This window comes from Rhodamnia argentea, chromosome 5 (assembly GCF_020921035.1).
Source record: "Rhodamnia argentea isolate NSW1041297 chromosome 5, ASM2092103v1, whole genome shotgun sequence".
In the NCBI taxonomy this organism is placed as follows: domain Eukaryota; kingdom Viridiplantae; phylum Streptophyta; class Magnoliopsida; order Myrtales; family Myrtaceae; genus Rhodamnia; species Rhodamnia argentea.
In genome coordinates, this window is record NC_063154.1 from 9106437 (window position 1) to 9177981 (window position 71545).

The following is a 71545-nucleotide window of genomic DNA, read 5'->3' on the forward strand; positions in this document are numbered from 1 at the left end:
ACCCGTCAAAGACCACCAAGAAACATCCCATTTGCAGCTCGAACCGTCCTGAGTCACCGCTACCAGCAAAAGCAACTATGACAGTGCGTTCGGTAGTTACCAAATTAATCCTGAAACCATCCTGCAACTAAGTACGCTAGAGAGAGAGAGAGAGAGAGAGAGAGAGAGAGAGAGAGAGGGCGACCTTCGTTTATGTTGAAACTGAGCCGAGTGCAGGCGGATGGCGACGAGGCAAACAAGGAGCGCGACGATCTGAATTCTGGATAGTGAAGTGATTCATGGGGCCGTCCTGTGTATGACTTGACGAAGATGACGACGAAGTCCGACACAGCGCAATTCATGGGGTGTTGACTGCTGTGGAACGCGAACAAAAGTCAACGGGATTCGCTGACTCGGATCCCCGAAGGGGGCTTGACTGGCGTTTCTTGCCTAATAAACAACGAGCTTCTCGGCCAGTTGGCCCAAAAGTAAGACTTCTCGAATTCGTCATTAATGGATTGATTTTCAATCTCAACTAATAGCCACGAAATTTAATCTCAATTCATAGATTGATTTTTTTTATCATCTTTTGTGTATTCCTGATTAGTCGGATTGAGTTAATCCGATTTAATTGTGATTACATATCCCTTTTTGTTTCAATTAGTGTGTAGAAATTGGTGCTCTTTTCTCATCCCGTTGCATGTCGGAGGTAGATAGTCTAAATATTTACTAAATTAGGAACACTTTGAAATCGGACAAAACTGATAGCAAAAGGAAGTTATTGGTTTATTTTGGGTTGTAATTATATTGGTTTGGATTTGGGTCGAAATTTCCGCAAACTGATGAGTTTGGTTTAGGTTGAAAATATCTTCGGACCAAATCATGAAGGTTTCTACGCAGGATAATTGCAATAATCACACAAATTGACATAGGTTGTCACTAATTGCAACATTATTGTTTTGCCAAAAATGGGTGTTTGACCCAATTAGTGAAAAATCTTTCACCGGAAAAATTATTTTTTTTTTAATCAAATGTGTTTTGTGACGATTCCGATAGGAAGTGAATTGGTGTAACGATGAAGAGAAATAATAAATTTAAAGATATAATAAGCTATAAATAATGAAAATTGTGAAGACATTAACATTGATAAACTAGAAAAGTACATCGAAATATGGATCCATGATGTCATAAACGTATTACACTTATACAAATTCAGTCATAAATCTTTCAGGTTTACTAATTGAGTTCTAAACCTTTTGACGATTTGTCAATATAATTTATTTGACAAATTTTGATCAAAAATTACTAACATAGGCGTTAACCGTATTTTTTTTTTCTTTTAAACTGCGGGCGGACGAGGTCACCAGTTGACCATGGGCGGCAATAGGCAAAGCCCAGCGACCCTCCGCTAGTTTTGGCGAGGGCAGCACGGCCCTCGCAAGCCACAAGCAAGCCCAACAACCCTTGCTTGGAGGGTGTTGTGGGCCTTGCCAGCCACAGGTGAAAAAATCGGGCCCTCACCCAAATCGAGCGAGGGCCGAGACCCCCTCGCTAGCCACAAGTGGGCCCAATGATCCTCACCTATTTTGGGTGAGGGTGTCAAGGGCCTCGCTGGCTACGGGAGAAAAAGTCAGGGCGTGGTCCAAATCTAGGGGAGGGCCGCCCACCAGGCGAGGGTCGCAGCCTTCTCGTGGATCTAGCCAAGGGATGGAGCCGAGGCTTTCACCCGGACCTTCCCGACCTACAGACATAATTGGACCGGTTCTTTAAAGACATCATTGGACCGAAATGACCGAATTCAGGTAACAACTCAAAATTGATACTATAAAAAGACAGTTCAAGTCAAAATTGATGCTTTTTAGGGGAAATGGGCATATGTTCGCTTGTACAGGGCAATACAAGCCCATGCGATCGATGAGGTGAATGCCATCCACTGATACTTGGTAGTGTTGTGCACTTGGACTAACATTAAACGTCAGGTAGCGAAGGATGTCTACATAGGCCACGGAGAATCAAGCAATCTTCCACTTACATGTGAAGACATGATTTGTCGAATATTTTACTTAATTTACTATTATATAAAAAATAAAAAAAAGGAAATTCCATCCTCCCTCTTCTGACAGACGGTCCTTGTTACCAACTGGTGGTAGTACATATGACACCTTCCATGCCCTAAGATGGACTCTAGTGGATCTATTCATAAACTTAAAACAGCTTTAACCTGGAAAACAACCAAGGAGAACTTGTTTCAGTACTATGAATACATCATCAGATGATGAAACAGCCCTGAAGACGACCAAGCCTACCAAAGTGAAGGGAAAGCATTGCGAGTATGCACTGTCACTACGTGCCTGCGTGTATGTGTCGATGTGAACAGATGCATTACAATGCACATGGCTGATCAGCACCATTAGTTCTGTCATCGACAAAGCCTGGCATCATCTATACAGATCAGAAAGGGCAAAACAGAAGACCAAGCCGGCATAGAGTGGCCATACATAAGATCAACAGTTAACGCCCGTGTCCTGATCCGACATCATAGGTGGGGCCTCATGACATTTCCATCCATAGGAAGGAACGTGACAGGACTTTGAGGTGTTGTTGGAGCATAAACACCCTCAGTCACTCTTGATAGAGCTGTATATGTGCCGGACATACAGCAGAGCTGCGTAGAACCCCACGGACCCACACATGAGGAAGATGCAGTAGCTGATCCAAGCCATATATCCGAAGAAGAAAGAGAGTTGTAAGAAGCCGGAAAAGTCCGATCTCCAATTGCAGTAATAGAAGCAGAAACCATAGACATACAGACCAACCGATCCACCACAAAAGAAGGACCTGGAGTGAGCAAAATGGTAAATTCAGTCACCATAGAAAGGAATATAGACCGTTCAATTAAAGGAAAAGGCTAATCCTGGGATGTTGACAATGTCAAGAAACAGGATCTCATTCAGAAAATATGCACATCATAACTATAAGCTGCATTCGCAGACAACAAACAATAAATAGCAGGGCTAAGACAATTGGAGCAATCGTTACACTCTTCTGTGTTGTGTCGACTGTTCTGCGGCCAGCATTCACGCACCAAGACAATATAACATTTTTAAGGATTCCTATGCTAATCTCCATACAACTTTAGTGTGTCATGCATGATTAACTTCCATTGGAGTCGAGACTCAATTAGGGCCTTGGCATTCTATGATCCTACAAGCACTGGAAATTCATGATGGGGAGACTAGGATAACCTGGTGAAAGAATTGCGATCGGCGATTCAAATTCAATCATTTGCTAAGCCAGCACCACATTCCAGTCTTCATATGATAGGGTCGTAATTAAACAAAAAGTGCAAATTCTACAGCTCAAATTGGTCTTAGGCGTGTGCTAAGAGTTGGCAATGTCAGATGTTGTTATAAGCCCACGATGCTTGGTGTTATTGTCAGTTCGATGTCAACTAACAACTTAGTCAGAATTACATTTCAATGGTTGCTTCAAAATCTTAAGAGTTTTCATGGAAACTAGGGGTGTCCAACTCAAAGAAAACGATACATGACATGAGTCCTATGCTTGACCCCTTAAAAGTAATATTGCTCAAGAAAATAAAAGAAAGAAAAATAAACGTTTCACGCCAAAAAAAAGCCATAAGTAAATTACTCATATATCCTCCACTTGAATGCTTCTTTCACACGCTTGGTTCACTTGAATAGGGCCAACTTGGTACTTATGGAATCAGAGAAATACAACAGGTTGTGGGACGGATGATACATCCTACCTGCTTAGTTTGGGTCTCAACTCTATGGTCCGATACTAATGTGTGATAAGTGGGGGAATTTGTAACTTCCAGGACTCACATCGATCAGTAGAAGATTGTTAAGTGATACATAAGCAGTAGCCTACTCCCCAAAGATCACTGCCAAAGTAATCCTTTGAGCGGCATGGTCCACATAAATCATAAAATGATAAAACACAATCAAGCCAAATTAGGAATTCTTCCAAACTGGTAAATCAGAAAAATGCAGTTCCAATGAGCACACGCTTAATTTCAGTTGAACATCTGTAATGGCTGCGGCCTATTGATTTATGTGAAGTGCACAGGCACATCCTTTTGATCACTCCTCAATCCCCTATAGTCACATGTCCTACAATTTCCTGGATAAAGTTATAGGCATTTGATCCTATATTCAATTAAAGCCAAGTAGCTCTACTGCATGAGAAACTTTCTCACTCAGCGAAAGGATCGCTGCGGTTCGGAATGATTCCAACTTTTGTCTTGTTTCTGTCATTTTAAAACTAGAAGATTGGTGTTGGCCCTTGTGATGGGGTAGTGGGGTTTGATCCAACTCATAAATAGTCCGCTGCTATTTTTTCTTTTGGGAGGACCATCAATTCACCTTTGACATTCACATGATGAAATAAACAACGATGAAAATTAATGGAAGAAAAGAAGTTACACTTCCATCATTAGCAAAAAGTTCGAAAAACTGGTATTTGAGAGAGAGAGATGTACCTCCACCACCATCGATGATCTTCAGCAGCTAGCTGAAAATGTGTCAGAGCCACGGTGATTACCGAAGTAGTGATGAGCAGAATAATGAAGACGACAAACATTGTGCTGTAAAGGGTATAAGCATTGCCACCCCACAAGCTGGCAAATATGGAACACAGCTGAATGTAGATCGCAGAAAAAGGCAAGAAACCTGCCAGGACCATTTGTGGAAGAGTGCCCCTGTACCATTGCAGCGATGGGACCTCTCTGGGCCACTTTGAGGTCTCACAAGAAGCTTGAAACTCACCATGGCTCTTTTCCCCAGCTATTCCGCCAAGAACAAGCAATGGTAATGCAAGTGATATCCAAATGAGCAATAATATCAAGATTGTTCCTAGAGAAAGCGCTGCATTTGCTTTGTAAAACACCGCGACAGCATTAAGGAAGCAGAATATAAGAAACAACGGAACAGAAGATAAGAACCCTGTCAGCAGCAAATTTTTGCCCTGTTGTAAAAATCAAAAGATTAGGCTTCAAATTTCATGGTGAAAATGATTGAGTTCAAATTGAGATGATAAAGACAAAGCCTTTTAGAACATACCCAATTCTTTCCCTCAATCTGACAGTAGAACAAGACGGACAAATATCCAGCAAATCCAGAAGTCATGGTGTACAGGGCTATCAATGCCACGTACAAATTTCCTCGGTTGTATGGATAAAATACTCCCAGAAGCCCAAGTAGTAAAGTAAATGTGACTCTGAGAAAAAAGACTCTCAAAATGATCATAACTTTAGAACACAAGAAGTTAGCAATCTGCAGAACGGTCTGGAGTAAGATGATCTCGGATGCATTGATTGGTTAAGAAACTCACAGAATGCACAGCTGAGCACCAGAACCGAGGGCTGCAGCAAACAAAAGCCTGTATTTTGGGAACCGGAAGACATCAGAGTGGATGCACTTCCATCCTGTCTGCTCTCGGTCTACTGCTGCATCTTCAAGTATGAAACTGCCAAGCAGTCAAATATGTAAAACACAAAGAGAGATATAGAATAACCAGAAGGAAAAAAAGGTGACAAATGCTTGCAGTCTTACTGATAGAAATCTTTCCGCACGATTCTCATATAGTAAGTTAATAGGCATACAAACAGAATCAAAAGCGTCCAGCAGGAATTGATAATTGAAAAAAAGTGTATTGCAGACAGGCTTGGCGTGGAATACTTCTTCGTCCTTTCATGGAAATGTGCACTTGTTTCTATCCAATACACACTGTACAGTAGCTTTATATCCATTTCCCTGCCTTCAGTCAACTCCACTATGTCGTCGTAGTGCATCCACAAACGAGTCTCTATAACTTGATCCTTATTGAAAAAGATTTGGAGTTGGAAATGCTGGTAAAGGAAATATTTGTGCTCAGAATTATTTGTTGATGATCTGTCAACCTTTCCTATAAATCCCCAGATTGGCAAGTCGTCACAGTACATCTGAAAGTAATAACCCTGCTTAATTGCAGCTTGAAACTGAGAGACTTCTTCACTTGTCAACTTCTTTGCACATGCGACCTCTTGATCTTTCCACTGTAGAAATTTGACAGTGAATGGAGCAGTTACTAGGCGATCTCCATTCAATATCTCGCCGAAAGTCTCCTGCTTCTCCTCGATACGATCTGTCACAACGAATATCTTAAAAATTGAGGAGCGATAGGATGTGTGCACACGATCAGGGAAAAGGAAAAACGTGAGGCACTTGAACCCCAAACAAAACTTAGGTACACGTTGCAAAGCTAACCTGGTCGATAAAATGGAAGACTGTAATAACCATATGCTTCACTGTAACCATCACACGAACAGGAAGTAAGAAAGCATACATATTAACATCATAAATAGGAAAGAATTACGTAGATTGGTTTAATGTAAAGGTTATGTATCTATGTCCAGCAGTAGAATATAGTATTGAACGTCAAACTGCCGCATTTAAACAACCATGATTTTAGCTGACTGCAAGCATTCAACTCAAACTCCATTGGCTCCTCTAGAGACATCATACTTAGCATGCACTCAACACTATTCTAGAAAATGAAGAGCTAGCTTCCTACACAACATAAATCCACCATTCAATATCTCACCGAAAGTCTCCTGCTTCTCCTCGATACGATCTGTCACAACGAATATCTTAAAAATTGAGGAGAGATAGGACGTGTACACACGATCAGGGAAAAGGAAAAACGTGAGGCACTTGAACCCCAAACAAAACTTAGGTACACGTTGCAAAGCTAACCTGGTCGACAAAATGGAAGACTGTAATAACCATATGCTTCACTGTAACCATCACACGAACAGGAAGTAAGAAAGCATACATATTGACATCATAAAGAGGAAAGAATTACGTAGATTGGTTTAATGTAAAGGTTATGTCTCTATGTCCAGCAGTAGAATATAGTATTGAACGTCAAACTGCCGCATTTAAACAACCATGATTTTAGCTGACTGCAAGCATTCAACTCAAACTCCATTGGCTCCTCTAGAGACATCATTCTTAGCATGCACTCAACACTATTCTAGAAAATGAAGAGCTAGCTTCCTACACAACATAAATCCACCATGGTTCTTGAGACTGAAAAGTTCATTGACAGGTTACCTTGGGCTTCCAAATGGACCAACTTTGTTGACGTAAAGAGGAACTACATCGTCAACCTTGTACCTATGCTCCAGCAAATCTGATCTCACATGACTCAAGCTACAAATGACAAGAAGAGGAACAGCTACAAGTGCCAAAGATTTCTCCATTCCCATGTTATATCCAATGTCGAGATGAAAGTAACTGTGATTTTAGGATCCCTGAAGCCTTAGGGGAGGACCTACAAGTTCAAAACAGAAGACTTGAGGGATGTTCCTTTTGGTGTTGATTTTAGTACATCGCAGTGATTTATAACTTCGAAAGATCAAGGGTAAAAATCAAGGTTTGGACACCATTTCTCCCTGTATAATGTTTCATACTTCTGGACAAGCGATACTCTGATAAATCCTAAAAGAAGACCATTATCATATGGTCAGTTTTCATTACGGCGGAACATAAGTGTACAATGGCAGAAATTGCTGAAAGCAACGCTGATATAGTTAAAGTTACAGGCACAAGTATATTCCATGTTTAAGTTTGCTACACAATGTTGTCATCTTTATCTTTTTCGAACTAATTTTACTGAGGAAATATAAAGCTATATATCGACATTATGGAGGATAAGGGAAGGGAAAGGAAAACTACTTAGCCAATAGTATAGCCATCAGGGCTTATCCTGATTAATAAGTTTTCATTCAAGGAAGCAACCACGAACATGACCTCTAACTGGGGGAAATGTTTACAAATTCTTACGGAGCAAAGTCATCACTTCAGTCCTGCAATTCCAATTTTGAAAAATTAGAATCATAACCTTGTTAGGACCACCAAGGTCTGACAAGCACTGCCAACTCACACAAACTCGTGAGCTTCTGAATTCACATATTGTCTTCCCATGAGGAAGCTTTGCACACTGAGAAGCTTTAGAGCTGAAATAAATGCATCCTCATTCTTAACAAACAGAATAAGTGCCAAGTGGTCTTGGATCACCTCTATCCAGGTCCAGTACCAATCCCTGCATGCGAAGTCGACGGATTAAGAACACTATCAATACCAAATCAGTAAACAAGAAGGTGATGTTCTCAAAAAGTTCATTACTTGATAGGTTTCGGCATGCATCAAGAAATATCTACTGCCAAAACTACCCAATGCTTACATCACTTTCGGCTCAACTAAGTCATTATCGTTTCCAACTGAACTGCTACCACCATGAGAAATAAGAAATATATGTTGAAAATTTTCTAACTAGCCATCGTGTCAACAGCTGCGTTAACTAGAAAGGGGCAATAAACGATCATCAAAGATGTCCATGCATCAAGAACTAAAGCAAAATATCTTCCTTATTTTCTTGTCATGACACAAGATGTATCCCCAATTCTTCCATTAGCTAACACACGTTTCACCTACTTTATGCAACCAATCGGGTAAAACTAGAAGAGGACTATCTGTAGTATTTTTCCCCAACACTTCGTCAAGAGTGAAGATGGTCTTATCGACCTCAACTTGTATGTGTGAATATCCTAAGAGCATGCAAGCACTCACCTATGTAAGAAAAAGGCAGACATTAACTTCTTCTACGAGTAAGTTCCATCTATGTTCATTGTACATTAATTAAGCTTGCAATCCGATCACTGAACCTTGGTTTTCAATCACCGAATTCAATTGAATTTCAATCATTTTCATTAGATGCCTTCAGCCCTCCAACATTTTCTGAGTACCCTTTGATCCGCGTCACACGAAAAAAGCTGGGCGGCTGGCATTCGCCTAACACGAAAATCGACTAGCTCAGGGAACAAGAACATAGCCCTTCAAAGCTTCCAGGCTAGAGTACGAGATTGGGTAGCATCATTCGAGCATCTCCATCTGTATGACCACAGAATCTCCCCAAAGCTATGCCGCCGCCGCCTAATTCAACTAAATCCAAACATAAAAAAACTCGACGGACTAACAAGTTCTTGAATCACACACAATTACTAAGCCCAACCCATCAAAGACCAACAAAAGAACATTCCATTTGCAGGTCGAACCATCCGGAGTCATCACTACCAGCAAAAAACAAATAACAGTGCACTGGAATCGTTTGCCAAATGAATCCTGAAAGCATTCCTGCAACTAGGTACGCTAGAGAGAGAGAGGGAGAGAGAGGGAGAGAGACCTTCGTTTACGAAGTTGAATAGGGGTTCGTAGCCCGGCATTGTGTATGTCCTGACGAAGACGACGGCGAAGTCCGACTCGGCGCGATTCATGGTGCGTTGACTGTCGATGCGAGCAAAGTCAATGGAATTCGCTGGCTCGGATCCCGGAGGGCGCGACTCTTCCCAATAAACGACCTTTTCGGACAGTTCGCGCACTGTGGTCCGTACGGCCGGTTCCGGAAGAAGGGATGTATTGCGAAGGAAATGAAAGATTTCTACTTCGCAAGTTAGCCTTTATTATTGGACCAAAGAAAAATAAAAAGTTCGCCTTTATTAAATAATTTTCAATCTAAAATGATACTTAAAAAAGAGTTTTCTATGATTTTTTTTTTGTCATTTTCGCGTCTAGTTAAATAATATTCTTTCCTGTTTTTTATAGCTTAATTGCGATTATATTCATTTTCTATTCGGATAAGTATGCAGAAATATGTGTTTTTTCGTTATTCCATTGAATATTGAAGCTAGATAATCTAAATACGTATTAAACTTATTGTTTGCAAATAAGCTTGATGGTAGCAATTTGAAGATGGATAAGTTCAGTTGAAAATATCTCCAAACCGAACCACAAACATATACGCAAAGGATAATTACATCGGTTGCACGAATGGGTAACTTTTGAGAGCGACATTGAATAGAAAACTCGAATAATTTCAGAAGTTTTCCCTGACTTTGTCCATGTCAACAACCAAGTTGGGCCATTTATCCCGCTTCCCTCCTCCATTTCTTTCATCAAGTTGTCATGTGATGGGAGAGCATCGAGCTCTATCCAATGTATCTATCCTGCATTTGCATTGTTTCCTATTGATTCCATCCCTAGGCACTCCGATCTGTCCCTGTTTCCTTCATCCATCACTCAAAACGAAATTCGCCCACCCCGCGCACGCATCAACAAGACTCGATCTTGAGATGTCTCACCTCACGAAGGAAAAGACCCAAGTGCTTAATCGTGGCCGGTCATTACGATTTGCAGACTTTCATGTTCGGCCACCGTTGCCATCACACCCTACCATATAGGGATGTGCATGATCCTGGCCGGTCCGGCCTAAATATAGAATTGAGGACCGGACCGGTAGTCCCGATCCCCAAATTTTCATGATTGGGGACCAAACCGGCTTGGGACCAACGGTCCGGTTCCACCGGAACCGCTAACACCAACTGCTCCTAAGAATCTAACACTTAGATCTAAACTAATAACTTCTAATCTCAACAATCCAACTTAATAAAGCATGCATACACTAGATCATCGTATAACAATCAATTTAGTACTTATAATCCTAAAATAATGAGAAAAACACTTAAAACAATTGAAATAGGGTCATGCTCTTACATCATTCTCCTCGAGTTGAAAAGAATCAATCTCAAAATGGGATTACACTTGTACTCCACCAAATTCAAGTGCGAACAAAACAATAGGTTTGCATAATATAGTTAAGACAAAACACAAACCGAGTCAAGACAAAATACGATTGGAGGCTGTATATCGACAAACATGATCGGAGGTTGCTTTGAAAAGGCGAAACCCGAGCATCAAGCGAGAAGAGACAAGTGAGTGTCGAGCAGAAGAAGGAAAAATTAGGTTAACTAGTTCTTCAAAAAATTTTAATTTTTTTATAATTGTGTATGTATATATATTATATAATTTGGGCGGTCCGTTACGATTCTATCCACCATGGAACGGAGGACCGAACCGCGCGATCACCGGTCCCATTTATTGGGACTTGGGACTAGACCCCCCTCTCAACGACAGGACCAACCCGGGCGGTCCGGTCCTGTCCGATTTGCTCACCCCTACTACCATAACCCTCCTCCTCCCCTCCCCATCCGATCTCAATTATTTAATCCTTACAATGCAATTTATTGATAACCTGGGATCGAATATTGCTACTTTAAATCCGAGGTCTTATGAAGGGAATATAACACATGCCCTAACATATTTTTTTTATTTTCTTTTTTTGTTTTATGCTCCATATTGTTCATTCAGACTTGATCAAAATAGCAGAGCAAATCATAATAAAAGTGCATGCCTTGTTATTAATATGTTGGTGATTTACACGTGAATTACATATGGATGAGCCAAGCCTTATAGGGTGGGTTCTTTTGTATTACCGTGTCAACAAGTGTAATCAACCCCCCTTTTTTTATTGCAAAAAGATCATCATTTCATATCAAAAAGATATACACCACTTCAAAATAAAAATAAAAATCTCACAAAGCAAGTACATCTGAAAAGAGAATAAACTTAATCCATTTTGCTCATTTTTCAAGGACGGATATGATATTACATCTAAGCACAACCGACGGCTGATTACCGAATCTTGCATCATCATCAATGATGAGCACATACAGATAAATCTCTTTCTAGTAGATATGACTTTGCCAAAAGGCGGTGAGCGCCTAAGTTCGGCGTCCCCAGCACCATCACTACCCATAAATAACAACAACCTCAACAGATTGAAAGAGCAGAAAAAACGCCTTGCAAACCCCATATCTATTCTTGGATCGGAATCAAAGAGTACCAAAATCTAAATCTAACTCTAGATCGGAAAAGAGTAATTGCAAAATGATACCCGTTGATCACAAAATCACTTCCGGATAAGCCAATTCGGAGAAAAGCTTAGAGAATTTGGAGAGCGATTGGCAATCTAGAGCAAACATTCAAAGCCGAAACGAGCAAATTCTTTCGAGGCACTCGTGCCTCGATCTTCAAATGGCTTAGGTGTCGATCGCTCGTCCACGAAATTAACGAAGAATATTATAAACAGAAACAAGTATGGGAAAAATTAAAGCAATATATAGAAGAGGGAGATGGGGAGGGAGGGGCCTCCTCGGGAAGGCTTCTGCAGAAAAAAAGGAGGGAGGCGGCGTCGACAAGCCTTTTGTTTTTGGTCGAACATCAAGCCATTGACTAAGCGTAGAACATAAAAAGCTCTCCATCTCCTGAGGCATTAAAAACTGTTAATTTTCTCTGTTTGACCTTTACAAATATTTCATGGCAGACATCTTTGCAAAATCTTCAGTAACTTAGATCATCTTTATTTGTCGAAAAATGAATAATATAAAAATAATTTTTTAAAATAAATACTTACGTCTCTTGAAATAATTAGTAAATGAAATAATTACGTCTCTTGAAACCTAGCAATAATCATGATTCATGTTCGCTAGGTTTCGTTTGGTCCCTTTACGTCTATTTTGTAATGCTTTGCAGGTTCATGACTCCTCGATGACACCTCCTTCTCGGCTAATATTCTCGTCTTTCCGATCTATAGTTTTTTTTTTCTCCTAGAACGTGATTCTACGAATTGACATGCTCCCATTGTCCAATTAGCTAGAGTAAGAAATTTAGGATGATAGGTTCCGTTTGTTTCGCATAAAATGAATGATTTAAAAAATACTTTTTAAAAAATAGTCGATTCAAATAATCAATCAATAAAAAAACATTTACATATGATTGAGAAATGAATGTTTGAATATTTTCACAATTGATGAAAATATTTTTGTTTATTATTTTTTTAAGCTATTGAGAATTTGTTCAAGAAAATGGGGGGAAAAACATGACCTCACATGCTACATCTACTAGCATACAAGCCTAGAGGTTTCGGTCGTTGACATTCGTGATTTTTTTTCCCGCTCATTTTTCGTGGGGGTAGTGTCATTGCATCAAGTTGTAATGTTTTACTATATATTTTTATAGGTTAATATCACAAAAAATCCTAAATTGATACATGTATGATAAATTTATCCCAAATTAATTTTTTAACCACAAAAAACCTCTATACTGATACACTTGTAATAAATTTATCTCAAACTAATTTTTTGACAATAAAAAACCTAAAGCTGGTACATCCGTAATGACTTCACCTTACATTAGTTTTCATTAAATTGGGTAAATACAACAAAAATTCTCAAATTGGTATATATGTGACAAATAAAGGGTAAGAAATCTCAAAATGGTACATCTGTCAACCGCTACGTGTCATTCAACTCAGCAATTTGATGATAAAACTTAATGAAAACAACGGAGGAAAATTCACCACGAATCTATCCGTTTGTGATTTTTTTTTTATGGTCAAATATTAATTCGAGGTAAATTTATCATAAATGTATCGATTTAGGATTTTTCATGATATTAACCCTATTTTTATAAGTGTTTTCCCTTTATTTCTGTTTCTGTAGTATTGCTGTGTTGGAGTAGAGCTTTTGGAGTGGGGATTACCCCCTTAACTTCAAGTTGATTCTAGAGCCAACGATCGTACAACTGGGCCATATATTAGGCCCAACTAATTATATAAATAAAGTCCATAAAAAAAAAAGTGGGTAGAGCTATGTGATAGAGGGTAGACGATCCTTAAGACGGTGCGAGAGGGACTCTCTTTTTGTTATGAGCTTTTTTCCCATTCATTCTTTTCCATTGTTTTTAATAAAATTTTTAAAAATCGAGTTGTTACGACATTGCAATATGGTCGCTAAGGTGATAGATTTTTGATTCCTTGCCTGTAACTCGGAAACCGAATCGATCGATTCCGGAATGACGGGTTCCTAAATAAGGATCCCGATTATACTCGGAACCAAGTAACCGATCCAACTTTTGTTTTGAACAGAGAATCGGATCTTTCTATTAAAATATAAAATCTCAAATTTCATCATAAAAACGCACGATGATTAATTAGTTATCTAGTTGTTTTATCATGTTATGTTGCTGTTTCTTCATGTTGGGACGGGGAACCGAGCTAGTTCAAAGTTCTCGAAAATCGGGTACCGATCTGGGTCTTCCTATAAACCGGCCTTAAACCGATTGATTACGGCCACTTTGGTTCGATTCTCGAGTTGAATTTGGAATTAGTGCTCACCCCTAACGGTCGCCGTGTCATTTATTTCAATCGGATCACATTATTGACCAAAAGAATAAAAAAATTCAGCATATTTAGTAACCGAAGTTTGAAACTTCAAAAAGCCCGACTAAGAGTACTTTTTTTTTGTTTCGCGAAATATTTTCACGATATTAGAAAACATTTTCCACGAGAATCAATTTTAAGAAAAGTTGTTAGTTTTTCATTTGTACGGTAATTCAGGGAAAGTGATTTTCTCCTTAGCGAAAAGAAGGTCATTTTCCCCCAATTTGGACTTGTTATTTCCGTTCCCTTAAAAAAACCGTTTTCGTTCGTCCAAATACGGAAGAGTTGGAAAACGATCACCATTGTAATTTATTCTCTGGATGACGTCCGGCAACGAGATTTTTTGTTCCTCGGACTTGGCACCACGGTCGTGGCTCGCCCACCCGACACGACTAACACAAGGACGGCCCTTACTTTTGTTTATTACGTGACGTAAAAGGTCATTAATATAAATAGCTGCGAAGAGTCCTAATTTGACTTGAAGTATCCCCGAGCGACAGCGACAGCACCACTCACGGCCCGCCACGTGTGAAGTTTTGGGGTCAATCACAGATCCGAATCTCCTCGCCGCACGAATTTGATTGATCGGATCTCGCCGTCCATTGCCGTCGTGATATACGGAAAGGGACTACTTTAATTTTTTGTTGTTTTTTTTGTGTGCCATGCATGCGGGATGTGCCAAATCTTTACTTGTTTCAGTGATGTAAGCCTCACACCTGATAATCTATTCTTGGCCCCCCACCGGCAAGTGGACGTTTTATTATTCTTTTTGGTTATTAAAAAAAGTTTTCTCAACCCCATTCCTAACAAAAAAAAAAAAAAAGAAATGTACATATCTAGAAGAATTAATGATTGATTTATTTCACGAAAAATAAGTGATTATTTATGAAAATGATTGGAATGTTAGTTGATAAACGATATTGCTGTTCAACCCACCCACTCATGGATGGCTCGGTTGGTTAAGACGCACTTGGGATTGTGTGGTTAGACGTATTGGTCCCAGATTTGATTCCTTAGCCGAGCACTTATAATTTAAGTGGGGGGTCATGGCGGTAGGTTGCTGTGCTAGTCTCGTCCGATGAATAGTTGAGGTGCGCGCAATCTGGTTCGGACACCTCGGTTATAAAAAAAAAAACGATATTGTTGTTCATGTCTAAACATGCTCGTGCATAATAAAGATATATTTTTCGTTCGTTCATCTTCATGAGCAATACAAGCTATCATTTTAAGGAAAACATGTTTCAAGTTGCTTATTTTTCGCGGAATAAACGGGTCATTATCTGTAATTATGTATTTATTGTTTTGAATAGGAAAATTACCTAAAAAATCATAAACCTATTGCAATTGTGCCAATTTAGTTCTAAACTTCTTCTTTTTTTGTTGATTGAATCCTAAATCTTTTGCAATTGCGTCAATTCAGTCCATTTGGCCTATTGAGACGGACGTGGTAGTTTTTAATAATTTTCAAAATTTTAATTATTTTTTTAATAATATTTTGTCCTTTTCTTTTCTTTTTTTAGGGTTTGGCTAGCAACCATGCGGGCCATCGGCCACCTGGCGAGGGCCACGAACCCTTGCCACGGTTGGGCGAGGGTCGCGGGCCTTGGCACGGCGGCCGGCGAGGTGCCAACCATAGGCCGAGGGGCGATGACCTTCGCTGGCCCAAACCCTAAAAAGGAAAAAGAAAAAAAGATAGAAAAAACTTATTAAAAATATTTAAGAAAATTCAATTTTTTTTTAAGATTATTAAAAAATTATTACGTCGGCTTCGATTGCCCAAATGGGATGAACCGACACAACTGGAAAAGGTTCAGAGCTCAATCGGACAAAAAAAAAATTAGGATTGAATTGGCACAATTACAATAAGTTTTGAATTTTTTTGGTAATTTTCTCTATTTTGAACGGCCCTTCACATGAAATATAATGAAATTATGAAAATTACAAAATTTGGGACACAAAAAGCAAAAGAGTTAGAAGCGAAAGGGCTATGGAAACACCTTGTTTAACAATACAATAAAATTGGTGAGAGACCGGACATTCACTTATGGAGAGGCAGAGTATGTATGGAAAGTAGTAAGTGCCTACTATCACTTGTGTTCATGGCCCCATCCATTTGATGTTGAGGCGAGTTTTAATATCTCTTTTCGTTCTTTTTTTTTAATACAAAAAAAAAATCCTTTAAAAAGATTTAGAAATCTACAAAAGAAATACAATATAAAGGAAAACTAAAGAAGCATATATCTTTAAGGTCCTAAAAGAAAGCTAAAGAGCAACCACCATCACGATAACATTTGAAAAAGAACGGGGTTAAGCTCGGTGGGTTTCTCCTTTCCCGCTTTTGTGGCTCATAAAAACTAGACGGCAACTCGCGGAACTAGATTTAAGACAAATCTCCGAAGTATTTGAGAAGATCATATACGGATATGATATTCGAAAGCCGGGATGTTTAAGACGTGTTTTCTCCAACGTGATTGTGCCCATGACGCCTGAAAACGAAGTCGGTGCATGAATGCGCGCTGTGGTATTGAATGGACGAAAATATGGAGCCTTGATTTTAACAGCAGATTAAGAAGAAATTGAAAGAGAGTGAAGAATCAAAATCGTACTCAATACGCAACTAAATTTGTCCCTTTTTTTTTTCAACCACCCATTCAATAACTTTTAAAAAGTTCGCAAACATTATTGTAACGATCCGGTCCGACGAAAGTGGAGAGTAATCATCAGGGCCAAAGGATCTGGACAAAGAACGGCTCATGACAGACTTTTAGGATGCCGAAAGAGGTATGAATGAATCAAACTATGCATTGACGGGAGGAAAGCGATTATGAGATATATACATGTGAAAATCAAAATTAACTCATGAAAATGCCTTTTCATGTAATAACAACATTTAGTTTTGAAACTCAAAAGTCAAGCATGTTTAAGTAAGATTACTGTCGAAATGGATGGCCTCACGAGGAGATGCTTATCCGTGCGTCAAAGTATAAAATTGCGAGGCTTAGAACGAAAAGGTGCTCAAAAGATTTGACTAAACCCGAGACCCGACGTGAAAGAAGAGGCGTTGATTACAAAGAAGTGTACGCCATTGACGAAGCATTTTTTTTTTTTTCAAATTCACGAAGCATTTCACCTGGTTCTAAAAGTCAAAAGTGTAAAAGTTTAAAAAACAAATTAATTAGATTCTAACAAAGTCTAAAAGTCAAAAGTGTAAGAAGTGCACGCCATTCACGGACCTTTCTCTTTCTCTCTCTCTCTCTCTCTCTGCCTTTTTTTTTTGCAAGAACTTTTTTAGGGTTTTCGTGGGGAAATGACAGGTTTGTTATCATAACTAAAAAAACCCTTACATCTTCAGGGTTTACGGCGACGGATGAGACCGACTCGAGCTCTCTCCACTCGTGTCAATAAGATTCTCCACAAAAACCTTAGGTTATTAGATAAAGCCATAGTTTAGCGTTTAATTATTTTAATACTCCTCACCCCGTAGGCTGAACTCTGGCCTAAGTCGAGCATGAAAATAAATAATAAGAGAGGCAAATAATGCTTAGAAGATTCGAACTCGGTACCTCATTATTTTAATACTATATGAGATTTTGTAAATAATGCTTAGTTCGTTTCGAAACAATTGATTCCTAAATAGGGATCACCGTTCTTCTCATAATCAAATGACCGATCAAACTTTTGTTTTGTACATAGAATTAGATCTTTCTATTAAAGTATAAAATCGCCAAATTTCATCATAAAAACACGTGTTGATTAATTAGTTATGTGGTTGTTTTATCATGTTATGTCGCCGTTTCTTCATGCCGGGACCGAGAACTAAGCTAGTTCAAGGTTCTCGAAATCGGGTATCGAACCAGTTCTTCCTACAAAGTAGATCTTAAACTGGTTGATTACGACCACTTTGGTTTGATTCTCGAGTTGAATTGGACTTATTGCTCAACCCTTACGGTCACCATGTCATTAATTTCAATCAGATCACATTATTTACCAAAAGAATAAAAATTCAACATATTTAGTAACTGAAGTTTGAAATTTAGAAGGGTTATTACTATGAAAAACACTAAACCGGTATATCTGTGATAAATTTATTCAAAACTATTTTTTTGACCACAAAAAATCCAAAGCTGGTACACCTATAGTAAATTTACCTCAAACTATTTTTTGACCACGAAAAATCATAAAGTGGTGTATTTGTGACAAATTTATCCTAAATTATTTCTTTTGACCATGAAATATCCCAAACTAGTACACTTGTAATAAATTTATTCTGCATTAAATTGGGTTAATATCACGAAAAACCTCAAATTGATAAATTTGTGACAAACAGAGGGCAAAAACCCCAAAATGGTATATACTTGTCAACCGCCACATATTATCCAACTTAGCAATTTGATAATTAAATTTATCGAAAACTAACAAAGAGTAAATTTTTCACATGTATACCAATTTGAGGTAAATTTATCACAAGTGTACCAGTTTAAGATTTTTTGTAGTTAAAAAAAATAATTTTGGAGAAATTTATCATAGATGTACCGGTTTAGAGTTTTATGTGGTATTAATCCAATTTAAAAAGGCCCAAGTAAGAGTGCATTTTTGTTTCACCAAAATATTTTGACGATATTGGAAAATATTTTCCATGAGAATTAATTTTAAGGAAAGTTGTTAGTTTTTCATTTGTTCGGTAATTTAGGAAAAGTGATTCTCTTCTTAGCGAAAAGAAGGTCATTCTTCCTCAATTTGAGCTTGTTATTTTCGGTCCATATGCCGAAGAGTTAGAAAACGATCCCCATTGTAATTTATTCTCTTGATGACGTCTGGCAACGAGATTTTTTGTTCCTCGGACTTGGCACCTCGTCGCTCGCGATAACGGCCCTTACTTTTGTTAATTACATGACGTAAAAGGTAATTAATATAAATAACTGCGAAGAGTTCTAATTTGACTAAAAGTTTCCCGAGCGACAGCGACCGCACCACTCACGTCCCGCCACGTGTGAAGTTTCGGGTAAGTCACATATCCGAATCTCCCCGGCACTGCACGAATTTGATTGGTCGGATCTCGCCGTCCAATGCCGTCGTGATCTACGGAAAGGGACTACTTTAATTTTTTTTAATTTTTTTGTGTGCCATGGTTAGGGCATGTGCCGAATCTTTACTTGTTTTAGACTTTAGTGATGTAAGCTTCACTCCTGATAATCTATTCTTGACCCCCACAGGCAAATGGACGTTTTATTATTCTTTTGGTTATTAAAAAAAAGTTTTTTTAACCCCATTCCTAACAAAAAAAGAAAAAAGAAATTTACATATCCAGATGAATTAATGATTGACTTATTTCCCGAAAAATAAGCATTTGAAAAATAATTTTATGAAAATGATTGGAATATTAGTTGATAAACGATTTTACAGTTCATGACTAAACATGCTTGTGCATAACAAAGATATATTTTTCGTTCATTCATCTTCACGAGCAATATGAGCTATCATTTCAAGGAAAACATATTTCAAGTTGCTCATTTTTCGCAGAATAAACGAGCCATTATCTGTAATTCTGTATTTATTGTTTTGAGCGGGACAATTACTTGGAAAATCATAAACCTATTGCAATTGTGCCAATTTAGTCCTAATTTTTTTTCCTATTGAGTCTTAAATCTTTTGCAATTATGTCAATTCAGTCCATTTGGCCCATTGAAACCAACGTGGTAATTTTTAATAATTTTCAAAAATTTTAATTATTTTTTTAATAATCTTTTGTCCTTTTCTTTTCTTATTTTAGGGTTTGGCTAGCACCATGCAGGCCACCGGCCACCTGGTAAGGGCTGTGAACCCTTGCTGCGGCCGGACGAGGGTCGCGGGCCTTGGCACAGCGGCCGGCGCGGTGCCAACCATAGGCCGAGGGACAAAGACCTTGCACGGCCCAAACCCTAAAAAAGAAAAAGAAAAAAAGATAGAAAAAACTTATTAAAAATATTTAAGAAAATTCAATTTTTTTAAGATTATTAAAAAATTATCACGTCGCCTTCGACTGCCCAAATGGGATGAATTGACACAACCGAAAAAGGTTCAGAGCTCAATCTAGCCAAAAAAAAAATAAATTAGGATTGAATTGACACAATTACAATAAGTTTAGGATTTTTTTGGTAATTCTCTCTATTTTGAACGGCCCTTCACATAAAATATAATGAAATTATAAAAATTACAAAATTTGGGACCATTTAAAAATTACCTTGTTTAACAATACATTAAAATTGGTCAGAGACCGGACATTCACTTATGGAGAGGCAGAGCAAGTGTGGAAAGTAGTAAGTACCTACTCTCACCTGTGTTCATGGCCCCACCCATTTGATGTTGAGGCGAGTTTTAATATCTCTTTTCGTTCTTTTTTTTTTTTAATACAAAAAAAATTCCTTTAAAAAGATTTAGAAATCTACAAAAGAAATACAATATAAAGGAAAACTAAAGAAGCATATATCTTTAAGGTCCTAAAAGAAAGCTAAAGAGCATCCACTAGGACGATAACATTTGAAAAAGGACGGGGTTAAGCTCGGTGGGTCTCTCCTTTCCCGCTTTTGTGGCTCCTAAAAACTAGACGCCGACTCGCGGAACTAGATTTAAGACAAATCTCCGAAGTATTTTGAGAAGATCATATACGGATATGATATTCGAAAGCGGGATGTTCAAGACGTGTTTTCTCGAATGTGATTGTGCCCGCGACGCCTGAAAACGAAGTCGGTGCATGAATGCGCGCCGTGGTATTGAATGGACGAAAATGTGGAGCCTTGGTTTTAACAGCAAATCAAGAAGAAATTGAAAAAGAGCGAAGAATCAAAATCATACTCAATACACAACTAAATTTGTCCCTTTTTTTTTTTCAACCACCCATTCAATTACTTTTAAAAAGTTCGTAAACATTATTGTAACGATCTGGTTCGACGGAGGTGGAGAGTGATCGTTAGGGCCAAAGGATCTAGATAAAGAGCTGCTCATGGCGGGACTCTAGGACGGCGAAAGAGGCATGAATGAACCAAACTGTGCATTTACAGAGGGAGAGGGATTATGAGATATATACATGTGAAAATCAAAATTAACTCGTGGAAATGCCTTTTCATGCAATAACAACATTTAGTTTTGAAAATTCAAAGCTAAGCGTCGGAGCATATCACGTGGTTCTAAAAGTAAAAGTGTAAAAGTCTCGAAAACAAATTAATTAGATTCTTAATAAAGTGGTCGTACCTTTTTCTCTCTCTCTCTCTTTTTGCAAGAACTTTTTTAGGATTTTCGTGGGAAAATGATAGATTTGTTGTCATCACTAAAAAGACCCTTATATCTTCGGGGTTTGCGACGACAGATGAGACCGACTCGAGCTCTCTCCACTCGTGTCAATAAGATTCTCCTTAAAAACCTTAGGTTATTAGATAAAGTCGTAGTTTAGCATTTTATTATCTTAATACTTCTCACCCACAGGTTGAACTCTAGCCCGAGACGAGCGTGAAAACAAGTAATAAGAGCAACAAATAAGGTTTAGAAGATTCGAACTCGGTACCTCCTTATTTTGATATCACGTGAGATTTTGTAAAATTATCACCGGTTGTTCTAAAATATTAAATTATTAAATAAAGATGCGATTTAATATTTAATTATTTTTTTCGCATAAATGGCGTGAATTCGCACAGAAAATTGATCGACCCCGATCACCGACGGCCATGATGAGGCGAGGAATTGACTTGAAGAGAGCCCTTGTGGCTCGGCGCACCAAACTTGATCGGTTGGGTTTTGTTCGCAAAGCGTCTCGAAACACCCCGATGGGCTAATATTTCGTAAGGAAAACACATTTGGATTCTACGGGGAAATTTGCATATACTACCACTCGAAAAATGGTTTAGAATTACTTACTTACTAACGGAAAAAAAAAAAAAACAGGAAGGAAAAAATTCCCGATCGAGTAACAAAATTCAGGAGAAATCACCGGACGCCACGTACCCGCGGGATGATTTTTTTTTTTTGACGGGGAGTTGTGGTCAGGCAGGCCAACGCAGCCAAAGAGCCGGAGGAGCGACGGTCGAGGACCGTCGCCTCCCGAGTCGGAAACCGCCAGCACCACGTGTCGCTGTCCCCGTCGCTGTCGTTCCCCCTTCCGCCTCTCGCTTTTCGCCTTGTTTGAAAAGTCTTCTCTAGTGGTACTGGTTGCGCCACCGTGCATGTGTACTCCACGAGATTCTCACTCCCCCCGCAAGTTGACCACCGCGCGCTCCTCATTAGCCATCGCCAGCGAGAAGAAGGAAGGAAGGAAGGAACGAAGGAGGAGAAGATAGGAGGGAGACGAATCTCCGAGCTCCGTCCGACCTCGTCCCACTGATCGGCTCTCTCTCTCTCTCTCTCTCTCTCTCTCTCTCTCTCTCTCTCTTCCTCCGAATGGCTGCTCTCGCGGAGGAGGAGGGGGAGCTGCTGCTTCCCTTCCGGATTCTGGCCGAGGCCGAGAGCAGCAGCTCCTCCAAACCGACGGACGCCGTCATCTTCGTCGGGCTCTGCCTGGTGCTCGGGATCGCTTGCCGGCATCTCGTCCGCGGCACGCGGGTGCCTTACACCGTCGCTCTCCTAGTCCTCGGCATTGCTCTCGGATCCATAGGTTCGATTTCGCCATTCCGTTTCTCCTTTTACCTTCCCCTCCCGTTGCGTTCTGGGGGCGTGGAGTTGTCGGAGTTTGTTTTTGGGTTCGGGGATTCTGTTTTTGACTGGTTTAGTGGATAGCGACGCTAGGCAGCTTTGGAAGGGGGAAAAAAAAGTCAACGCCGAGACTAGTGTTGCCACGCTTCCCGAGCTTTTGTGAATTTAAACTACTGGATTGACTATTTTTGTCTGTTGTTCCTTGAAATTGGTAAGGTTGAGCGTTCTCTTTTAAGTGATTTTTGCTGGAGATTTGGCGTCTTCAGCTAAATTGGAGAATAAGAAGCTGCAAAACATAGTTCGGGATCTGTATTCTTATTCAATGTAAAAACTTGTTAAGATTCTCAACTGTTTTCCAGTAAACTCTCTTCTGCTAATGCCAGCTGAATTTTCAGTTCATCGAATCATGCATATGTGAAATCTGAATCCAGAAAGCAAAACATCAAAGATAAAAGTTCGGTTCTATTGGAATAACTTAACGTCCTCTCTAACTATTTTTACATCTGTACATGTGATCACTGTCATGGATGTTATGGATGATGCTTTTAGATGTTTGTCCTCTCCTCTCTTTGGTTTGACTATTTTCTATGTGAGAAGAAAGCGATCGATGATATAACGGCAGGAGCGAGTTGGCATACTTAGTGCATGAACATGGGAAGGGATTAGTCTTGCGCCAGCACGTGGCTTCTATGTCGACTCTAATTAGCTCACAGATGCCAAGTGTGCTTCTCTCCGGTTATTTTCTGCTCTAAGATTGCACGCCTGGGAGGCTCTATGCATTAAAAGAAAAACCTCTGCGTGGAATGATAATATTTACTTAATATTAAGAAATAGTGTCCTCAGGCTTCTTGCGGGCGCTTCGTGATTTGATTGCTAGATTCAGATAGCTTCTAGTATTAGTTTGTCCTGTACTCTGATGACGGTGCTTAGATTTGTAGTTCTTGGACAGCCGATTTCCTATTTATGTTAGGATGGATCATCACTCTCAACTTTTGAGCAACATATTTTGCTCTGAAAATCTTCTTTAGAATTTCATGCACACTTTGTCTGGTTAATTGAATTCTTCTAATACTGCTGAAAGTGCTGATTGATCCATATAGCTACTATTATATTTCCATCTTCTACTGTTATGCAGAGTATGGTACGCATCATCACTTGGGGAAGATAGGGGATGGCATTCGTCTTTGTAAGTGCTTTTAATTTGTTGGGTTAAATCGAAACCGAATGCATTTGCGGACAGGCTTCTGAGAAACTGGTTTTTACGCCTCTAAGAGAGGTGGAATCTTCCTTTGTAGGAAATTGTTTGAGATGTAGCAGTAACATTTTGTCAAAATGTTAACTTGCAGGGGCAAGTATTGATCCTGACCTTCTCTTGGCTGTTTTCCTGCCGGCCCTTCTTTTTGAAAGTTCATTTTCAATGGAAATACATCAAATTAAGGTTTACTTCTTATTTTGCATCTTCCTGTCTATTTGAGTTAACCTTGGCATTGTAAAAAACACCTTTCCATTCTTCTTTGTCGGCTGCCCACATTTTGTGAGCAGGCGCATTGTGGTTTTGTTCCTTTCCTTTTCTTGTGCTGGGGAGATCCTGTTTGTGGACTTCATTTGAAACTAATGGCGCTTGTCTTTACCCTACTCTTGTGAAAATCATGCGGATTTCCATCTAGTTGTTATAATTAGGTGGGCGTTGACACATTCAAACTGGTACCCTTAGGCTAGCCTCATATTATGACAGTGGTGAATGTACAACTTCTCAGGGCTTATAGTTCTGGCAAAATATGAGGCAACCTGTGTCCTTTCTATGTAGGACCATAATAAATAAACTTATATGGTTGCTCATAACTGTGCTAGCCCAAGAGTTCTTGGATTTGATATTATCTTAGTTGAATATTCACCTATCAATTTGTATTAGAGTGTCACCATGGAGAGGTGAAGGTAGTGGAGAGATCGGAAGGGTGTATGTGGAGTTGTGGGGTAGTAGAGTGATGGAGGTGGTGGTATAGCAATTCAGTTGGTGGAGTCGGTCCGGTAGTTGCAACGATGATACATTGATGGAAATGGTGGTGGTATAAGAGTCCAATTGGTGGTTGTGAAGGTTTGTGGTGATGGAGTTGGTGAAAGCAGTGGTCCACTGAGAATGGAGTTTGCAGTACTATTACTGTCTTGGATCGAATGCAATCTCGAACTGCATAGGCCTTATAGGAGACCGAGCTTATAGTCTATTGATCTGTTAAATATTTGGTGAAAACGTATCTAAGATTTAGGTAACATGAGTTAAAATGTTGGCTCCTTGACCCATATTGTTGCCTCCAGTGTGGAAGAACCACTTCACAAAGGATGATCTTGTTTGTGCATGATACCTACTCTTTCTGTCGGAACTAGGTTTTATGTGATTTATTTGTCCTTCTTGCACTTTCTTGGACATCCAATATGACAGTTCTCATTTCTTTTAGTTTTGTTTCAAATGGGCAGAGGTGTATAGTGCAAATGATTTTGCTAGCCGGTCCTGGTGTTCTCATATCAACTTTCTGTCTTGGGTCTGCCCTGAAGGTATTCTGCTTGAAGCTATTCTTGCAAATCTGAAATAGCACTTGCTATGTATGTGATCACCTTTTCTGTTTCAAGCACTTAGTTTGGCTCTTTCGGTCATCATGCAGCTCACTTTCCCATACGACTGGAATTGGAAAACTTGTCTTCTGCTTGGGGGACTTCTGAGTGCTACTGATCCAGTTGCTGTAGTTGCTCTCTTGAAAGAGCTTGGTGCTAGCAAAAAACTAAGTACCATTATTGAGGGAGAGTCCTTGATGAATGATGGGTATATACTTCAATTTATAAATCTACGAGCATATTGTGTTTATTATGCTAGTGAATAATAGCAAGCAAGTTTTTAGATGGACTCAAGCTTTTTATTCTTTTGATATATTGCTAATTCACTTTGTTCTGCATCATGTTCAGAACAGCAATCGTGGTTTATCAGCTATTTTTTAAGATGGTTCTTGGCAAGAGTTATGACTGGGCAGCCATAATAAAGTTCCTAACTGAAGTCTCACTTGGCGCGTAGGTATCTCATTAGCATTGACAACTGCAACTCTATTTTTCTTGGTTATCTGACTCTTTCTCCCATTTAGTGTATGCATAGGTCTTGCCTTTGGAATAATTTCTGTGTTATGGCTCGGGTTTATTTTCAACGATACAGTGATAGAAATTACTTTGACGCTGGCTGTGAGCTACATCGCTTACTTCACGGTATGTACCACACCCTTAACAATTTTCTCAAACTATCAACTATCGATTGCCGAAACAGTTGTGGTGGCTTTCTATAAATATATGCTGGTATTATTTTATGGTCTTCTTTATCAGGACTTCCACTAATGTGTGGCTAACGTATTACTGGACTGCTTGAGACACTATTTTCCTCTTTCCTTACTGCTTTATGTTCTTTAAACCCAGTCTTCCTGGGTCTCTTGCTATACATTTAAGGTTGTTTATCGGGGTGTGTGTCTCTGAGTATGTGTGAATAGATACTAAGATAATCCTTACATTTAGCTGGGCTGAAAAGCCTTCACAAATGGAGGGAGCAGGGATTAGTGTTCCTGAACAGAGAGCTTTGTTGTTGCATTTCACAAACACTTGATATCTGCAAGTTGTTGCATATTCAGTACAATTATGTGTCGTTTGTCTTGTATAATGAATCAGCATAGCAGTGGCCTGAGACTGGTAAATCTGAGCATTGTCTTTGTGGTTGGCCATGCTCGGCAGGGCTTGAAATGCAAATGGGTGTGCTTGGGAGAGTGCTTTATGTCGAAAATTTTGGCCAGAATATTTATATGTGCCTGTTGAAATGGTTGGACAGGGATCAAAGTTAGGCCTGACCTTGGGCCCAGCCAGGCCCGCCCCGCTATTTGATCAGTTCTCATATTGTTAGGAAAGTAAATATTCTATACGCCAAGGAAGAACTTATATTCAATTGATCCATTCTCATCTTAAGCTGTTGCAACGACGATAAGTTGCTTTAGCACAGGGTTGGGACCTATATTCTATGTTTATTTGTTTTCCTCTTATCTCACGTTATATATATTCTATAGTTCGTGCAATTATCTCACCTGGTTTTATGGAACTTATAAATATATTGTCATCTGGTAAGAATTAAATCTTCAGGTCTTCCTTGTATGATCATATCTTGGTACACACCTTCAGTTAATAACCATTCTTGAAGTCGAAATTGTGGATATTAGGATTTGTAGTCTACTTAAAAAGCCACATGAGTATGTATTTCGCTTATTTTCCATATAATTGCTTTACTATAGGTGTATTTGTTAGATAATTTTGATTTACGGTAGTCGGCAGGTGACATCAATCACCTATGCCTGGTGCTCAGCTTGATAACTTTCTTTGTAGGAGTAAACTTTGAAAATATCTGTTGGAAATTGCAAGAGGGCTCATTGTTGTGGGTTATAGCTTAAGACTGGTCAGGCTGTAGGGGTTGAAATCTTCTGAAAGCTAGAAATTTCTGGTGGGGTTTCTTTTTCATCTGTCAATAAGGAAGTTTTCCTTGTTTGTTCATGTGCATCAACTTTTAATTTTCTATAGTTCAAATTATCTCCAATGTCTCGATGAGCCAAATGAATGAATATGGAAATCATTAGTCAAGCAATTTTCCAAGATCTTCATGCTATGCAAAGAAAACTGACAAAATTCTGTTGTTTTTATTAGGCTCAAGAGGGTGCTGATGTTTCTGGTGTTTTGACAGTGATGACTCTAGGAATGTAAGTCAAATTGCCATGGCAAAGTTTCTTTCTTACGACTATAGCTAAACATCTCTTTTGATGATGGACTTTGGCAGGTTCTACGCTGCAGTTGCTAAAACCGCCTTCAAGGGTGACGGTCAAGAAAGTTTACATCACTTTTGGTGAGCCTTTAAGAATTGTTTTGTTTGAGCCGCTTCATCTTAATGGAGTTTAATGTTCTTGTGGTAGTTGAAACTGTATCTACTCTTTTAGAAGATATTGCTATGGGTTAAAGTGGCATCAGATGTAATACCAAGTGCACTCTTGCATAGTCATGCATGGATTCTTTCTTGTGGAAACAGTATATTTGAGAGCTTGACTAGGTGGAATTGGCAGTGGGAGTAGAGTGACTGTAATCTATGATTATTCAATCCTGCACAAAAGTAACCAAAGCCTATCGATTTTCTAGCCTCTATTTTCAACCAACGTAAAGATCAGGAGATAGTTGCAAAAATTAAAAAGGTTGGGAGATTGCAAGTAATGGAGTATTTAGAAGGTATCTAGGTTTTCCCTTAACTGGTGATAGCAAGTTTGATTGTTGCCAAAATCGATTTTGTTGGCTAAAAGAGTACAGTAATTTGCTTCCAAAACATAGTTAGAGTACTGCTGTACTCACTTTTAGAGTTTGCGCTATTAAATTCAACCTGGGAAGTTTGGAACACAGAGATTAGTTGTTATCTTCCCTAAAATCAGGGCATTCTTCCTAATCAACTGTTCATAGTGTGTATCCTATCAAAGGAAAATTTCATTGGTATCGCATTTAGGTTATATAGATACAGTCATGCTGCATTTAAAAGAGTGATGTGACTAGTAAACACCTTATTAATCTGAGGTCTGGTGTTTTCGTAAGAGTATGTATTGTGATTTATTTGTTGATCTTCCTTTGACATTAATGCTGCCTTTACCATCCAGGGAAATGGTTGCTTACATTGCCAATACATTGATTTTTATCTTAAGGTAAGTCCTTGTTTTGCTTTCCAGTGTCTGTTCTTGCGTATTGGCAGTACAAAATGAAATTGGCACTCTTATTGCATGTCCCTTGTGCATGCCCTGCATAAGGTCATCCTTACGATAAGCAACAATGATGGTAGAAGAATCTGCAACTGAAGGTGTTACTGGTCGTGAACTCCTCGAAAATGCTACTAGCTAGTTTTCCTTGTATGATGTAACACAAACATTAATAAATGGAATATATGAAGAAAGCATCCTACATGGCCTGGAAAGAACTTGCTTAACATCAAACTAGTCCATTTAGCTGGTTAACCGTGTGCCTGTCAGCCATCCGGTATGGCCATCGCCACAGTTTTAAAAAAATTGAACTCCAAATAGAGCTGTAAGTTGAAAAGTAAAATGCAAAAAGCGCCATGTTAAAGACTCTAAAGTTGTAGCACAACTGACCTACTTTCCATCTCAATGATGTTGACAATGTTAGTGACTATTTATTTATATTTTGCTCTGCAGTGGAGTCGTAATTGCTGAAGGGGTTCTCAGTGATGCAGATATTTTTGAACATGGTACCTGTTGCATCTATTCCTGTTATTTTTGGTACTATACTTGAAGTGTATCTGTCTTCTTGAATCAGTATAATATAAGATGGTAGGAGTTGAGTTTTCTTTGTTTTAGTCTCATGCTTTTTTGAGTTCTTCCACTCTTCACTTTTTTAGTTATTCCTTTTCATTCTCTCTGGGCATGGAGTTATCATTTAGGCGAACGGATCATGTTAACCCCCACAGTAATGTGGAAGCTGATAAAGAAAAGTTGTAGCTCCACAGAAGCTCTTCACTAGCATGTAACTGCATTGCGCCACTAAAAAGCTTTATACTGACTTTGGTTTCAGATCCAACTCCTGTTTCTTTCACTAGCCCTAACGGCGAGTTGTGAGGTGGCTGAATTATCTAGTTAACATCTTACCTGATTTATAAAATAGCTGGAACTGCTATTTTATTCATTAACCCCTAGATTGGATGAAACCTATCCACCTAAATTCCTAATGACCCCATCGTCAATGAAAAACCTATTTTTCTTCCCTCCTTTTCATTTTCTCTTGATGACCCCATTTTCAATGAAAACTTATTTTGCTTCTCTCCTCCTCATTTTCTTGCCTTTCAGCTTCTTAAGCCCCCCCTTTTTTTTACTGATCACTTAATGTGATCCTATCCTGAAACTAATGATGAACTACTTCTAGAAACCACCCAATCCTCCAGCTTGTTGCATATGCTCACCTCCCGCATGCAGTCTTGAACCTGTTGCTCGAATCCTTTCCACAAGGTTTCTGAGCATTGTTGATGTCCCCTTCAACAGGATGAAAATTCAGTAACGAGTCCCGAGAAGAACGTTACTCTCCACACCTCTGCTTGGCGGTTAATTAAACAAAGTCTTTTTAACCTGCCAAGTAAGGTCATTATACCCTGAGGAATATCAGGCATTCAGCCACTCACTCCTCTACGAGATGCAAGAAAATACCTCTCTGTACTGATATTCAAGAATATATGGTTCAGCTGCTTTATTTATAAAACTTGTTAAAAGTGTTTCTACTGACAACAATTTTATGCTCCAACACAATTCGAGCTCACACTCAATACTTAAAGACATGCTTGGAGGCGTGGGGAATAGGGACCTTTGTCAAATTTACTGATACAACAGACAGGCAAGCTGTCTTAAAACAGAATGGAATGAACATATATGCTGAAAACCCTTGAGTAGTCATAGGTTCAAAGTAGGACATTATAATCTAATAGGAAAAAGCCATTAATATCTCCTGATATCTGATAAATTTAAAAGTGAAGAGAACTAAATGGAATTCAAATATGGAAAATTATTTGGGCCTACAGCAATTAGCCAGTTTGAAGTGTGGATTTAAGTAAACTTCACAATACAATATTTTCAGGAAGAGATGCTGATTGGATATAAAGAATAATTTTGTAGATGCCATTTTATTAGACCTTCTTTTTGCTTCTTTTCTTATGTATAGAATATTCTGATTATTGTAGCTAAGGCCTTTTTTTATTTTATTTTATTTTTTTGGTGGAACCTTGTCCACGTCAAGGGATCTGATTGGATTCTTTTTCCTTTCCTCGCTTTCAGGAACTTCATGGGAATACCTCATTCTTCTTTATGTTTTTGTACAAGCATCACGTCTTGTAGTTGTCACAGTCTTATATCCATTTCTGCGTTACTTTGGCTATGGTTTGGACTGGAAAGAAGCCACTATCCTCACTTGGTCTGGCTTGCGTGGGGCTGTTGCCTTGTCTCTCTCCCTTTCAGTTAAGGCAAGTATTCATTACTCAATCTTTCACAAATAATCCTGCTTCCATAGGTGGCATAGTCACACTTCAAACATGAATGTTTGTACTCATGTTTTTCCCAACAGAGGTTCTTCTTCGGTGCCAATTAAACCATTCCGTCTGATTTTCTGGTCTAATTATGCTCTCATGTCAGTTTCAATAAACTATCAGATAAAAATGTGAAACACTATTTGGACCTCTAGTGTTGTATTCTTGTATAAGCACTTCTAGTTGTACCCCATGTTGCACATTACCTCATAGGACTTCTATTTGTCTCTTCCTGTTAGAAAGGAAACCTAACCACCTAGGGCATCTCGGTCTTATGTCATAACACTCAACTAACTACAGTCCTATGTGGAAGTAGGATGCAATGTATTCCGAAATATTTTACTCAAACTTGTTTACTAAGTGATGTACTGGGGATTTCGACATGCTCCACTACATTGTATAGAGATGTGTATAATAAGGTACTAACCAAGTACCATCACATAGAGTGACTCATTGACTTTGTAAAGAACTCGAGTTGCTTTTCAGCAACAGTCGAATTAGTTTGCCAGACAGCTGTAGCATGACATTTCCGATCTGTAGTCTTAAACAGTTAGCATTTTTGGTTTTAATTCTCTTTTTCCATCTCTTTCCCATATCACACAATACCTCTGTCACAACTCGGGGGATGAGAGTCCAGTTAAATCATTTATTAACCAAATGATTATGCTCACTGTTGTAATGTAAGTAGGCCTTTTCTACTTGACCGGGTCTAAACTAAACTTAACTAACCAGTTAGATGAGTAACGTACAGGGGCCATATCATCCTGCTGAATGAATGACTACGTACTCCTGTTGAAAGAACTAAAATCCTTCCGCTGACTGTCATCAACTAGAGAAGTTTTGTTCAGCATTGCAGCACTACCGTTGCAATCAATTTCGCATCACTGCCCACTTTTTATCACTCTGCCATTACCACGGAAATGTCACTGAGGCCAGGGTCTAACCACCAGAACTTCCATCGTCATAGTCAGGACCAGCACTACAGTTGCTGCATTATCCTCAGCCTCACCAGCACGGGCGGAAGCACCAAATACCAGCCATGCCAACTCCAAGATCTTCAGCTTTGCCAACATTACCTCTATCCATTCCTACCCTGGTTACAGCTCATTTTTTTCTGCATTACCTTATTAGCACCTGCTCTGGCCACACTGACACCAGCAGTACTGGCACTAATAGGGGGGTAAAGGAGGTAGCATTGTTGATAGTGGTCAAAAATAAAAACGTTGATTCAGAGACAGTGGTGTGCTGTCTGATGCAAGTTGCTATTGATGTCAAATAATTGGTTCAAGATGGAGGCGGAGTGACAGGGTAGTTATCCAAATTAGGGGGACAAACGTAGTTCATGTGTGGGTGGCAGCTTTATGTGGATGAATGCACAGGGTTCACTTGGGTAAGCATAAAAGTTGTCCTCAGGGTGGCACTGGGGATCAGGCACACCTCCAGGGATCAATCCCTGGAAGGTGCGCCGGACCTGTTCTGCTCCATAAATCTTACCAATAAAAAAATGCTCAAGTGCCACCTGGAGTTTGCCAAGAGAATAGTAAACATGGAGTCATAGATTGTTTTCCAAATAATTAATTGGATAATGGCCTAAAGATTACTCAACGCTGCACCTGCAGTTGACACTTGATAAATTTATCAAGGTCCACAAAATGCAATCAACTTAGCGTAAAGTTGAATTGGGGCCTTGATTACTTGAATTGATTGTCTTGTATCTTTTAAAAGATAAATATGCGACATTAGGCTGTTATATGGTAGATATAAACATCTGAAATTGTAGTGTCTCAAGTGGAATTCAAGGAAAAGCTCCATTATCCCACATATGCAAAATTTGTTTTATTTTGTTCTTGATCCTCACAATTTGTCTATTTTGTAAGTTATAATGCCCTTCTCCTGTTCACAACTTTTCTTCTTTTCTGGTTATTTTATAGGGTTCGAGTGGCATCTCGGCATCTCTCAGTACTCAAACAGGGACTCTGGTATGTTACATCAGAAAGATGCGATTAATTGATGAATTCTGAAAAACATGGATATGAACTTTGAGATTTTACTTCTTGCAGTTTGTCTTTTTCACTGGTGGAATTGTCTTCTTAACGCTTATTATAAATGGGTCAACAACACAGTTTGTTTTGCATCTTCTTGGCATGGACAAGCTATCATCGGCTAAGGTGAATTTTAAATTTAGTCTCACCAGTTTATTATCGTGAGGCCAAAAACAAAAGGAACATAGTATCTTAGTCTCTTTTTATTTTCATTTTTTTTATTTTGTCATTTCAACCAATAAGGACTATGGTTATTGTTTGAAATTTGAGATAACTTTATCGAGCATATGATACCATAATGAATTGACAGTTGGTGGAGATTCCTTCTCCTACTTTTTCTTTTCTTGATAGTTTTCCCATTCAATTAATTTTCAACTATTATGTTTTGATTTTCCCCGGCTTTTGGGTGAAAAATGGGAAAATGATGTTCTTAGAGCTGATAATCTACTTGAATCAATGCATAGTGATGACATCTAAAGCAAAATGGACAGCCTTTCAGTCTACTTTTACAAACAGAGATATTGTCTTTAAGATGGAAGAAATGGTCCCCTGGCATAGATAAGAGATGGCAACAGACCGTAGCTTTAGCTGACCATGGAATTTCTATTAACTGTCAAGTAAATTTCACCTTTCTATTCAACAAAGCTGAAAAGTCTGTTGTTCCATTATGGTGTACATATTTTACTCTGGTATCTGTGACAGAGACGCATATTGGAGTACACAAAGTATGAAATGCTGAACAAAGCTTTGGAGGCTTTTGGTGATCTTGGAGATGATGAGGAACTAGGACCTGCTGACTGGCCTACTGTGAAAAGATATATTGCAAGCCTAAGTAATTTGGAAGGGGAACAAGTGCACCCTCATAATGCGTCTGAAAGTGATGCAGATCTTGACCCTATGAATTTGAAAGACATACGAATTCGTCTTCTGAATGGTATATTTTTCATTTAACGCATTTACTTTTTGCTGCAGCCACCTGAGTCTCACCATTGCATGCCATTATTAATTTTAGACTTAAGAGAGGCAAAATCGCCTTATGTATCGGCAATCACTGTTGCTTGTTAAGCTTGTTATGCTTTACATTTCTTTCATTAAAACATGGATAGGATGGTTTGGACCAAAGAAGAGACTTGTCTGGTTGGCATTAAATAAACTGAGAGAAAATTCTAACAGTTGAACTAGGAGCATGCTGCATCGACCAAAAAAAATAAAAATAAATAAATAATGGTGCATGCTGCATCAATAAAATTTCCATAGGTGAGATTGAGGGAGCCAAACAGAATGTTCGCTACACGAGATCTTCGAAATGAGTCAACTGGGTACTATACTGTCACAGACTCTCCTCTTTTTTCAACGCAACAACAGCCAAAAAATGGTCGAGGGGATTGGAAATGAAACTCTCTCTTCCTTCAGTAACTCTTACATTTCATGCCAAAGCTCTTTCCCACAGAACCTGCTGCCCGCAACTTCTAACAGTGACAAAGTTCTGACCCACATAGCTTTAATGCTAGGGCAAACCAAAAGCGGATGATCTGCTTTCTTTGTTCACCTTTTACTGTGAAAATATCTGCTGACGACTTTTTCAGCTTTCACCTCTTCGACAGATGGTTTTGATGCTGCAAAGGTCGACATATTTATCCAGTGAAGCCGTTAGAGACAACCCTGTTTAATATGCCTTAGATAGTGATCAGTAAACTTTTATTGCAAGGGCGGAGTATGCATTATGCTTAGTTTATATAGTATTGACAGAACTGGGAAGGTTTGGCTGGTTCAATAGGTTGAACCTGAAAATGGTTGGTGGTCCAGTTTCTTCTTAAATTAATAATTGCGTTCTGGTCAAAACTGGTCAAACTGATGAATTGGTCAATTTAATTTGAGCAGATCTTGACCATTTCAAAAGGGTAAATTTGGATTTTTTTTTTGTAGGAATTTGAACCCCAATTTCTTGAAATTTTGGACACGCCTCAACCACTGCAGCAAATACAATCTATCTTATTACATGCCAGCATTTAGTTATAGTAAGTTAACGAGCTTCACATCCATAAAACATAAAAGCTTCAGGAGGAATGTTCAACATGTCACCTTGAGGAGTGAAGGACTTCATCTTGCCATTTTGCTGGGCAAGATTCGTGTTAATATCTGCATGAATTTATTTATGTATACTAATATTTATCTGGCGACATTACAATTTTTTTTTTAAAACAGGAATGTTAAAGTAATTTGGTGAGAACTTTTTATTAATTGGCATGTCATCTTTGTAATAGCGCTTTCGTTTAATAAAGATTGTTGTCCATAGGCATCCTAAGCACGGTCACTGATGAGTACTTTTCTTTTTGATTTAATTTCTCAAACTGTAGACTTTCTACCTTAATGTATGCTTCAACTCTAGTTGAAAATTCTGGTGTACTTTGGTTGTATATTTTGCTCGTTTTAGCTTGGCAATTATTTGTTAGCACTAGTGTTGCATAGATTGTTCTAATGCAATACACTTGACAGCTGTTTTGGAACTGAGATGTTGATGTTTCCAGTATTGCTAAACAATTCTTAATTTCAGGTGTCCAAGCTGCTTACTGGGGTATGTTGGATGAAGGAAGGATCAAACAAACTACTGCAAACATTTTGATGCAGTCAGTGGACGAAGCAATTGATATGGTCTCTCACGAGCCTCTGTGTGATTGGAAAGGCTTAAAGTCCCATGTTCATTTCCCAAATTACTACAGGTTTCTTCAAAGCATCTGTCCTCCAAAATTGGTTACCTACTTCACCGTGGAAAGGTTGGAGTCTGCATGTTATATTTGTGCAGCCTTTCTTCGTGCCCATAGAATTGCGCGTCGTCAACTACACGACTTTATAGGTATAACATATATGGGAAATGCTCAACTTTTGGCTGAGAAATGGTTCTCTTTCTCTTGTCCATTTCCTGCATATTGTAGAAAGTCTCTGCATCATAGCAAGTAATCTTTTATTTTAGGCCGTATACAACTGTCCAGCCCATTTTCTTATCCACTGTTGAACAGCTGAAGAGCTAAATTTCAAGTTTAATAATTTTAATCAGTCCTTAGGCTTCGAAGTGCTAATGATTAGTTAATGAAATATCGAAACTGATGGCTTATTTTTCTTAAAGAAGCCCTGAAAGTTTTTTAATTTGGAGAACTTGTGAGAGCAATAAATTTTTATTCTTTGATGCACGTGGTCATCCTAGTGCTTTTTCGAAATTTGATAAGTTCACCCGAGCTTATCGTATCAATGAAAACTTACTTTAGTGAGTCATGATCAGAAACAAGTATTACTATATTTAGTGCTTGGAAGTTGGCCTAAGATACCACTTGACTACTACAACAACCAACCAAAAAATAATACACTAGTCTTACTCTGTGCATGATAATAAACTATGACAATCTGTGAATGATTGTAATCATTAAAATGGAAAGTATCTTTAATCCTTTAATTCTATCGAGTTAATTAAAGACAAGGGAAAAATAACTGAATGGGGATTGGAACCTCGACTAAATATGAAAAATTATATATAGTAGTGACTACCATACTGGGGATGAGATCCAGCATTGGTAAGACAGAAAGGGAAATGCCTGCATCATTGTTTAATACCATTCTGTTTTAATGCAGATTATTATCAGGATTGAGGTCATGGGGAGAGAAGGCTCTTTTCTTTTTTTTTTTTTTTTTTTGGGGGGGGGGAGGGGTGGGGGGTGGGGGGGTGTCGGGGTAGGGGTAGGGGTGGACTTCAAGTAAGATGAATATAGAAAAATTAAACAATTAGATGCATGACATTCAAACTTTTATGAAAAGAAAGGTGAGCTTTTGCTATAAGTTTTTGTTTCTGTGTCTGTGTTCTCTAGAGGGACAATCAGTCTAGGTCCTTTTCTCTGCTGATGTATGCTTTTTGCTACTGATATGAGTTAGTAGATGAAAATGAACATGATTGAATGTAAACTTGAATAATGTGTGAAAAAATTGGGATTCAAGAGCTCTCTTATTAGGTTCAAGACAGTATATGTAGTGGGATGCATTAAGAGATTATAATGAGAATGCAAGACTAGGAAATACCAATGGGGTTATAAAAAGGATGGAGAGAGGTAGAGATGCCATTTTCATTATACCAGCGGAACTGATGAAATGGAATTTCATACAGTATGTCATGCAGGATGCTTCCTAAACTTAAAGACAAGTGCAATTGGAGTGCAAAGAAGGCAATTGTATTTTACTGATCAGATTGTTGAGCAGTAAGGACCAACATGAGCACAAATGAGTGTACCAAAAATGATCGAAATTGATTGATATATAGGCATTTTAAAGAATAAATAGAGCTCCAAATGAATATGTGCACGAAAGAAAGACGCCAAAGAAAAGTTGGTTTTGCACAATCTGAATGAGATGTCTTCCCTGAGGTAGTCTGGAAGGTTACGTAGTGCATGGTTGACTCCGACACGCGGACAAAAAAGAGAAGCGGAATGTCCCTTGTTAGGAATGTGGTATGATAGGGCTAAGCTTCTTTTGGTTGTCTAGTTGGAATAAGAAACAGATTGTAAAGTTATGTCGAAGACAATATAGATAATGTACACTTAAATCATGAATTAGTCATTAAGATGCATGCCCACATAAAGATTTTGAGATTTATTTCCAAACATGAATTATCATAAAGAACATATCAGGTGAAAGTAACATGCCTAGTTGGCCCTGGAAAAGCTTGGAACTGCAACTCAAACTGCAAGGGAACCTATATCGGAACATGGGGAACACTTATTTTGGTGTTCCAAATCTCTAATGTAACAGTAAAATAGAAAGTTCAATCGGTTAGTATTGATAGAGAAACGTGGTATTTTGGTTATTGATTTATAGAGAAATGGGATATTTTAGTAACCCCTCAGCCCGACAAGTGACAATGATCCTTTGGATGCTGAACGAGGATATGAAACTTCATGAAGGGGACTCAAGCTAAAGAAGTACGTGGAGACTCAAAAAGGTTGAACAAAAACTTCATGGAACGTCCATTAGTAGCTAGATCTTGTAGAAAAGTTATGGTACTAAATGATGCACAATGATGCAAAAGCATCAATAAGTCAATGTGACCAGTAGAAACGGGGTTTGTTTTTATAAGTTATCATGCAATACGTTCTTCAACTTGTCCTATACTTCAATTTGATCCTATAAAGATATTTATTTGGGAAAAGTGGATTGCCACTGTGGAGGTCAAACACAGCAGAAAGCATTCATAACCGTAATGCAGCATATTGATTTGATGACTACCGGATGCTCTCCTTACTCTCCATATACTAAAAACCTGGCTAAGAACGTGTTACTCTTTCTGTTGGCACTGCTTCCTAGACATATTGGTCTAATAGATCTGTTCATGGGGTTTTCCTTCAGAAAGAGTTCTAATTTCTTTGGTCTCTATCCATTAGGTGATAGTGATGTGGCTTCTACTGTCATCAATGAAAGCGAGGCAGAAGGAGAAGAAGCCAAAAATTTTCTGGAAGACGTCCGTGTAACATTTCCTCAGGTTAATAAGTGTGAATCTTTTGCTCTTCTGTCTTTTAACATTCCCTTACTAGTCAAACATATTGGATGCGTATGCATTGACTGCTGATGTGATAGTCTTTATTTCTGATTGATTTTCCTATTGGAAACTGTACCAGGTTCTCCGTGTGGTTAAAACGAGACAGGTCACTTATTCTGTTCTGAATCATTTGATTGATTATGTCAAAAATCTTGAGAAGGTTGGGATATTGGAAGAGAAAGAGATGCTTCATCTCCATGATGCAGTGCAGGTACATTTGAGTGGTCTTCCATTAGCTGTGACATTTGATACTCCGTAGCTCACAAGAGTATGTAACTTTTAACACAGACCGACTTGAAGAGACTTCTGAGAAATCCTCCTTTAGTTAAGATGCCCAAAATAAGTGATCTAGTTAGTGTGCATCCCTTGCTGGGTGCTCTTCCTTCTGCGGTCAGTGAACCCCTCAGAGGCACAACCAAGGAGACAATGAAACTACGTGGTGTGATGCTATACAGAGAGGGCTCCAAGCCAAATGGTATTTGGCTCATATCTAATGGGATAGTCAAGGTAAGTTTATAGAGCATGGGGAAGATGGATTTTCCCACTTATTCAGTTGAAGATCTATTTCTTTTGTTCTAATAGCTTTTTTGTGGATCTTTGGCAGTGGAGTAGCAAGAGCATAAGAAACAAGCACTCATTGCATCCAACTTTTACATATGGGAGTACACTGGGCCTGTATGAAGTGTTGAGTGGGAAACCATGTACCTGTGACATGATCACAGATTCTGTTGTTCTTTGTTTCTTTCTGGAGTCTGAAAAGATACTTTCAGTGCTTCAGTCAGATCCTTCGGTAGAAGATTTCCTCTGGCAGGTATGACTACTATGTATATCCTTTAGTGAGCTTGCAGAGGCATATATCTGATATCTGTTCTAAGGACTTAATGTCTGCATCAAGATCTCTGTCATCGATTAACGGACATCTTTTCATTGCCAAAAGGATATCGCTTTTTTCTGGATGACGGTTTGCTTATTTTACTATTTGGTAATAATCCATGAATTTTATTTAATTCTTCATCGAATGATCACGGATGTATTGCTGAGTATATTTACTTGCAGGAAAGTGCTCTCATTCTTGCGAAGCTCTTTCTTCCTCAAGTATTTGAGAAAATGGCAATGCAAGAACTGAGAGCTCTTGTTGCCGAAAGGTCAGAAATGACTATATACATTAGAGGAGAAACTATAGAAGTACCCCAACATTCCATTGGATTTTTGTTAGAAGGATTTATAAAAACACAAGGTGTTGAGGAAGAACTGATTACATCGCCAGCGGCGCTATGGCCTTTGCATGGGAATTCTAGTTTCCAAAGTCCAGATACATCAGGTAACCTAATCTATTATCTGTTGGGAAGCGTGTCAACAGATCATTATACTCATTTTTGATTCATTCCGGCATCTTTTGAGCAGAATACTGAAGCCCTTGACTCTTGCAATTTCTTCTTCAGTACTTCAGCTATGCAAACTTTCTACTGCTGTTTGCAGATTCATGTACTGTAACTCTTCAATAGAGAGAACCTTAGCTATGAGGTAGCAGTAGCCTAGCCAACATCTTTCTTTTCACAAGAAAGTGATACTTTTTTTAGCTAGATACTGTAAAGAAGATTTAAAAGGCTCAGTTAGTTTCTATAACCACAAATCAGTTAGGAACAACGATGTGCTCCCCTGAGCTTACAAATCAGTTAGGAACAACGATGTGCTCCCCTGAGCTTACCGAGCTGTTTTGTAGGAGAAGCCAAGTCATGAATTTGTTTCCGTTGATTTTTGGACATAATATATTAATTATGCTTCTGTAAATGGTGTGCTACAATGTTATTGACTGCTAAATTAGTGAGCCCATTGCAAACCAAAGATATGGTTAGTGTATCATGGAGAGAAGTACTAACATGAAGTGTTTTGCAACTAAAGCTTTTATTTACGCTAATGGGAAACAGGTATTAGGACTGTCAGTTTCTCCCATCAAGGATCCTGGTATCTCGTGGAGACTAGAGCTAGGGTTATTATTTTTGATGTTGCGGCATTTGAAGCCGACAGCGCTCTTCAAAGATCGTCTTCATTGGTTCCTCATTCGGTAGATCAGCCCCTCAGAACCCACGGTCGGGAACATGGCGGTCTTATGAGCTGGCCAGAACATTTCTACAAGGCTAGGCAACATAGACACGGCCATGATTATCAACAAGCAAACAGTATGTCTGCCAGAGCAATGCAGCTGAGCGTCTATGGCAGTATGGTACAGTTGATTTCTTTTCACCTATCTTATAGTTGCATAGTCCTGGATACTATTGACTGGGAAAGTTCTTGATAGCGAAAGCTTTTAGGATGCTGGTATATCGAAGTCTGTGTCACAGGGTCTGGATTTCCTTTTCTCTTTTATCCTCTGCATGGAGTTCTAATGCTGAGTTAATTGCAAACTCTTTTAACTTAGTCTCAGCTGTGTGTCTGCACTCGGCAGTCAGCTCTAATTATACCTTCTCTGAATTCACAAGGTGGACGTTCGTCTCCGAAATCGAAGCTTCTTCAGAGCAAGCCGGCCAAAGACTTCACATAGCCAGTCGTATCCAAGGGTTCCTTTGAACCACGATCGACCACTTATCTCAGTCAGATCTGAAGGGGCTGCTACTGCAGGGGAGAGCCTTGAGGTAAGGAAGTTCATTAGACCAGTTCCTCCACCTCAGCTTCAGAGTACAGACACGTTGGGAACTCATGCCGATGACTCCAGTGATGATGAATACGGAGCTGAAGAAGTCATTGTGAGAATCGATTCGCCCAGTCGACTTTCATTTCGCCATGCTTCTTGAAAGAGAAAAGGAAGTTTCCTTTAAACATCGTAGTCAATGTTCGTTAACAATTATTGCTTTCATTGTCTAGTGCATGTAAATTCCATGTCCCTGACAGTCCTCTTACGAATGCTTCATTGTAAGAAAGATAGCGATGAACGATAAAAAGAAAATAAAAAAATCAAGGGAATGAAGAAATAAGACATTCGAGGAGATATGAGTGGCAAGTCAAAGCATTTTTAACTCTATAGCTGTCCTTTTTGTTAGTACTATTGATTCTTCGCGTTCCCTCCTGGTTCATCTTTCATTTGATGAAGCAGTTTACTAACTTGTGTTAAGGACAGACCGCGGCTTAGGCAATCTCGATATTCGGTCGTTCTTTAAGCACGGTACAGCCGCAATCGATGCGGAGATGGGAAATCGAGGATTGCCAAGAGCAAATATTAGATGGTCAATGCTTCACGAATAACTTAAGACTTCGGCATATCGATGTTACCGTTGTGATCTCGAGTAACATTCCAATCCCGATGATCCTGGTAGGCTTACCGTCCGAAGATTCCTCCACATTGAACTTCCTAAGTCCTCCATCGGGTGGGACTCCATGAGCAGAACCTTGTCTTCTTCCTCCTCATCAGGAGATCCATCCACGTTGTTCTTTTCCGAACATATAGACCACATCTTAAGTACAGAAGGCCATCATCCGACGTTGTCTACAAAGACACCCGTTGCATTCCTCATTTTACCATTACGGCGCACCAAAATGTTCCCTAAGACTCAGAGCAAACGAAGGAATGGATGGCGGGTTGTCTCATCATACCTCTCGCAGAAGGAGCTAAACCTCTTGATGCCAGCAGCACCTTGAACAACTCTTTCCTTCACTAGTTACCAACAGAAAATCTCAACTTTGGTTCGCACCGGATAGCATCAAACTGTTGATTCATTGTAGGAGCTTCCAGGCGAAGCGCTAGAGACTGTGTCATGAGGCACAATTTGGTGGGTCTGAGCAGATATATTCGTTCTTTCGCTCGGAGCCCGCTTCTGCTCTCCTAAACGTTCTTTTAACGACAGAATTTTTTTTGTTGTTTATTTCATAGGGGAGCTTAGAAAAGGGCTTTTACACCCGATACCCTGATACACCCGTGACCCGCCTATTGATCAAGTCTAGTCAAAGGAACTTTTGAGACTTGTCCGACATAATCGGAATAATGCCAATGTCAACTAGTAGAATTGACGTACACTCCACCAATTGGTAATAAGCTCCACTGCCTTACAGCATTTACGTTAACAACCACCCTCATGAACAAAGGATTTACCATCCCCATATTGTCGTAAGAGAGGTATTTTTCAACTTGTCGTGCTCAATATTTCTCTTTAAGTTGATCCAATTTTTTTGCATTGTACTCCTTTCAATCTCAACTACAAAAAGAGGTTTTACCCAAAAAAAAAAACAAGTTGCTTGGAACATCCGTTTGTGTGTGTGTGTGTGTGTGTCTCTCTCTCTTTTCCCATTTTATGCAATTAATTGGCTAATACAACCCCTATATGAAGTACCAACTCAACAAGATCAAAAGTGATGAGACCAGTAGATCAAAGAAGATCAGCAACCCAGAAAAATAACATATAGATGAGGACCAACACATAGATTTGAGTACATTAATGCAGGACTTCCTCCATATCCATCTATTGTCTCCACCATTTCCCATGCCAAAACTAAAATGCTATCTACAAGAAGTTCCAACCTCATTAGACCCTCCACGTACAAACTCTACAGCACTAGACTCCACAAACTGCCCGTCCAATTCAACCAGTCCAATCCCAACTTTTGGGGGAAGGACACTAGAAAAGGTGTTCGATCATCGTAAGAGCAGAACATGGAGACTGAATTGATACGTATTGTAGACTTAAGTAGATAAAAACTCACACGTCAGTAGTCATAATTTTATCTGACAGAACTCCATGGTAAGTACCACTTCTTCTCCCTCCAATTGGAAGTTCCCTGAACCAGAAGCCATCCATGCAACAACTTAATGACCAAGCTGTATACACAACCACTAGCAATGATGCATCACCTTTCACGCCTCGTAAAGCATTCCGACCTCAATACGCTGTGGCAGTGGCACCCCCAAAGCAGGCAGTGCGGACCTGCAATTTTTGTGCAAGACTTCATAGAAGCCAAGCAGAATCCTATCGAACCAGCCACAGCTATCGCTTATGTAAAACCTAGTCTTCCCTCGTATGTGTACGACACCGGCAAGCTTCGCCTCTTCTATATAAGCAACTTCTTGATACACTTCCTCTGGCGAGCCAGGCAATGAGAAACTCGACCAGGTCCGTAAGTGTGCAATCAGCACATTGGTAACTTGAGTGACCAAGTCGTCTCCTTCATGATTAAGTGAATCTGCATATCCATACTGAATCACACACCCATAAATTCCTTTAAGGCCCAGTTTATTTACAACAATTCTCTCATGTGGAGCGACCTTTGGAACCAATAAGTATCTTAGAGTAGTAAATACAGTGACTTTGTGAAGAGATCTCATGTTCTTTATGTAATGACCAAGAATGGGAGTAAGCCCATCTTGAATATTGGTGTAAAAGAAGCATAATCCAGGAACCCTATGTATACCAGGCTCAGACAATAATGCCTCAAGCCTGTCAAGGTTTATCTTATGTGTCAGCTCATACTCCATCTTTCTCTGCCTTCCATAGAACCAACCAAACATGATAAAGGCGAGAATAATAGATATGGCAAAAGGAATCCATCCACCCTCAGGAATTTTTGTGAAAACAGCGCTGACATAGACACCTTCCATCACAAAGAATACACAGAAATATAGCGCAACCAGCGCTATGGGAGTTCTCCAAATCATGATCATAACCAGGGTTAAGAGGATAGTGGTGATGAGCATAACTAGACTGACAACAACACCTGCAGGAGATGCTTAGGTGTTAGTGAAGTCTTTCCATATGATTATCAAATGTACCCAAAGAAAAACACTATCACTTATACTATGATAAACATTTTCATGGAGTGCCAACCCTTACTTTCAATAAATAGATTATGAATGCTTGATTGGGTTAACTGTGTAAAGAGATTTTATTCAGTACGCTATTGCACCTTGCTTAAGCATATTTCATATTCAGCGTCTTGCCTTCAAAACCTTTATAGAACGATTAGAAGTATCACAGTACTTTTCTTTTAGCAATTCTTATGTAGAAAGTACTTATTTAACTTTCCACCAAAACTAAAAACTATTATTTTTAGTCTGACATATTCTGAAAAACTACCACACTACCTTGGGTGACCTTAAATTTTCATAAGTACATATTTAAAAAATTGAGGTGTTTAGTATGAAATAAATCCCAAATCTCAAATGCCAAAAGCAAAAAGTTGAAAAACAAAACTCCAAGCAGACCGTCACAATTTATCTTCTTTATTCCGGTGGTCATATGCAGAAATTTTGGGGAAAAGAAGATGACATTAATGCAGCAATAACATACTAAAATGGTTGCTGTATGATACAGAATTCAGGACATGATATACCCACCAAAAGCATTGCCAATATCTTTTCCATCTCCAAAAATAAGAATGACGGCAACACAGAGGATCATGAGGATGTAATTAATTTCTGGAGAGTAAACTTCGCCTTCTTTGTTGGGGGAAGTATGAACCACCTTCACTCGAGGAAAATAATCAAGTACTACAGATTGCTTAATTACAGAAAAGGTAGCTGATATTAATGACTGGCTTGCAACAATTGCTGCCAGTGTGGCAACAACAAACATTGGCCAGTATATAGATTCTGGAATGAACTTGTAAAACCCATCTTCGTGATCATTAGGATGACGAATTAAGTACGCAGTCTGGCCAGCATATGTTAATACCAGTGACGGATATATCGTACATAGAAATGCTATCTGTCGAGGAAAAGTGGCATTAGACTGGTATATTGAAAAGGAATCAACACTAAGAGCTTGGGAGAGGAAGGTTCACCTGGATAGAAGTCCGATTGAAATGACCAAGATCAGCAAACAGAGCTTCTGAACCTGATATTATAAAAGAGTGACATGAATGTACCATGTTTACCATTGTCAGAAGCGTGAGTTTATCTTAAGGCACATCCGCAACACGAGCTTAGTTCATTATTAGGCATCAGTGGGCACTGAGAGCAGGTTTGAATCCACTATGGCCCAGTCCAATCAGTCGCATTACCGGAAGAGAGAGAGAGAGGGAGAGAGAGAGAGAGAGAGAGAGAGAGAGAGAGAGAGAGAGAGACTAACTACTGGAACACAAAATGGAATAGGTATTTCAGAGTGTGTCATGACATAATTCATCGTTGTACATAATAGAAAACAGTGGCAAAATTTAAAAGGTAAAGACCAAGATACTAAGTAATCCATTAGGCAATGTATCAGTAAAACTCCTTTTGCCTACCAAAGATTATAGCTCATAGTAAATTGCAGGAACAAGCAAATGATTCAGGAATTATTCTGTAAAGCGGACATTTAAAATACAGCAGCAAAACCTGACAAAATTCTCAGAATTACATAAATCCCTCATAAAACCTGACAACCTGGAAGTACCCATAAAAATCATAGTCAAAATTTCCATGGCTCCTATACTTACCATGTGCAACAGTTCAAATGAAAAAGGATCCATACTTCTATTCAAGTCACAAAAATGCGATCCTGTCAGTCTTGGAGCTCGTGTAATGTGAAATAAAAGTAAGCTCACCTGTAATACAAAGCACAGTTCCACCAAGTGATAGCCAACCTTCCGTGCCATTTCTCCAGAAGAAATGGACAATGTAGTGTGGTGACACGGCCTTGAGTATACTCGGATAATGCTTTATGATACTGTAAATTCCTACAAGTGGAGTGGTCAACGTCCATGCTCCCATGATGGGAGAAAAGAGGAAACTCACTTTAGATGTACCAAACTTTTGCAGTAGGAATAGAACGATAAGAACTATCGCAGAGAGTGCTTCCACCAAAGCTGAAAAAAAGTGAACATCTGTAAACCTACAAATGCTGGATTCTCTTTTTATTCACTTCAAACTTAACGCAGAACTTATGGGCTTAACAATTTCCCACCTTGAAAAAATAAAATAACATGGATAGTAGTTGATTCTTACATTTGCTGACAGAAGGAAAAGGTGCTCTTACTCCATCCATTGCCGATAACACTATCAACGAATATAATAAGTCAAAAACTCGAAACCCCAAACAGAAATCTCAGCAAAGGCGAAAAATGGCATGGTGACTAACCTGAAATTGCAGGGGTAAGAATACCATCACCGATTAGCATACACATCCCCAACATAGCAATAAAAAGCAGTACCCTCCTGGCAACTATGCTCTGTTCAAAGAATTTTCCAAGCCTACTTTGCTTTTCAGTGCCCTCAGGCCGGCCATGACGTACAAAACCAGAGTTTGATTCTGCACGTTTGGAATGGAGGATGCCAACATCCATTTTCCTACATAGCAATGAGTACAATGCAAACGTCCCACCTGCAATATCAGTTGTCTTCATCATCCAAAAACATAACAGCTCATAATTATAAGAGAATAATCAATTTAAATTTCCAAACAAACTGTCAGAAAGGTCAAAAGGCCATATTGAAGGAGAACTGAACATCATCAGACACCTCATAGCTATTGCCATGTTGAAAGTACTTTATTGGAAATTCATTAAGTTGTCCGACACTCGAAAAAACATACTGGAATGTCATTTAAAAATTTTTAAATGTTTTAGAAGCAAGTATACTGCAGAGATTAAGTTAACGATCAATAAGCTTCTGCGCTTCCCTTAGGCTAATAAGGTTGTGCAACTCTTCTGCTGAAAACCTTATTGTGAGTATGAGCCAACACAGAAAACAGTATCATCTCAGGAAAGGAAAGGGACACCAACAGAGAGCAAGAGAGAGGCTGTCTGCGCACACAGAATCATAGTCAAGCCTCCTTGCTCACACCTTACCGCGTATCTGAAATCATAGAACAAGGGGGCTTTCAAACTTCTCCATGAAACATGGTTTAATTCCGCTCTAAAACTTCCTGCAATATTTTCTTTTCATTTCCTCTTTGACAATAATAGACACTCCATAAAAAAAGGATCTCCATCATTAATGACCATGAGAAAGATCCAATATGTTTCCAAATAATAATTGTATGACTCATGGAGTGACTCTGAACTACTCAGCCTAGTTAACGGCTTAAACCACGATGCTCTAGGACACTGTAAAGTCCACTTCTGTTGGAAATAACCATTTTGCAGGTCATAGAATTTCTAAATTGTTTTACTATTTTCAATTTCCACAAACCTTCCTTCAAGCGTCACTCCTGACCCAATTTTCATTCTTTCTATTCGGTAGCGTCCTTTTAGCAAAAACTCGAGTAGAACCATGAAAGAAAATACTTTACCTGGCACTCTCAAAAAACAAAGAGCGACTCCTGTACAAACATAGCTTTTCAAGAGAGAGAACTACTCCAATAGAGCTTTCAAGCCTTTGCAGTTCATGTCACCAACTTTAAATTCTTGAGCCAACAACTGCATGCAGAACTCTGGATAACCACTTCTTCGACTAGACTGGCGTTGAAAACATAGAATAATGTGCAATGGTGTATGTAGAAGGACCTAAAGAGAGTGAACTAGAGTATATGGGAACCAGTAGGATTAGCAAAGCAACTGCATGAAATGAATATAATGCACCAACCCAGAAAGCGAACCAACGTAAATAGAAAACTTTATTAGGTTCTCGTGTTGACCTTCGCCTTGATCATCAGCTTTGAGAGCTATTCCAGCGTACTTTACAACACCAATGAGGGTGAGCGTCCAAAACATGATACTGTAGATCCCCAAGTAGTCTTCTTCTGTTGGAGACTTTAACGGCATTGATGGGTACACATATAGGGGAGATGTTACTAGGCCTCCAAACACGACCCCAAGTGTCTTGTAGGCAAGTATCAGAGTAGCCCATCTTCCCTTCCCCTGTTTCAAACACTTTCTTTACTCAGAACATACGACTGATCTTAAAATTGTTAAGGTATAATTTAAATAGTGCAATAACAAAATCCAAAATATATAAAAGACAAAAATTGGGAAGCAAAAACCGCGTAAACAAGGTTGAATTGCAGCAACTTTTACATGCTTATTAGCTGTTACACAGCAAACAGTGTTGATTGATACAAAAACAATTGACATTTTCTGCACAAACAGTTGTTCCTCATGATATCTGAGCTTGAAGTCCGAGTTTCTGGTTCTTAACGCTCTCTGATCTAGTTATTCTGATCTAGTTATTCTGCTTGTATTTCGCAGGTTATTAGCTTCTGCTCGGAGTCTCTTTGATGAGCAAATACAAATGTAATGCCCCGCGTTCGCAAGAGGAAGACTGCCCACAAATATGTTCGACGTTTTTTAGCCATTTAGCTAACATGCATTATTCAATTGTAAACTCGCACTTTGGAAATCACAACAAAAATGAACAACAAAACGAAGCTCAGCCCGACGCAGCTAATCGGGACATTCAGAAACCAGAGCATTCACAATCGACAATGAAGGATGAAGAACCACAAAGACATCGTCTTTTTTCGCACGGCAATCCCACCTACAACCCGAAAAACCCGAGCTTTCTATTTTGCCACACACAGAGAGTACCTTGTCCAGACGGTGATGACTCGTCAAGCCGCGAGGGTCGAGGAGGTGATGGTGGTGGCGGCCGTTGCTGCGAGCGGTGTCAGCCACGATCTCCGAGAGAGCGGCCGCCGGCTCCCGCGGTCCGACCGGTTGATTCGTGGGCATCTCCCCTCCCACCCCACCCACACACACACGCACACAACAGCTGACAGCACTCGATTTCGTGAACGTGAGAGAGTTTTTGAGACGACTCACTTTGCTTGAGCCACCCCCCCTCCCTTTCCCCCTCTTATAATGGCGTCCCTTCTTGTTCTATGATTTATTCGATATGCTTGCTCCACGTAAATCCGAATCATCACCCATCGACCCACTAATGTTTCCATGCAAAAAATGCGCGCCGACACAACAGGTGCGCGATCCGAATCAGAATTCCTAAAAAGCGATTTCGATATACGATTACGATTGAATCGAACCCGTATTGCATGTCTAATTATTTCGAACACGTGTGTCATGAGGGTCGACCAAATTCTTTTAAATCAAATTCCGAGCACGTGATAATATTGCGATTGTGGGAGCCTAACTAGGACAATAATTTCCTCGTAAGTCTATCTTGGGTATATTCTTTTGGAGTGTGAGAATTGTTTTGGACGAGAGATCTTTCGAGTTCTACCATGAATTTGAAAGGCATGTGCAGTTTTCATTGGGGGTTGAGGCTGGTTTTTGGATTAAGGTGTTTATTTGGATCTGCCCAAGAAGAGCAATGTTATATGTTTTCTACAAATTTGGAAATGGGATGTTTGGGAAAATTATGGAAAGTATTATATGTAAAACTATATATTAATAATAACTATATCCTATGTAAATAAAAGTCAAAGTCACATAACTGAGGGAATCCCAAATAAAGGTTCGAAGAGCCATTATTTTCTCAAAAGGGGGTCCAGAGTAGACATTATTTTAAATAAGAGCCTATATTAGTCTCAAAGAAGGGTCTAATTTTGTTGGTTCACCACATCTTTCTGCTAGTCTAGGGCATTTTCGGTCTTTATTTTTTATGAATTTTTTTCCTCTTTTTTCTTTTCTTTCTTTTCCTATTCCCAGTGGTCGGTCTCGGTGCAATGGCCAATAGCGGCAATGCCCGAAGAGGGTTAGCCAAGGGTTACCCTCACCTAATCTAGTGAGGCGACCCTTGCCTATTTAGGGCAAGGCCGCCCTTAACGGCCACAGGCAAGGGTAGGCCTCGCCTAGTGGCCGGCCGGGCTCGTCGGGCCCTCATTGGTCATAATAAAGGAAAAAAAAAAAAAGAAATGAGAAAAATATTAATTAAACAAATAACACAAAATTAAAATTATCTTTGGATGAAAATGCCATTGATTGGTCGAGGTCAAGCGCTTATTTGAAAATGTCATGGCAACTTTAGGCCATTATTTAAAATAAAGTCCACTTTGAGCCATCTTTTGAGAAAACAATAGCACTTTGGACATTTCTTTGAAAATTTCCCCATATAATAGGAGTCTTGATACTTAGAAAAAAAAATATTAATACCACCACAACTCCCAAATTATGGCCATTGCGATACTAATACCCAAATTTTTTTACCATAATTTTAAACCATTCTTGTCGCGACATCAATATCTCAAACTTTAACCTTCAAGTCCGTTAAAAAAAAAAAAACTTTAACCTTCAAGTTAGTCCTAGTGTGATGGAAGAGTCCTAATTTTATGTCAAACTAGTACAAACTTAGGATATTGATGATGCAAAAACAAAAAAAAAAGTTGGGGGGTATTGATGTCATAATGGTAAAGTTGAAGATTTTTTGTGACAGACGGATGATATTATTGTTACATCCGTGTAAGTTGAAAGTTTGATGATACAAAAGAAAAAAAAAAGTTTAAGTATTGGTGTCACAGTACCTAACCTAATTTAGAGTTTTTGGCGATTATCTTTCGAGGAAAAGACAAAAAAGATGCTAAAAGTTGGTACCGGACACAAACTTAAATCTTTTGACTTCATTATTATTTTGGGCGTGCGAGCAAATAGAACACAAATATTTTCCAGGTAAGAAGCCTTTTCATTTCCCTTTTTGCCCTCCAAAAAGATCATTTTAGTGAAAGAGTGGGGACCATTTATAGTCACATCAAACATGACCTTAAAAACAAAAACACTACGGTGGCTTGACTTGACATAAACCCCACCCTCTTTTGTTTGTAGCTTTGCTTCAACCCCGGTGGCTCAGAATATTCCACCACGAGCCATATGATATTCAGCACTTGGGAGGTACACACGACACGACGTTTGAGATTGTGACCCCAGCACGAAGACTCTTCAAAAGATTTCAAAACGTTCATCAGAAGACCAAACTTCATCCTGGGTGAGTCTTTAAGGTTTTCCCATGAGCATCCGTGGCAGAGCATGGCCTTTTGCTGTTGTACTGAAATGTCGTAAATCTCGGGGTCATTCGACCGATCTGGGTGTCATAGCTTGCTTTTTTGCTCCGATAATTAAAATATACCGAAACGCAGATGTGCATGATAGATCATATAGATCACATCAACAATATCGGGCATACGTGAGACGTGACTAGTGTCATTTACGACAATTTGCCACAATGAGAAGCATCCATCGATATTTAGTGGGTCAGCACTTTGGAATGTCCACCCCCACCAACACAACAAATAAAAAAAAAATAAAAAGGTATAAGTACTTAATTTAGGTCATGTTTCTTGATCCCTTACTCTGCTCGGATGTTCTAAAAAAAAACATAAGATTATATGGACTTTGTGAATGCTTTTCTTCCTTTTCGCTCGTGGATGCTGTGAATCTTCTAAGTGCAATATTTAGAGACACCATTTAGGACGGACCCACCTAAAAATGTCCCACAAGCCCATGATATTTAGGACTTAGGAGGTATACAACAGTAAGAAAAATTACCAAAAAAGTTTTAAACATATTGCAATTGTATCATTTCAATTCATTCAATCAGTTTTGACCGGCATGCACTCACGTTGATACCGGCTGGCGTCGACCGTTCGATGACATAATATTTTAATATTTTTTGATTTTTTTTATTCTTTTATTTTTTTTATCATTTTTTTTTTCTTCTTCCCTTCTCTTCTTCTTCTTCCTCCGGCCGGTGATGGCTTGAGAAGCTCTCCCTTGCCGACCACTGGTGAGGGTGAGCCTCCCCGTCGCCGGGTGAGGCTTGGTCTCGCTATGAGCTTTGCTTGCTCGTTGGCCATCACCTCTAGCCAGCATAAGAAGAAGAGGGAATAAAAAAATAAAAAAAATAAAAATTTAAGAAATTTAAAAATTATTAAAATATTATGTTGTCGGATGGTTGGTATTCACGTCAACATCAATCAGTCAAAATTGGTCGGATAGACTGAGTTGACATAATTGTAAAAGGTTTAAGATTGAATCAGCAAAAAAAAAAAAAAAAAAATTTAAGATTGAATTGATATAATTGCAATAGTTGAAATATGGAAAAGATTATCTGGAATTTGTGAATGCTTTTCTTCCTCTTTGCTCGTGGATACTGTGAATCTTCTCAGTGGAATATTTAAGGACACCATTTAGAACGAACCCACCTAAAAATTTTCCCCCAGCCCACGATATTTAGTTCTTAGGAGGTATAGATGATGTACGAGGTTGTGACCCTCGGCAGTAGGACTCTTCGAAAGATACCAAAACGTTTATCAAGTGATCAACTTCATCGTGGATGAATCTAGGGTTTTCTGTAAGCAGCCGTGTCCCCGCAATCGTAATCTATCACTATTAAACTGAAATGTCATTGATCTTAGTCCGTACGCATATCTCGGCTCACGATGAGGATGTTAGAGTAGAACAAAAAAAAAAAGCAGATCTCAATTTGGATGGTTGTGATATTTTACATTTCAACCCAATAAGAGAGAGAGATGTGTCAAACTGGTGGGTCGAAAATGGTTCGACTTAAATTGACATATTTAACCTATTTCATATAGTACAAATTTAACACCGATACCCGATTCATATTACTTAAACACTTATATATTTAACCAAATAATTAAAAACTTGTTTTTGTATAGTTTTTAAAAAATGATTATATTGCTAAAATACTTTCGTGTAGTGCAAATTAAGTGGAAATTTTTATAATTTTATATTTTTTTAAAAAATATTTTTTATTTTCTATTTTTTTTCCCTTGTTTTTCCTATGAAATCCGGCGGCTGGCATTGGACAAAGAAAAACGAAACTCATGCAGAAGGAGGACAAGATTTGCACGTAAGCACCTCGTAAACGAATTCCACGTGGGTCGACTTCCGATTGAAAGGACAAGATTTTACTTCCTGAACAGTTTTTATATTTTAGATTTCGTTCTTTAACTTATAAAAAATAAAAATAAGAAACAAAAATTAAAAATCAGAAAATATAAACTAATAATCTTGACAAGCTAAGTGGAGTGTAAATGAGTTTGTCTAGCTAAATGGGTTGTAAATAGAGTTCAAAGACAAATTCATTTGTGAATCACATATAATAGGACCGAATTTGAAGGTTTAAGATTTTTTTTTTTGGTCAGATGGAAGGTTTAAGATTGAATCACCATAAGTGTAACAAATTTACAAATTTTTTGATAATTTGTTGAAACTCATGCGAGCTGTGCTGGCCAGAATGATTTCAACTGAAGCAACAAGCACCTGACAAGTTTACATGCGGATGTCAATCAAAAGCATGCCTAATGCTGATGGAATGGGCACTGGATTATCCAAATTTGTCCTGGTTTTTTGCACCAAAAGTTGAAATAAACTGTGAAGCGGTGGCTTACCTGAGGTGTCTCACCAGGGGTGGCAACGCCATAAGGTCTAATTGCACGAAGTTAATGAAAAAAATTAATTATGTTAATGTGATAAATTTTAGGATTTAACTGCATTTTTGAAAATTTTTAAAATTTAATTATATAAGACTTATGGGGGAAAATTACCAAAAAAGTCTTAAATATATTGTATTTATGCCAATTTAGTCATAAACATTTTTTTGTCAATTGAGTCATAAATCTTTTGTATTTACGTCAATTTAATCCATCCGGCCAATTTTGTCTGGTTGGTGCCGACGTGGACACCGATTGGATAGACGACGGGTTGGAGGGAGACGGAGAAGAAAAGAAAGAGAAAAAGAAAGAAAATAAGATAAGATAAATAAATAATTTATTCCAACTTTGTCGCTTGCGTGCTTGTTATTGTAAAATTGATGTCAAATCAGTTCATTAATATAGGGAAATTTCGGAGGCCTACCCACTTCCAACAGCTTTCTTTCTAGGATACGACCTAAAACCCACTTGCAGAAAGAATTTCCAATGCAATAGCTAAAACTTTAAAATATTTTAAAGTTTAAAAGTAAGTCTCATTAGCCAATTCTTGCGATGCTCCTAACCACTTAATTAAACAATGATTTGCTCGATCATCACGTTAAAATCTCTGGATTTTACTCAAGTCAAGTTTATGGTACATATCGCACTTTCACCGTGAAGTTCACGGCTCCCTTTCGTTGAAAATCCAATAAAGCACGTACACCATACCACTAATAATCTTCTTATAAATTAAAAAATTCATTGGATATTTCAATAAGTTTTGAAATATTAAAAGCTATTATTATTGTAACGGTTTTTTACAGTTATTAGAATTGCTATCTATTATTCTCACCGACACTTTATTGTATCTTGAAAAATATTTAACGGAAACAATTAGCAACGTTATGGGGTAAATAAATCCTTAAAGAGAATGCAATCACGCTTCAAAGTCTGATTCCGTTGTTCATTCCATTCGCTAAATTTTCCAACAAAAAATAGGTTAACTAGTGAGTGAAATCACACACACGCACACACTCTCTCTCTCTCTCTCATGTCAATCTTTCTCTCATACTCATTTAATTTTTCGCTAGATTTAGCAAAATTTTTCTAGCATTTGTCCTCACATTTATGACGCAGGTGGCAACCTACATGAAAGTACAGAACAGAGGTTCCAATTATGGACATGCACCACCACAACTGCTATGGAGCTGATAGTTCCTTTCTTCGTGATGGAAGATTGCTAGTGAAGTTTCAAGTAATAAAGATGTTGTTGTACTCATTATTCTCCAACATTTCTCTCTTTCTTACGTTCAATTTTGCTTCGCTTATCTTTGATTTATTTTCCTCTAATGTAATGTAAAGTAGTGAGTTTATATGATAAACCTATTTAATGTTACTCACATTAATATCTACGTACGGCTATTTTCGTGAAAATCACATTGTCCTTAACATATGTGATGAAACTGTACATTACGGTGTGAACTTAATTTATTATTTAAAATCTAAAAGTAAGTCTCCTTAGCCAATTCTTATGATGATCCTAGCCACTTAAGTAAACAAAAGATTTGCTTGATCATCACGTTAATATCTCCGGCTTTTACTCAAGTCAAGTCTATGGCACATCGCACTTCCATCGTGAGGTTCACGGTTCCCTTTCATTGAAAAAACAATAAAGCATGTACCCCGCACAACTGATAATCTTCTCATAAATTAAAAGAAAAAAAAATACATGGTGGATATGATTTGGCTTAGGTTCATTATCGAAACCCTCGTATGGCTAATTTACCGGTACGAACATTCTCACTCAAAACTATCGTAGTGTTGGACGATCCTAAATTTCGCTTATGCTTATATATATATATATATATATGTAGATAGGGCTGGGCACCGGGTCGTGCTAGGCCGAGCCAAGTTCCTTTAAAATAAATCAAAAAATTATCTTTAATGATCATTGAAGAAAATTAATGAAAAACACTCATGCAATTAAACTAAAATCTAATACAAATACAATTTCACATAATTTGATAAAGAAAAAAAATACATATGACTGTGTCCCAATAACAATTACACAGAAATTACACTAAAAGTGCATGTATGATAAATTCAATATCTTGGGAGTCGTGTCCCTCATTATGGTTTGGATGATACACTATTGTTGTTGTCGTCCTCTTGTTCATGTTGGGCGCATTCATCTGGACTCCATTCTTACGAAAATCAATCATGCGTCACGACAGTCGTTCCTAAAGTTTTCGCAGACAAGCTAGACCTATTGTCTTCCAAGATCCATAGACTAGTACTGAACATGGACTCCAATTCTTATGTATTTGGAGTAGTTTGTTCCCAAGCACGTCACCAACTTATAGGTAGATGAAGACGAAGACCTAGAGAAATGCTAGGGGTGTTTTCCTTCTTACAAACTAAAGACCATACAATTCTCTAGACATTGCTTGACGTGGGCACCATCTCCGTCCATAGGGTAAAACTCGTCGTATCGAATCGACTGGAATGTGCAGCAAACATAGTCCAGAGCTAACTCATTTCCATCACCAAAGTACGTTCCACAGGAACCTCCTTATCCAGTCTCAAATTCTATAATAGTGAACCAACAAAGTTTTTAGCCCTTCCAACTTGAACCTCAGAGCAAAAACGGTGGATCTCACCAAAAAAAAAAAAAAAAAAAAGGCAGAACATCTTTCATTATTAGAGGAGTTTCGCCTTCATGGCAAGCTAGGGCTGAGCATAATGGCCCGACTAAACCGAGAACCGCCCGGATCGAATCAAACCGGTCTATTGGGTCTAGCTCCCGATTGGCTGATTCCCAGTGCTAGGGGGGAACCCCGACCAACCGGACTGCCCATAAATCTAAACCTAAACTTAAGATACATAGGATGCTTAATATGACTTCAAGGTTTAGCGACAATGCGATATTATTAGCGAGATGTGATCTGGTGAATAAGTTGTTAACGAGAAAAATTTAATGCCAAATCACAAAAAAAATATGAACGGTCCAATGATTGGACTGCTCGAAAATCAAAACTGGATCGGAAACCAATCACCCTAATGCCAACGACAGGTGTGACACACGTGCTACTTTGCGCAACATATATTCTCTTGTTATTCTTTTTGCTATGTGGTCGATGGACAATCAGTTGCCCTTTTAATGACTCTATTTGAATTGCACGTACCTGAACTCATCTCTGTTATATCATGTGAAGCAAATTCATTGGGGGATTTCACTAATACACTTTTCGCGCAATAATTTCATAAACACCAAGGCTTGCTATATATAGATTGTAAAAAGTAACTTTAAAATTATGTTTCAAAGTTACTCCAATCCGTAAATATCCGTACCTTCTTTACATGATTGAAGTTTTGTTCTTTTTCACGCACATGGTGCGCGCTCTTTCGTCATTTGTATAGAGAAGGACCTCGAGAGCGATTTTTGAGGTCCCCTGTCTGAAAAAGGTTTCCTTGCACAAGCTCCCATGAATCGTGCGATACATGTGAGAATCAAGTTGTCATCACTCATTAGGATATGCCACAGATTGCATTATTCCTAGCATGACTACGGGATTGCTTCACCAACCAGCTCACATAATAACATCACATGCCCAATAGAAAAACAACTTATTGAAATATTATCCCGCATTGCTTGCTGATGGGTCATGATGTGATCTTATTCAACCGAATAGCTATCATAGTATCAGAGCCAGTGTTATCCCCTTCACGTATGTGTGTTCACCACTCATCAATCAAATTTCATGTGTCGCCTAATCCAAACTACACGTGAGAGGAGATATTGAAATATTGTCCAATATTACTTGACAACGGTTCTACATGCTCTTTTTTGGACTTATTGCAACTTACAGTTTGGTTGCAAATAGAAACTTTCTACATCGGCAGATAAAAATAAGTTATAGTTAGATTGTTGGAAGGTTTAAGGTAAAAAATGATAAACGGCATGAAGACTTTGAAGTTTCGTTGTGTTTGATGGCTTGACCGGACGGATCTTTGAGGGCATTGACTTGGAAATGTCGATTCATGCTTTAGGATATGGAAAAGATTTAGTGTCTTTTCCTTGTGAATCAAACCAAGAGACCCGTTTGACTCAAACCCAGCACTAATGTATTCATCGAAAACCTAATTGAAAGATCTAATTTAGGCAATCATCAAAGCACTCTGGACACTCAATCTATTTATCGCAGCAATGATGGACTTTGCAGAGCTCCTCTTTTGAAAGTTTGTCCGGGAGATAAGCATAATGATATGAATAGACAATATGGTCGCAATTCAAGCGAAGATGAACGTTGGTTTTACTTAGGATTGGGATCGGGTTTCGCGGTGGCACTTGTGGGATTCGGCGGCATATTACATGTCAATCTATCTTGGAGGATCTCTTGTTTACGAATAATGGATAAGATTATTGGAAAATTGTCAATTGCGAGTATGTTTACTATAATTTGGTTCAAGAGAGCTCTTCAGTGTCAGCTATGCGAAAAAGAGGTTAACTGGTGAGTGAAATCTCTCTCTCTCTCTCTCTCTCTCTCTCTCTCTCTTTCTCATGATTCATATCGATCTTTCTCTCATATTCATTTAATTTTTCGATAGATTTTGCTAATTGTTTCTAGCATTTGTCCTCACATTTGTGACGCAGGTGGCACCCTACAAGAAAGTACAAAACAGATGTTCCAATTACGGACGTGCACCACCACTACTGCTGTGGAGCTGATAGTTCCTTTCTTCATGATGGAAGATTACCCATTATTCTCCAACATTTCTCTCTTTCTTACAATCAATTTTGCTTCGCTTAATCATTCATTTATTTTCCTCTAATGTAAAGTAGTGAGTTTATGTGATAAACCTATTAAATGTTACTGACATTAATATCTACGTATGGCTATTTTCGTGAAGATCACATTGTCCTTAACAGATTCGATGAAACTGTACATTACGGTGTGAACTTAATTATGATTGATGAAGGAGGAGGAAGGAATGCTTGAGTGCTTGTTATTGTAATATTGATTTTTCTAAAATAGTGCGCTGATAGAGGCCCGTCCACTTCCAAAGGCGTGAAACGCACTTATTAGAAAGAATATCCGATGTATTGGCTAAATTTTTTAAAATAATGTGAAGTCTGAAAGTAAGTCTCCTTAGTCAATTCTTATGATGATCCTATAGCCACTTAAGTAAACAAAAGATTTGCTTGATCATCACGTTAATATCTCAGGCTTTTACTCAAGTCAAGTCCGATTCTTTCATGGTGATGTTCACGGCTCCCATTCGTTGAAAGTACAATAAAGTACGCACACTATACAACTAATAATCTTCTTATAAATTAAGAAGTTCATGGTGAATATGATTTGGTTTAGGTTTATGACCTATGGCTGATGTTACCAATATGAACATCCACACTCGAAAGGAATTATCGTAGTGTTGGTCGACCCTAGATTTCGCTTAAGCTTTTATGTCTATGGTGGAAGATATGCACTTCCAACTTGCAAATCATTAATGACAAGCAAGAATTGGGGGAGATAGTAACCCATACACCAGTAGGGTTGGGCGCCGGGTTGTTCTGGGGCCGAGCCAAAGTTTCTTGAAAAAGATTAATTTATAATTTTCTTAATGACCATTGAAGAAAATTAATGTAAAACACTCATTCAATTAAAACTAAATTATAACACAAATAAAATTCCACATAATGTGAAAAAGAAAAATACATATAAACGTGTCCTAATAATTTTATTTTGGTCAGACGTGTCCTAACAATGACTACACACACATGTTTATCTTCCAAGATCCATTGGCTACTACTGTACATGGAATTTAATAGCACCGTAGACACCGCTGGTGGGTCGGTATGTCACGAACCATGTGGAAGAAATTAAGAAGGTAGTGGCTCTTCCCTTCCATTACCAATTCTATCAATGTGTTTGGAGGAGCTTCTTCTAAAGTACGTCACATAGTCACCCACTTATTGGCAGATGAAGACGAAAACCTAGCGAAAGGCTTAGGTTTTCTTGTTACGAAGCGAAAACCATACAAGTTTCTAGACATTACTCGATAAGGGGTGGCATCTTCGTCCATCGGGTAAAACTTGTTATATCGAATCGACTCGCATGTGCAGCGCACACATTCTGGAGTTAACTCATCTCCATCACCAAAATCCTTTTCACTTGAACCTGCTTATCTAGTCTCAAATTTTCGTGATATTTAACAATGAGAATTCCGAGCCCTTACAACTTGAATTTCAGAGCCAAAACAGGGGATGTCAAAGACGACGAAGAAGAAGAAAACAGGGGACCCTTACCCATTCGCCTTCATGGCAACAACCGGTGCGACACCAGTGCTCCTTGCTGTTCTGTTTGTTACGTGGTCAATGGACAACCAATTACCCTTATCATCGCAGCATTTTATACTTGAATGGCAAGTACCTGAACCCATCTCTGTTATATGTGGAGCAAATTTACTGGGAGAATTCAATAATACAATTTTGCACAATAATTTCATAAACAACAATACTTGCTGCTATATGTATTGTAACAAGTAATTTTACATTATCTACAAAACCTTGAATTGAAAATATCAAGGTTATTTACGTGCAATCCACATAGTCTTCACATCCAAATTTTGAAATTAATTAACATCGTCCGTCGATACTAATTTGAATTTACATGATTGAAGTTTTGTTATTTTGTCACGCTCACGGTGTGCGCTCTTTTGTTATAAGTATAAAGAAAGACCTCGAGAGCAAATTTTTTACGTCTCCTGTCTGAAAAAGGTTTTCTTGCACAAGCTCCCATGAATCGTGTGAGAATCAAAGTTATCACCACTCGTTAGAATTTGCCACAGATGGCTTCAGAATCAGCATGTACAAAAACATGACACGCGCAACAGAATAAACAATGTGAAATCGGGTCTCTCCTGTTCAACTAGGACCTTGGTTCTTGCTAGAAAAATACCCTATGGTGTTTAGAAGATAACAAAATAATCAAAGGCTCTAATGTGTTTATTGATTGAGTAGAACCAGGTGAAAGATGCACAAGCCGTTATGCAGATATTGTATTAACAAAACTTCTGAAGGTTATCCATCAATGGTGAACAAAGCATTAGGTGTAGAAGTGTCTACAAGCTGGAGGTACCTAAGTAGAAGGTAAACAAACATAATACATGAATTTCAATAAAACTTCAAAGGACCTTGGATAGGTGAAAAGCGAGGTAGAGCCACGATGGCCAATATGCTTGGAGAAACCAGAGGATGGAAGCTTAAAAAATGTTCTGGTTATTACATCAAAAGTTGATAAGCAAAAAAATTGATAACTTCACAAGGGCTATTGATTAGAAGATGGATCAGTGATATACGTGAGGAAAGAAGATTATATTGACCTTAGTTGGATGTTCATACTCAATGCAAGGATATCATGTATCTATTTCTGAAGGAGTTGAATTATGTTATCTAGAATAAGTGAAGTGTCACTTATGTAGATTCAATTATATTTGAAGAAGTCTTATACGTGAGCATCAACAAGGACTCTATTAACTTCCAATTTAGTGTTATCACTGTTCAGATTTTGAAGACTGTTTTATTTTCTGAAGATTGTTCAGAAACTGCAACATATCCAGAAATCGCAACTAATCAGAAATAACGATCTATTTAGGTTGTGAAGATTGGTTCTATTCCTAAAGACTGATCAGAATCCGTGTGAAATTAAAATTCAAAAACTATTCTTATTTGAAGACCCACGGCTAACATATTTCTGTTAAGGCTAAGGTATTTACGGAAGTTTGTAACCTTTGATTGATAGGATAATTATACATCGGATTAGTAGAATATCTTTGATTGCATGTTACCTTCCAAGATACAAGACAAATTCAATATTTGAACTCCACTAATGGAAGCCAAAGATTGAGTTGTATGGACTAATGAATTTGAAGGGTTTAGATTCAACACCAACAATCATCAAATTTCTTAAGATACGGTCTTATTCAATCAAGATTGATGGCGTTCAATCAGCGATTGAAGAGCAATTATTTGAAGACCTATCCAACGGCTAGTTTAGGGGTAAAGAAGTATAAAAGGAGATCCATAGTGCTGCTGCGATAAGCGATCAAAATCATCAATTCCAAAGTACTAGAGTGCTTCAGATTCTACATACTTGTTCTCATGAGCTTTATACAACAATCATTGAGAGGTTTTGTAAGAGTGATTGAGAGATGATAGTGTGATCTGCCAAAGAGAGTATCATCACTTGTTGTAAACCTCTATTGATTCATCCAGTAAAATCTAGTCTATCCGCTATCAGCAAGGGAGAGTGGATGTAGGCTTGATCTAAGTCGAACCATTATATCATGTGTAATTTTCTCTATCCCCGCACCCTTCTTATTGTGTTTAATAGACTATTCATACTCATATTCATAATCATAAACTGCACATATTCGGATAATGATTCTATGCACATTTTGACTTGGTTATTTTAATTCCGCATTTTCTTGTTAAAATCGTTTAAAATCACCTATTTATCCCCTCTAGGTGATATTGATAGATACAACAGTTCTTTGTTGAAATATTGTCCAACATGTCTTGTATGCTCTTTACATTTATGTGATCTTATTCAACCTAATAATTATCATAGTATCAGAGCTAGTTTTATCACCTTCAAGTTTGTGTGTTCACCCTAATTAGTCAAATTTCATGTGTTGCTCCTCATCCCATTTGTACGTGAGATGAGATGTTGAAATATTATCTCACATCGTTTGATAATAGGTTTTATATGCTCTTTATTAGGCTTTCCATCACAACTTACAATATGGGTGCAAATAGAAACTTCCTACACTGGCAGGCGATCAAATAAGTTGTATTTAGATTTGTTGGAAGGCAAAATAATAAACGACATAAAGACTTTGAAGTCTCATTGTATTTGATGGCTTGACGGGACGGGTCTTGGGGGGCATTGACTTGGAAATATTGAGTCATGCTTTAGGATATGGAATTAGTGCCTTCTCCTAGTGGATCAAACCATCTAGCGTTTAGAAAAATTATTTAAAACACTTTCAACTTACTCTATAGACATCAACTCAGTCTCAAATTTTTTTATTTAGCTACTTCATTTCTAAATCTTTTGATGATTTACCAATATAATCTTCTAGCCAATTTTTATCAAAAACTATGACATGGACATCGATCGTCCTTTGAGACATGGCCAGAGCTAACGCACATAATTTTTACCACTTTAAAAAAAAAAACTCTACATTTTTTTTCATTTTTATTTTTTTCTAATTTGCTTCCATTGATCCACGGCCTCGGCGGTGGTCAACCTTCGCCAGCTCAAGGCAAGAGCATTGCGGCCCTCACCCAATCTAGGCGATGGGCCGCAAGCCCTCACCCAGTGGCCAGTGAGAGTCGCCGGCCATCGCCCATGGCCAAAACAGGGAGGCCACAGTAAAAAGAGCAAAAAGAAAAATTATTATTTAAAAATTCATAAAAATTATTGATGTCGGTGTCAGATGTGCTGCCTCGTCATCAGAGCTCATAAACCCATTCAGCTTAGAGATCTGTGGTCATGAGAGCAAAATCTGAAATTGCTGCCTCGGCATCATGACTCGCGCATTTCTGGGTCCCATATTACCCAGGTGGAGTGCCGCCTTTCACACACATACACACAAGAAAACAGCATCTTATGATGGACAGAACACTCTTTTCATTGGAAATATTGAATCACTCTTTAGGATATGGAAAAGTTTTAGTGCCTTTTCCTTTGATGTCTTTGACCGTTCAACGCGTCTTGCAAGGCCCGACTTGGAATCTTTAAGTCGGCTAGCGACCAGAGGAGGATTAAAAAGGAAAAAAGATATTAATTTCCTCCTTACTTTTTTCCATTTTTTTTTTGTGAACAAAAAAGGTAATATTTCTTGAAGGAAGTGTCGTTTTGCCATTATAAATGGGAACTTCTCAGGTTCCATTTAAAACAACAATGGCGTCCCACTTTTTCTCTTACTTTGTGCCTACACTCTTGCATGCACTCTCTCTCGTTCAAGCCTTCGATTTCAATCATTCCAATGCCTTAACAAATGTAAGCTGCGTTGGCGCAGAGAGGGAGGCTCTTCTGAAGTTCAAGCAGGATCTCACAGATCCTGGAGGAGGAGTAAGGAATTGATTTGAAACAACGTAAAACGCACTTGTTAGAAAGAATGTCCGATATATTAGCTGAATTTTAAAAATTATTTCAAAGTCTAAAAGTAAGCCTCCCTTTGTAATCAACCAATGGTTTGCTTGATTACTCAAGTCAAGTCTATGACGCATATCGCACTTTCATCGTGAAGTTCACGACTGCCTTTCATTGAAAATACAATGATGCATGTACACCATGACCCTACCACTAATAACTTTTTTTTATAAATTTGATAAGTGGCTAATTTTTACCGACATGAACGTACTCGCTCAGAATTAATGAAGTGTTGGGCGGTCTTAGATTTCGCTTAAGCTTTTTTATCTATGGTTGAAGACCTGTGCTTCCAACTTACGAGATATCGATGACAAGAAAGAATGGGGGGAGATAGGAATCCTCACAACATTAGGGCTGTTCTTTTTCCTACGAAGCAAAAGACCCTACAAGTTTATAGACATTGCTCGATGAGGGCGCCATTTCCGTTCATGTGGTAAAACTCTTCGTATGGAATTGACTGGCATGGACAGCCGATATATTCCGGAGTTAACTCGTCTCCATCACAAAAACCCCGTTCCACTCGAACCTCCTCGCCTAGTCTCAAATTTTACAATATTGAACAAAGAGGATATTCGGGCCTTCCAAATTGAAACTCAGAGCCAGGGCGGTGGATCCAAAAAGTAATGATAATAATAAAGCAGGCCAAACGTCTTTCATGGTTAGAGGAATTCCGCCATCATAGCAACTGTCAATGAATTACCCTTTAATTAGTATATTCGAATTGGCACGTCCCCGAACCTATCTATTTTCTATGTGAAGCAAATTCAGTGGGGGATTTCAACTCAATGCACTCTTGTACAAGAATTTCGGAAAAGTACCAAAAAGTCTTAAACCTATTGCATTTGTACCAATTCAATTCTAAACCTTTCAATTGAGCTAATTTAGTCCTAAAACTTTTTTCATTGATACTAATATTTTTTAATATTTTTTTATATATAAATTATTTATTTATTCTTTTTTTCCTTAAACTTGTGCTTTGGCCAGCAAGGGTCGCCGGCAACCCTTTCGAGATAAAGCAAAAGTTTAAGAAAAAAAAATGAAAATTATTTTTCTTAAAAATGTTATTAAAAAAATCCATGTCATCATTGGCCGTTCTACATGGTATCGCTAGTGTCCACATCGGTGATTTTAGCCAAAATTAGTCGGATGAATTGAATTGATACAAATGCAAAAAGATTTAGGACTAAATTTATCCAATTGAAAGGTTTAGGACTGAATTGGTACCAATGCGATAGGTTTAGGACTTTTTTGGTTCTTTCTTCAAAGAATTTCACAAACATCATTGCTTGCTTATATATACTGAATAAGTAATTTTATATTATCGACAAAATCTTGAATTGAAAATATCAAGGTAATCTACGTGCAATCCACCTAGTCTTTAGATTTAGAATTTGATTAACATTTTGCATTTGATAATAATTTGAATTGAAGTTTTAAAGTTACTCAAATTTGCAGAAATAGTATCTTCTTTAAATGATTTAAGTTTTGTTCTTTTTTCATGCACATACTCCATGAAAAGACTTCGAGTGCAATACGATATCCCCTATCTTAAAAAGGTTTTCATGCACAAGCTCCATGAATCGCAATACATGCGAAATAGGTCGCAAACCCATGTTGTAACCCAATGGAAAGGGATACCGAGCAGGTAATTTGTCTACAATTCGTTTCTACGGTGTTTGATTTTCGAGCGGTAGTTGTACGTGGACCTCATAAATTTGGGTTAAAATATGTGTTTGCGAACCATTTTGACAACCATAGAGATGCCACAGATGGCATTAGTTATAGCATGACTACAGGATTGCTTCACCAACCAGCATGTACTAAAACATGATAAGCGCAATGATGAGAACTTACAATTTGGTTGCACATAGAAACTTTCAACAATGGCGGATAATATAAGTTATAATTAGATTGTTGACAGGTTTGAACTACCAAACAATAAATAATATAAAGGCTTTGAAGTCTCGTCGTATTTGATGACTTGACCGGACGGGTCTTGGTAGGCATTGACTTGGAAATATTGAACCACGCTTTAGGATACGGAAAGGATTTAGCGTGCGTTCAGTTTGGGTATGAAAATGGTAGATTAAGGGGCTTTGGAAAAGTATAGATGGCATTTGGTAAAAAATGCTTTGAAAACCAACTTCGGACTAACTAGTGTTTGATAAAAAAATTTGCAAAGGGGCTTTCCTACAATATTTTTTTAAATAATTAAAAAAGGAAAATCAAGCCCTAGGGCTAAGGCCGCCGGAAAGCCAGATCTGTCGCCAGCTGCCGTCCTAAGCGTAATGACCAACGATGATGTGAGAAATTTTTTGTTATTTCTCTTCACCAGCCCACGACCTCGGCAATAGCCAAATTTGGGCAAAGATGTCACAGCCATTGCCAAATTGAGGCAGAGACCGCAAGCCCTCACTCAATGGCCGATGAGAGTTGTCATCGCACGCTTGTGGCTAGAAAGGATAAGCGAGTGAGTTCGCCCCACCACAGTAAAATGAAAAAAACCGAAATTGTTACAAAAAAATGAAAATTGTCCAAGTTAGGTATTGTAAAAGATATTCAATGGCTTAAACTCCTAATGTCGCTGGCAATTACTGGCGGGAAGGTGAACTTTTGGAAATCTTGAGACCCCGGCAAGTGCTAAGCTTAATTTGTAACCAATATAGACAATGAACATCACATAGGCCTCAATTGACCATGACAGCATTTTAATCTTATAAACTGCGGAAAATTTCGCTGAAAAGGAAATGAGAACTGCTTTGGCGTGTGCTGGAGTTTGCTTTGATGGCTCATTGCCTCCCCATGTAACATTGTTGTAGCCACCCAAAGTTCCATGTCAAGGAGAAAGAGCTCATAAACCATTCAGGGACAAACACCCACTTCAATATAAAGAGCTTTGATCATGGGAGCAAATTCTGAAACTGCTGCCGCCGTATCAGGACTCCCGCATCTCACGCAAAAGGAAGAGAGAGAGAGAGAGAATCATTTCATTTATCAATCACTCCAGCAATCAAACATAGAACAATATCGAACTATTTGAAAAAACATTTTCCTAAAATCAATTGCTTGTATTGCTTAAAGGAATGACTGAACGAATAATATTCCTTCGTCTATGATACACACACACATATATATGATATCCATAATGTAAATAATTTTTTGTTGGCTAATTAATTTGCAGCGGGCATAAGAACAAGGAAAATGAAAATTAGAAAAGAACTTATGATGGACCAAACACTCTTTTTCCCCCTTCTCACAACATGAAGAATTCCAAAAAAAAATTTCTTTTCAAAAACTTCCATTGTCAACGACAGCTTTCAGCCAAAGTTTTCTTTGGTGGCAATGTTCAACTTATGTCGACTACCTTTTTGTTTTGGTCGGAGATGTCTCGACCATTTAACGCGTTTTGGAACGCACGACTTGGAATCTTTAGGTCGCTTCAGGTGGCTAGCGATCAGATAAAGGACTTTAAAAAGATGTTAATTTCCTCCTTATTTTTTTCTACATTTTTTTTTGTGAATAAAAAAGGTAATATTTCTTGAAGGAAGCGTCGTTTTGCCATTATAAATGGGACTTCTCGGGTTTCATTTTAAACAACAATGGCGTCTCACTTCGACACCAACTTCGTGGCAGCACTCTTACATGCACTCTTTGTCATTCAAGCCCTGCAATTCAGTCATTCCAAAGCCTCAACAAATATAAGTTGCATTCGCGTCGAGAGGGAAGCTCTCTTGAAGTTCAAGCAGAATCTCACCGATCCTTGGAGACGTCTGTCATCTTGGACCGGCGAGCATTGTTGCGAATGGGAAGGAGTGGAATGCAACAAAAAGAATGGTCACATCTTGAAACTCGATCTTAATAATTATGATTATGGCTCCGAGCGCAGCCTGGGAGGAAAGGTACATCCTGCTCTTAGCGAATTGAAGCATATAAATTTGTTAGACCTCGGCTCCAACAATTTCAGTGGTCATCTACCCAATCAATTTGGAAATTTCAAAGATCTGGAATCCCTTGATCTTTCATTTAACTCTTTTTCAGGTCCTATTCCTCCCACTGTGGGTCAATTATCATCTTTGAGACATTTGGACCTCTCTTATAACCATTTGAGTGGAAGCATTCCAGAAAGTATTGGACGACTATCCAATCTAACATGGATGATATTTGATTATAATCGATTGGATGGAGTTGTCAACGAACTTCACTTGGCAAATCTCACCAGCTTGGATTGGCTTAGCTTGTCGTCAAACGAGCTTGTTATAAATGTTAGCGCATCTTGGGTTCCTCCTTTCCAAGTAAGTATTATTGACTTGTCAAGTTGCAAAGTGGGACCAGAATTCCCAAATTGGCTACGAAGTCAGAGGCACATTTCTACGTTGTTCATGTCAAATGCTAGCATCTCAGGTGAAGTACCCCATTGGCTACCTAATGTTTTATCACACATTAGGATTTTAGATCTCTCGGGCAATATGCTTAAAGGCGACATATCCAAGATTATCGGAGAAAAGACCCCACAATTATCGGCCATGTTACTTTCTAGAAATAATCTCACTGGCGACATTTCAAATTCATTTTGCACATTACATGAATTGAAATTGCTTGATCTCTCTAAGAACCAATTATCTGGGAGACTTCCGCGATGTTGGGGGAAGTCGGTTCCTTCTTTGAGATGGATTTTATTGGGAGAAAACAAGTTAAATGGTCCGATTCCAAGCTCTCTATGCAATTTGGAGATATTGAAATTTCTAGGCCTACATAAGAATGGCTTCAACGGAGTGCTTCCAGAATGTTTAGTAAAGCTAGATTTGCATATTCTCGATCTCAGTGACAATCTATTCACTGGAAAAATACCTCCTTTTACCTCTGAAGAATTTGAGGTAATTGATCTCGGGAGAAATTACTTCACCGGGGACATTCCTTTGTCGTTGTGCCGCTTTCCTCATCTCCATTATTTAAGCCTAGCACATAACAACCTCTCCGGAGGCATTCCTCCTTGTTTTACCAACTTCTCTCAGATGCGGGCCAACAGTAATTTTACTCCGTCGACGTGGGCCAAGAGTATTTTTACTCCGTCGACTTCGGGATATGTGTGGAGGCCGTGGTTTCCCATTATGGTTGATATGAAAGGAACAAGCCGAGAATTTACCAGCACACTCTCATATTTGTTTTCCATTGACCTTTCAAGCAACGCTTTAGAAGGACAAATACCGGAAGGGCTAACTAGGCTTGCTCGACTTCAGAATTTCAACCTCTCCCGAAATAGGCTGATTGGAAAAATCCCTTCTGATATTGGCAACTTGACATATTTGGAATCGCTTGATCTATCCAATAATAAGCTATCGGGTGAAGTCCCTCCTAGCATATCCAATTTAGGCTTTCTAAGTAGTCTGGATCTTTCCTTCAACAGTTTATCTGGTCGTGTTCCATCAGGCAATCAGTTAAGCACTCTGGATGCTCAATCTGTTTATCGCGGCAACGATGAGCTTTGCGGAGCTCCTCTTTTGAAAGCTTGCCCTAGGGATGACCATAATGATATGGACAGACGAGGTGGCCACAATATGAACGAAGATGAGTCTCATGAAGGTGACTCCGTTGTTGCTTGGTTTTATTCAGGACTGGGACCGGGTTTCACAGCGGCATTCTTGGGATTCTGTGGCATATTACACTTCAAGCAAACTTGGAGGATCTCCTATTTCCGGGCAGTGGATAGGATTATCGAAAAATTGTTGATTGTGAAGATGGTTATCTTGTTATGGTTCAAGAGGGCTTTTCAATTTTAGCTACGCAAAAAAGGGGTTATTCAGTGAGTAAAATCAATCTCTCTCTCTTTCTCTCATATGATTCATATCTTCTTTTTCTCATACTCATTTAATTTGTTGATAGATTTTGCTAACTGTTTCTAGCATTTCTCCTCACATTTATGATGCAGGTGGCACCAAGCATGAAAGTACAAAATTGATTTTCCAATGACGAACGTGCACCACAACTGTTATGGAGCTGATAGTTCCTTTTTTCATGATGGAAGATTGCTAGACTGCTAGTGAAGTTTCAAGTGAAAATGATGTTGTACTCGTTATTCTGCAACATTTCTTTCTTTCTTATATGCAATTTTAAGTCATTTCCCTTAATGTCAAGTAGCGAGTTTTACACGGTAAACTTATTAAATGTTACTCGCATAACATTAAACACCTTTTAAGGCAAAAATGGGAACTGTCACTCTTCTTCTCGATCATTCAAATTCAGAGACATGCACCACTGCGGTTGCTATGAAATTATGGTGCCTCCTCCTTTCACGACGACCTAAGATTGCTATTGATGCTTCAAGTTGTAAAGTAGTTGTGTTCGCTGTTCCCCCAATTTTTTTTTAATCTTTATTTTTTATTTGGTTATAAAACAAAATCTCTTGCTCTTCTCCCTTTCATAAATACCGACGGGGTCGGCAAGTCACGAGCCATGGTGGAAAGAATTATAAAACTGGTGAATCTCTTCTTCCATCGTTTCGTAAATTTGATGTTATCTTTACCAACTCTATTAATGTAGTTCGAGTAAACTCGTTGCTAGACACTGCTCGATGAGGGCATGATATCCGTTTGTGGGTGGAACCCGTCGTACTAAATCGATTGGAAGATTTGGTCGATCCGGTCAATTTCCGGGAAAGTACAAATTTAACGACAAACGCGACTTGATCCCGACACCGTTCGTTTTCATACCAAGGGAACAACGTGAAACGCACTTGTTAGAAAGAAAGAATATCCTAGGTATCGGCTAAATTTTTTAAATTACTTAAAGTCTAAAAGTACGTCCCCTTAGTCAATTCTTATGATGCCCCTCCTAACCAGTTAAGTAAACAAAAGATTTGCTTTGCTTGATCATCACGTTAATATCCCTGGCTTTTTATTCAAGTCAAGTCTAGGACCCAAACCGCACTTCCATGGTGAAGTTCACGGCTCCCTTTCATTGAAAATACAGTAAAGCATGTACATTGTATAACGAATAATCGTCTTATAAATTAAAAAAATTTCGTGGTGATTATGATTTGGTTCGGGTTCATGACGTATGGCTGATGTTACAAATATGAACATTCTCACTCGAAACCATCGTAGTGTTGGGTAATCCTAGATGTCACTTAAGCTTTTATATCTATGGTTGAAGGTGTGCACTTTTGACTTACGAATCATTAATGATGAGAGAACTGGGGGAGAAGGAAACCCGTACACCAGTAGAGTCGGGCGCCGGGTCATTCTCGCCCGGCCAAGTTCCTTGAAAAAGATTAATCTATAATTTTCTTAACGACAATCTACCAAAATTAATGTAAAACACCCATTCAATATGTGAAAAAAGGAAAAATACATATGAACGTGTCCTAACAAAGATTACAAACAAATTACACCAAAAGCGAATGTCTAACATATTAGATATCTCGGGTGTCATGTCTCTCATTATGATTCGGGTGATACGCCATCCTGTCGTCCTCTTGTTAATGTTTGGCACATTCATATAGACTCAATTCTTACAGAAATCATTCATGCTCCACAACAGTCATTTCTAAATTT

General features: G+C 38.6%; 5 protein-coding genes across 12 annotated transcripts in view; 2 read left to right on the forward strand and 3 right to left on the reverse strand.

The window, feature by feature from the left end:
* Positions 1 to 9373, reverse strand: part of LOC115739909 (transmembrane 9 superfamily member 2-like) — a 15781-nt gene extending 6408 nt beyond the window's left edge. The window contains exons 1-2 of one of the 2 annotated variants that reach the window (XM_048279477.1): positions 9229 to 9373; positions 7936 to 8088 (exon numbers count right to left, since the gene is read on the reverse strand). The gene's annotated coding sequence lies outside the window, so the exon portion shown is untranslated. Of the gene's footprint in view, positions 1 to 184; positions 287 to 7935; positions 8089 to 9228 lie in introns of those variants that run through there. The other variant, XM_030673212.2, reaches the window with a different exon arrangement.
* Positions 2354 to 7869, reverse strand: LOC115739910 (transmembrane 9 superfamily member 2-like). Its single transcript, XM_030673218.2, has 7 exons — positions 7098 to 7869; positions 6738 to 6778; positions 5556 to 6126; positions 5335 to 5469; positions 5064 to 5220; positions 4484 to 4968; positions 2354 to 2817 (listed from the first exon to the last, which is right to left on the reverse strand). The coding sequence occupies exons 1-7, from the start codon at positions 7250 to 7252 to the stop codon at positions 2598 to 2600; spliced, it is 1764 nt and encodes a 587-aa protein (XP_030529078.1). The 5' UTR covers positions 7253 to 7869; the 3' UTR covers positions 2354 to 2597.
* Positions 9374 to 22439: 13066 nt separating the features above from the next.
* On the forward strand, positions 22440 to 41493 carry LOC115739906 (sodium/hydrogen exchanger 8-like). Of its 4 annotated transcripts, none has more exons than XM_048279459.1 (24): positions 22449 to 22528; positions 22559 to 22780; positions 23954 to 24004; positions 24165 to 24256; positions 25291 to 25368; positions 25476 to 25633; positions 25774 to 25875; positions 25947 to 26064; positions 27532 to 27584; positions 27662 to 27727; positions 28518 to 28562; positions 29067 to 29119; positions 30690 to 30874; positions 32869 to 32916; positions 32998 to 33105; positions 33682 to 33913; positions 35534 to 35833; positions 38400 to 38497; positions 38634 to 38765; positions 38843 to 39061; positions 39159 to 39365; positions 39611 to 39875; positions 40483 to 40778; positions 41035 to 41493. In XM_048279459.1, the coding sequence occupies exons 2-24, from the start codon at positions 22567 to 22569 to the stop codon at positions 41344 to 41346; spliced, it is 3432 nt and encodes a 1143-aa protein (XP_048135416.1). In that variant the 5' UTR covers positions 22449 to 22528; positions 22559 to 22566; the 3' UTR covers positions 41347 to 41493. The 4 variants fall into 4 exon arrangements, with proteins under 4 accessions (XP_030529065.1, XP_048135416.1, XP_030529064.1 ...); XM_030673204.2 differs by having other exon boundaries at positions 22453 to 22514; positions 22545 to 22780; XM_030673205.2 differs by having other exon boundaries at positions 22440 to 22780.
* A 1374-nt stretch (positions 41494 to 42867) lies between these two features.
* On the reverse strand, positions 42868 to 49160 carry LOC115739907 (probable potassium transporter 17). Of its 4 annotated transcripts, XR_004015303.2 has the most exons (9): positions 48980 to 49160; positions 48091 to 48313; positions 46594 to 46836; positions 46461 to 46511; positions 46061 to 46321; positions 45320 to 45372; positions 44874 to 45243; positions 43247 to 44254; positions 42868 to 43161 (listed from the first exon to the last, which is right to left on the reverse strand). XR_004015303.2 is itself a non-coding variant. In XM_030673208.2 (8 exons), exons 1-8 carry the CDS (start codon positions 49121 to 49123, stop codon positions 43398 to 43400), a joined length of 2202 nt encoding a protein of 733 aa, XP_030529068.1. In that variant the 5' UTR covers positions 49124 to 49160; the 3' UTR covers positions 42868 to 43397. The 4 variants fall into 4 exon arrangements, 3 of the variants coding, with proteins under 3 accessions (XP_030529068.1, XP_030529070.1, XP_030529069.1); XM_030673208.2 differs by having other exon boundaries at positions 42868 to 44254; XM_030673210.2 differs by lacking the exons at positions 48091 to 48313; positions 48980 to 49160 and adding exons at positions 46974 to 47037; positions 47073 to 47305 and having other exon boundaries at positions 42868 to 44254.
* An 18434-nt stretch (positions 49161 to 67594) lies between these two features.
* Positions 67595 to 69772, forward strand: LOC125315082 (receptor-like protein EIX2). Its single transcript, XM_048279063.1, has one exon. It carries the CDS (start codon positions 67595 to 67597, stop codon positions 69770 to 69772), a length of 2178 nt encoding a protein of 725 aa, XP_048135020.1.
* The last annotated feature ends 1773 nt before the right edge of the window (positions 69773 to 71545 follow it).

Bases quoted from the DNA above. Each gene is read 5' to 3' on its own strand.
- LOC115739910 (XM_030673218.2), bottom strand. From the start codon at position 7,252: ATGGGAATGGAGAAATCTTTGGCACTTGTAGCTGTTCCTCTTCTTGTC. The intron at 6,127-6,737 runs GTTAGCTTTGCA...TCGTTGTGACAG, and splicing joins TCTTCCATTTTGTCGACCAG to ATCGTATCGAGGAGAAGCAG. The intron at 2,818-4,483 runs GTACATCTCTCT...TGCTCACTCCAG, and splicing joins GATCATCGATGGTGGTGGAG to GTCCTTCTTTTGTGGTGGAT.
- LOC115739906 (XM_030673205.2), top strand. From the start codon at position 22,567: ATGGCTGCTCTCGCGGAGGAGGAGGGGGAGCTGCTGCTTCCCTTCCGG. The intron at 27,585-27,661 runs GTAAGTCAAATT...GGACTTTGGCAG, and splicing joins ACAGTGATGACTCTAGGAAT to GTTCTACGCTGCAGTTGCTA. The intron at 33,914-35,533 runs GTATATTTTTCA...TCTTAATTTCAG, and splicing joins ACGAATTCGTCTTCTGAATG to GTGTCCAAGCTGCTTACTGG.
- LOC115739907 (XM_030673208.2), bottom strand. From the start codon at position 49,123: ATGCCCACGAATCAACCGGTCGGACCGCGGGAGCCGGCGGCCGCTCTC. The intron at 46,322-46,460 runs GTAAGAATCAAC...ACTTTTTTTCAG, and splicing joins TTTTCCTTCTGTCAGCAAAT to CTTTGGTGGAAGCACTCTCT. The intron at 45,373-46,060 runs GTGAGCTTACTT...TTATAATATCAG, and splicing joins AACTGTGCTTTGTATTACAG to GTTCAGAAGCTCTGTTTGCT.
- LOC125315082 (XM_048279063.1), top strand. From the start codon at position 67,595: ATGGCGTCTCACTTCGACACCAACTTCGTGGCAGCACTCTTACATGCA.